Here is a 70,584-nt window from a genome sequence, read left to right as displayed (position 1 = left end):
GTACTGAGGGTCAGAGAGGTAAAGTGAGCTGTCCCAGCACAGACAGGACTGGAACCCCCTTCTGACTGCTTCCAAAGCTTGCATGGATGTCTCCAGGTATAACGCAGTCTGGCCTCCAAATCAAATTAATCCTCCTTCTCAGTTTCCTGACTGTTGGGATTACAGGCAGTTATTCTAGAGAATATTTTAGGGAACATATTACAGGGTTTTTGTTGTTGTTGTTGTTTTTGCTAGAGTGGGCATCTTGAATAATTCCTCCTGTCAGGAGAATTGGCCCCAGGAACTTAGGAGGTTGGCTGCCCCAGATGAGGCCAGCCAAAGCCAGCTCCTTATGGGGTACAGACTCAGGGCCAGATGCCTGCTCCTGCAGTCCAATTTGAACTGGCCATCTTTCCAGGGAAAGGTGAGTTGCTAGGGTGACTAAGACTGCGAGACGCTGTCTGGATGCCTGGCTCTTCTGGAGCCAAGAGTGGGTTCTGAATGTTCACCGTTAGCCCTGGACTCCTTGCCCTGGTGAAGTAGGGTAGGCCTGCCTTTTCCAAATAATCCCACACTGCACACATCAGGTCTGGGGTCTGACAGCCTTGTAGAACAAGGATGGGCCACATCCCCTGCACCACACAGACCGAGGGCTGTGCTAGGGACATGTGTAGCATGTGTCTGATAGTCTACCACCGTCTCCCACCCCAGGAGGAGTAGCAGGTGTGGGGCTATATTGCCTGTGCTGGGGGCTGTGCCTGGGGACCGTGCCTGGGGACCTCGGTCAGTGCTAGCTCCGAGTCCTGGTCAGTGCTAGCTCAGAGTCCTGCCTCTGGCTAGAGGTGGAATGTGGCTCATGATATTACCACCCCAGCTGGGCCTGGGTCTAGACCTGAACACTCATGACTTAGAAGTCCTGCCTTTTTAAAGACAGCTCTCTGCCCACTGCTGCCTCTGCTTTCGACGTGACCTTCAAGGGGGGCTTTATCTCAGGGGTCAAGGAAAAACAGACGAGAGGAGAAACGAAGAGGGAGGTTCCGATTCTTACAGGGAAGTGACAGTTACGCTAAGGTCGGCACCGGAGGCGTCTCTGAAACAACTGGGGACCAGCTATGTCCAGGGCTTCCTTCAGTAATAATATCTCAGACGGCTCGGTGAGCGGGCATGCTCCATTCACTGAAGCGTAACGTGCCCGCATGTGCAGAACATGAAACAGCTGGGCCTAGGGAGCGCTGTCCCCCTAGCTGACTCCCCCACCAGGTTCAAAGGACAAATGTCGCTTTACCAAGTGACAAATGCGACTGCCACAGCAGAGTGTGCCACAAGGCTTCTCTCATACCATAAGGGTGCCTTTAGCATCTCCAGGTAAAGTGGGGTGGGAGTGGGGGGTAGAGCAAGAAGGGGCTGTACTGACAGGGCTCTTTACCAGGGTGTGGTCAGTATGCCCAAAGCCTTGCCTGGTGGCCTGGGTCCGTGGTGCTCCCAGATCTTGGCTGCTCTGCTGCAGAGGGGCAGAGTTGATCTGCAGCAGTGGGGGAGGGGCCCTAGGTGGACTAAGGGGAGTGTGAGGCCCTTCAAAGCTCCCACAGGGCACCCTTCTTGCTCTGTGGACTACACTGGGAGTGTCTGCAGGCAGGACCCTGGTGCTGACCTGGGCCTTGTGGGAGTTGGCGCCGGGCTCTTCTCTGTCACCAGAGTAATTTGTGCGTAGGGGAGGTGCCTCTGTGTCTGCTACTCTGGGAACTGGAAGCTTTAAAAAAAAAAATTTTTTTTTAATTCACTGCATTTGATGAGTCCCAGATGTGCAGATCCCGCGTCAGTCAAAAGGGTTGATGGCTTGATGGCTCTTCAGGAAGGGAAGCCTCAGGGCAGCCAGGAGGCCATCATTTCACTTCATGGAGAGTTTCTTCAGCTAGGGGATGGAGGACGCCTTATGATGTCCCCAACAGAGCACCCCGCGCCAGAGCAGGCCAGGGCAGTCGCATGACTAGGTGCTGAGTCCAGGGTTTTCAGAACCAGTCATGTTCGGGTTTTGTTTTGTTTTGTTTCCTTGAAAAAGTATAAAATACATAAACACGTAAAAGTTATCATTTTTATTTAAAAGCCATGTTTATTTATTGAGTGTGTGTGCATGTATGTAGGTGGGCATGTCCATGCTAGGGTGCGTGTGTAGACGTCAGAGGATGACTCATAGGTCTCCATCCTATGTAGATCCAAGCAAGTGATGGAATTTAGGTTTCCGGGCTTGGCCACGAGCACCTTTACACATGGCGTCATCTCACTGGCCCCAAATGCACTACTTTAAAAAACGTACTTATTTAGTTATTTGTGTGTGTATGTGTGTGGTGTCTGCACGTGTGCTTGTACACGTGATAGTATTGCCCAAGGAGGGCCGAGAGGCATCAGAACCCCCAGAAGTGGAGTCACAGATGGCTGTGAATCATCCCGTGAAGGTGCTGGGAACCACACCTGGGTCCTCTGCAAGAGCAGTAAGTGCTCTTTCCTAACTGCTGAGCCATCTCTCCAGCCCTCCAAAAAATTTACCATGTTAAAGTGCACAGCTGAGGGCAGTTAGTGTATTGGCAGTGTTGTATGGCCAATGCCACGATCTCATTCCAGAACATTCTCCTCATCCTGTGTCCATGAGCAGTTGTGCCTCAGGCTTCTCCTCCAGCACTTACCGCTGCTCATCTCTACAGCATTTTCTTTCTTTTTTGGTTTTGAAATGGGTCTCACTGTGTAGCCCTGGCTGGCCTGGAACTCACAATATAGCCCAGGCTGGTCCATCTTCTTATTGCTTGGATTATAAGTGTGCCACCACCATGGCCCATTTTTGTGCTGGGGTTGGAACAAGGCACGCAAGGCCAGTGCTCTGCTGGTGAGCCACACACCCCCGCCCCGCCCCTCACTGGGGGATTCTAGGCAGGTATCTGCTCTACCTCTGAGTTGTAAATCCCATCCTCTGTAGAGCACATTTTTCTTCTCACACTTCCACAAACGCCCTGCTTAGTGTTTTGGGAACACTGTGCATATGGTTCTGTGGTCACATGGTCATTGGATGTCTAACCGTGAGAAAGCTCCTTCATCCTCTGTGAGGAAGCAGCATCAGCTTGGCTGCTCTCACCCAGATGACAGTGAGCTCTTCCGTGGTGGGTACAGACAGACACTGTTGCCTGGAGTTTTGTGGCAGGGCTGACGTCTTGTCCTGAGTCACAGCAACCCACTGAGACTCCTGTCTCAGACATTGCCCTGGGGGAGCCCTGCTCTGTTTCCCACCCCCAGATTGCAAGTGTGGTATTTTTGGGCAGACACCCCCCTTTCCAGGCCATGGGGACATGATGATCTAGCCAGAGGGAGGTTTGCTTGGCCTCCAGGGCTGCGTCAGCTTAGGAAAAACCCACAAAATTGGGGGGAAAGGCCTAATGAGGGATTTTGCAACTTCTGGACCATCATAAAAAAAAAATTACAAACTATGAAAGCCCGAATTTTCAATTCAGTTTCTGGAATGTGTCATGTTTTGATGCTGAATGGCAACATTCCAGAAGAAAAGGCAGCCACGCTTCCATTTTGCTTGGAGGCCAGAGATCTCATTAGCTAACCCTGTCCCAAAATTCTTTCAGGCAGGAAGAGTTCCACTTGCTCTTGAGGATTGGGGGCTGGTGTCAACCCTGTGTGTCTTCTGACCCTTCGTGGAGTGGGCCCCGGCCACCAGGCCAAAGAGACCATGCATGTTCCAGCTGCAGGGAAAAGAGAAAGGGGGCTGGGAGGAGCCGCTGGCTGCACCAGGCAGAGCACCATACAGGGCAATGGCCAGAGTGAGGATCAGCTCAGGGTAACAGTGTCTATCCTGCCATCATGGCTTGTACCACTAAGCAACCCCTGCCTAGAAGCAAGGCATGAAGGAAATGGAGGCATTTGTCCTGGGATATAGCTTTTTCTAGACTATGTTGTGTTGCCAAAGTAAGGGTACCCCAGGGACTCTGGGAATATGAGAACTACTCATGGGGTTTTCTGGAGCTCTGTGCTTACAGGCAGAGGCGTGGGGCGCACGGTAAAAGCATCGGGTGGGGCTATCTGTGCATCACACCATGCCATGCCCTGACCTCCTTTGCCAACAAAGAGCAAGCCCTCTACCGCTGACCTCCGGCCTGTGCTGTGCCCAGCTGACCTGTGGCCACTGTATGTTTGCTCTGGTCTGATTTTATTCCCAATGACTCTTCCTAGCAGAAGTCATCAGAATCTTCATGAGTGGCAGGGTTAGAAAATGACTTGAAAATAGGAATTTCTTGACACACTCAAAGCAATCCTTCCCGCACGAAATATGAAGTATGTTCTAGGATTTGGCAGGTAATAAGAAGGTGAGCCAAACTCTGGAAGTGTTGGGGTCTGGGAAATGTCAGTTAAGGTAGGGGAAGGTAAACCGGTGATGTGACTGAGTTGGCAGAGCGCTTGCCTAGAATGCACGGCGCCCTGGGTTCCATTCCCAGCACCCCATAAACAGAGAGCATGGTGGCACACACCTCTAATCCTAGTGCTACAGATAGAGGCAGGAGGATTGCAATTCAAGGTCATCCCTCAGCTACATAATGAGTTTGAGGCTAGCCTGGGCTGTGTGAAGGTCCTGTCCCAAATAAACAAATAATAGAGCAAAACTAAAGGCAGAGAAGGAGGAGACAGGTGGACTTTGTTTGTTTGTTTGTTTGTTTGTTTTTGTTTTTCAAGACAGGGTTTCTCTGTGTAGTTTTGGTGCCTGTCCTGGATCTCGCTCTATAGCCCAGGCTGGCCTCGAACTCACAGAGATCTGCCTGGCTCTGCCTCCCGAGTGCTGGGATTAAAGGCATGCACCACCACCACCAGGTGACAGGTGGGCGCTTTAGAGCAGTGATTCCCTAAGTGGGGTCCCCAGACCAGCAGCAACCCTTGTGACCTCAGTAGAAACATAGGTGACCAGGTCTCAGCCCAGACCCGAACCAGGGAGTGCAGCTACTATCTATCTGTTCTTGTCTTTGAAACAGATATTACTATGTAGTCCAGGCTGGCCTTGAATCTGCTAATCCTTCTGCCTCTGGAGGAGATTGGTTGCTGAAACATTCTTGTAACCCCAAGCCAAGGAGCAGGGTGTTTGGGGCTGGAGTTCCCCTTAACAGTACCGCACGTGGGAGGCCTGGTTTAGTAGCAACCAATAAGCCCAAACCAAAACCTTTCTTGGGAAGCATGCCCCGCCTGGTGGCGCACCATGCGCAGGGTTGATTCCAGATGCTCTGGAGCCCCAACCAGTGTCACAAGGATCTTGGTGCCTTCCAGAGCGTGTGGAGTGGCTCTGAGTGACAGGGACCTTGCTGGGTGCATCTGCTTACCTGCTCTGGAGCCAATCCCGCACTGACCCAGAGCTGCTCCAGCTGCAGGGCTGTGGAGACAGCCCAATCAGCAAAGTGCTTGCTGTACAAGGTCAAAGACCCGAGTTCAATCCCTAGAGCCCATGTAAAAATGCTGGGTGTGGTAGTGTGTGCCTGTGATCTCAAGCCTGTGGCTTGCTGGCCGGCTAGCCTAGCTGAATCTGCAAGTCACAGGCCAGTGAGAAGCTTTGTTTCAAAAATGTAAATCAACAAATAAGGTTTATGACTCCTGAAGAGCATTCACACACACACACACACACACACACACACACACACACACACACACACACACAATTTCAGGCATATCTGTAACAAGTAGCATCGTTGCCACACACACACAGCTTCCACACACATCCTGGCTGTCCTCCTCCATGCCTGAACACACTATTTATTCCCAGGACCTTGGCAGCCTGGCTAGCACCAAGAGATATTTTCATCGGAGCCTTGGCAATGTGGGACACAGTGCCCTGCCAGCTAGGAGATGAACCCAACCCTGTCTGGGTGAGGTTCTATGCTGCCTGGCGGGCCCTTATCTGGACTCCTTCCTCTCCGTTTACTTTCCAGGGCTGTTGGGGCCAGTCTCAGCCTAGAGACTCTTGAGGGGCCAGTCTGGGGTGGGTGCAGTTCTTTCCTGTGTGCTGGTGAGGTTCTTGAGTGGCCACTCAGGCCTCTCGTAATTCATCCTTCAAACAGTCTGAGCAAATTTAAACAAACTCGGCTTTCACTGCAGCTTAGCATCTCAGAGACCATGGACCATCACTCATCTGCTGTCAGGTAAATCTCCTCCCAGAGAGGCTACAGAGCTCAGCCAGCCTACGGAGTCTCTCAGGCCCTCCTGGCACCCCCACCCCCAGGGGAACCATTTCCAGACTTCTAATGGCGCAGGCTGGGTTTGAACTTCACATGAAGGAACTGTGTGTGTTTAATCCTCAGAGTCTGGCTGGCTTGGCGCCACACGCAAAGGTGAGACTCTGCTGGTCTGCTGCGCAGGGACAGGCTTTCAAAGTTAAGCCAGACCTCACCCAGCACTTCCGTCCGGCAGAGGCTCCTCTCTGCATTAGGCAGAAAGCAGGACTCCCCATAGTGGCCTTCAAAGCTCCTGGCTGCCTGACCCTGGCTGCCTATGACCCCGCCTCTTTTCTGTGCTTGACTTTGGGACGTGCAGGTGGCATTGCCTCCACATCTTCATCCTTCGTCCACACCAACCACAGGGACCACTGCTCTACCCCTTCAGGGCCTTTTCCAGCCTAGCTCCGGCACCAGCGTTGGCTATGTGTTACTTCCCTTCCTGGACAGGATCCCAGGACTTCCTGGGATCTGTGGAGCCCTACAGAGGAGACTCCGTGTCCAGGCCCTTGCTCTGCCCTACTGAAGCTGTCCCACCCTTCTATGGGCATTGTAGTAGGGCTGTGAGGCTAGTCCAGGTTGCAGTCTGTCTCTCAGAGGAAAGGCCTCCTGGGATCACAATTCACCCAGAAGGAACACAGGAAGAGATGCGGTGGCCGCTGGCCAGATAGGCATTGATTCCTTTGCACCCATCCTGGCCCAGCCTTGCCATATCTCTGAGGAATAGAGGCATGGAAAGGTGGTGACCCTCTGGGTAGCTCCTAGCTCTGGCAGAGGCTAGGATTTGAACTCAGGCCTGACTCAGACATGTTTCCCGCACTGCTCATGACTCTGGCACCAATCATTTCCTTTTCCATGGAGGTGGAGGGCTCCCATTCTTTATCCAGAGTTTGAAATGAAGTGTTGCTAGGGAAACCTTCACACATCAGCAGAAGTCAGACCTAGGAGTTATGCATGGGTTATTTTAAGAATATCTTAATTTATTATCTGGGCACTTAATTTGGCTTTTAAAAAAAAAATATTATCTTGGCCTGCATGGAACATGCTTGGTTTTAGCACAAAGTGGTTTAAACGTTTGTTGACTATTATTTATGTCCAGAATTAGTCCAGCATAATATTTTAGGCCTTGAATCCCAATTACTGGACAGACTGAGGTAGGAGGATCACAAGTTCAAGGACAGCCTAGGCATCTTATAGAGATCCTCGTTCAAAATAAAAAGGGAAAAGAAGGCCAGAGATGTAGTTCTATGATAGGGCGAGTAGTTGACTGCCATGATAGAAGCCTTGACCTTGATTCCCAGCACCACACACACACACACACACACACACACACACACACACACACACACGCCATCAAATTGGCTCAGCATATTGTGTTTATTATGCATCTGAATTTGATCCATGAGTCCCCCAAGGACTGTGTCTCTTGGTGGGGGAACAGAGGACACAAGATCCTGTGAGGATGAGTGCACTGCTGGCCAGCACCTGGGTGTGGGGAGCTTGGGTGCTGTGGGGTGGCCAGCAGGGACGGAGCCAACCTGTCATCTCCCTCGGGCGGGCCTGACCTTGATCCTGTCAAAAAGCAGACAGGATCCAGTGAGGAGGGGAGATGCCGCAGCCTGCTGTCCGCTGCTCACCCAGGCATCCCATCTGTAACGGGACGGGACGTTCCCTGCTTAGCCCTGGGATCACTGCTTGGAAGTGGGGGTGAGGGTGTCCCTCCTCCCAGCACACTTCATTCCCAAGGTTTCTGGGTGGTTTGTGGGTATGACTGTGATCTGTCCTTGGCTTCTTACTCATATGTAAGCTCTCTCTTTGTCAAATTAAGGAGGAGCAGAGCCAGGGAAGGCCAGCTTTGTGGGGTCAGTGGCCGTCCAGTGAGCCGGGCTCTGGGCTGAAGCATCACACCGATGTCGGGCAGAGTTGCTGCCCGGGTGAGAAGGACAGATGGAAGGCCGGAGTATAAGGAGTGTATTGGCCCTGCCCCCAGGCCTCTCTATAACCGTAGCCAGCCTGTTTACTATGCTTGTTTACTGGCCTTTAGTTTCCTCCTCTGTGAAATGGGCTCATAAAATCAGTGACCTTGTCCATTGTGGAGATGATGACACATGAGATTCCAGGAATGAAGGAAGCTTACACTGCTGGGCCATCCCCACTCGTCACACCTTGGCCAGGTCATCACCACGGATGTGGACTCACTAGCCTTTGGCGTGCCAGGGCTGACACATCAGCTTGGGGGTGCTGACAGCTCAATTTTCTGATAGGTCACCGACCAGATAACAGAACCTCTGTTAAGGCTAATTCATACAGTCTTGAAAAAAGGAAGTCCCCTTTGAACCAAAGGTATCAGAGTCTTAAGGCTGAGACCTTTAGGACTGCATCTCGCTCTGTCTATGTCCCGAGGTGGCGGATGGCCAGCGGGCAATTGCGGTGGTGTTTCCTAAAGACACGGTCTTTAGTGACTTAACATGGGTTGGGGGCTTGAAATTGGCCACAGTGGGACGTGAACACCAAAGGGATGGGTGAGCGCCACAGAGCAGGCTGTTTTCTTGAGTTTCCACCACATAAGCAGCCCACTGTGGACAGCTAGAGGGAGAGGGGTGTATCACAAACCCAGTGGGGTGGCGGGCTGCTCCCAGACAGACAGGCCATGACGCGGAAGAGAGGGGCCTTCAGAAGGATGATGAGCTTCATATCCATGCACAGCTGTCTGAGTGGTTCCCAGCCATAGGGTTGACACTAACCCCCCCCCCCTTCCCCCAGCCTTACGTCCTGGGACCTTCTTCCCCAGAAAGTCAAGTAGCCCAGGCCATCCTCAGCTAACAGCTGAGTCAAAGTGTCCTGGGGCTTCATTTCTCCCAAGTGTGAGATGTCTAACATTTTAAGGTTCTATTTGGCTAAGGCAAAGGTTAGACCTTGAAATAACAATTGCGGGGAGACCTGCCCTCCTCTTAGCTCCATGTCCTTGGTCACAACCCCCCTTCTTTTGTTTGTTTGTTTGAGAATGGGTCTCATGTAGCTCAGGCTAGCCTCAAACTCACTATGTGGCCAAGGATGGCCTTGAACTTCTGATCTTCCCGCCTCTACCTCCTGAGTGCATCACCAGAGTTTGGAGGTAAAACCGAGGGCTGGGCACCCTACCAACGGAGCTGAGTCTCCAGCCCTAGCCCAAGCCATTGAACGCTTCCTGCAATGTTATTTCCAGCAGGACTAACTCATTATTTCTATCACTCAAAACTCTGGGGCTTAGAGTCCCCACCCCCCATATATGTAGCTGCATCCCAGAGAAGCTGAATGCTCTGTCTGAGACCACACAGCTGATGAGGGGCAATGTCAGGGATCGAACCCAGGTTCTGTTTCCCTGAAAGCCCAGGATGCAGCCAACAGAGAGGCCACCATGGACCACAGTCCTTATATGGCTCCTCTGATCCAGAACAGAGGAGGCATGCCCTTCCCCGTTCATTCCATAATTATTTATTGAGCAGAGTTGTGTCAGACAGACTCTGGGACTCAGCGGTGAGTAGGCTGACAGATCTGCCGAGTGATTAATTCCCACAAGGCTTTCCAGGAAGGGGAGCCCATGGTGAGCAGAGGTTCACTGGCGGGCTTGGCAGCGGGCACTCTGGGGTCAGGGGCTGGGCTGTAGGAACAGCGTGTGCAGAGGCTGGCCCAGCAGCTGGTGTCTTAGCTCTGACATCTTCTTGGCAGGCTTCCCCAAACACAGAGCAGCTGGGCCACATGATGCAACAACCTTCCCTGTTGGCCCCTCATTTCTGGACCAGGGGCTTTGCTAGCTTTTCAACAAAACTGCTTTTAGACCTCTAAATGACATCAAGTGCCATCCGGGACTGGTGGGGTCACTGGAGGGCTAATAGGACAGCAGCTTCGTTGTCCTCAAGCCTTCAGAAAGCTGGGTTTCCAGTCTTGGTCCTCCCTCCAACTGGCCACGCAGACTCCCAAGCCTGTTAATGTGGACAGGACTCAGCTTTGTCTGCTGTAAAACGGGGCTGCAGATCTTCTGTCCATGGTCATGTCCCGATGCACGCCGCAGCCCTGGGAATGCTGGCACTCCAGGGGAGCTGCTTTCACAATCTGCGTCTCGCCATTGACCCTGGGATCCGAGAGCACCGTCCAAGCTTCCTGTAACCCTCTTGCCTTGTTCTTGTGGGAACTGGCTGCTTAGCTACCTGGGGTCTCCTGAGTTCTGTTCTGTAACTCTAGCAAAAGAGAACAAGATCTTGCAGGGACCCTCTTGGCTGTGTGGCTCCAAGTTGGTGGGCGATGGAGTGTCAGAAGGTTGGTAGGGGGACTCCCCTAGAAATGATGTTGAGAATTAGGGGGATGGCTCGGTGTGTAAATAAATTCCTGTGCAAGTGTCAGGATCCGAGTTCAGATAGCTAGAACCGCTGTAATATTCAGGCAGGTGCAGCGGCCCCCTGTAATACCAGCACGCAGGAGATAAGAGGCGGAATCCCTGGAGCAAGCTGGCTATATAGACCAGACGAAACAGTGAGAGACTGCCTCAATATATATAAGAAATATATATGGTGCAGAGTGACCGAGGAAGACACTTGACGTCCACCTTTGCACAGATATGCATGCAAATGTGTAGGGACATACATATTCACCCACGCATACCGTATGCAGAAAAGAAGTGAGGAAGTTGAATTTGGCAAGGCCAAGGAGAAGCAGGTGAGAGGGAAGAGAGCAGGGTTGTGGGCCTTATCCCAGAAACTGGGGGAGCTAGGGCCCAGTCCCCCACTGTGACCAGCTGAAAGACTGAGGAAAACGAGGATGTGGCTGCAGCTGGAGAGGGCGGCTCACACCGTGTGTCAAGGACACAGCACCCATGGTACTGCGCATGTGTTTGCCAAGGAGGGGCATGTCCTGGGTGAGTACCCCAGAGGCTTTGTTCATCTCCCTGGAGTGACTCATTAGCGAGTCCTCATCTACAGAGTCACCACTTGACCAGCCTCCCAGCATCCTTCCCAGGAGGCAGCACAGAGTCCCAGCACTCCAGAGCCAGGCCTTGTTGCTGTGCTTTGGATGTCCCTGTCCCTGAGTGTGGTAGGTACATTGGTATGCTCCAGTCCAAGGGGGTCCTTCTGGAGAGCATCAAGAAACAGGGTGAGCACCCCTTTAGCCTCAGCTCTTGTCTCAGGCTGTCCAATGTTGGCCAGCCATCTTAACTCAAGCTCCGTCCCATTTGTAGCATGGGAACCATAGGACCGCAGCTCTGGGTAATGCAGAGCCAAGGCAGCAAGGTGCTCCCATGGAAACTTAGAGAAGGGCAGGACCCCTTCTAGAAGCCACCAAGACTCCGTGTCAGGATCAGCTCGGTCATTGCTAAGCTCTGGGCATGTGGGACAGCAGGTATGCCTCCTTCACAAAAGGTTTTTGGGCCAGTGCGATGATTTAGGAAATGGTAAAGGGGCTTGCCTCCAAGCCTGATGACCTGTGTTTGATTCCTGGGGCCCACACTGACTCCAGCAAGTTGTCCTCTGACTTCCCCGTGCACCCCATGGCAAGCACCTATCATACACAAATTAAAATGGTAGAAAAGGCAGTGACATGCCTTGGTGTGTCACTTTGACCTGTCTCTGCAGCGGGACATACATATGCAGTGCCAAGGAATGAGCTTGGTCCCATGCATTCTAGCCCTTTCAATTTTTTTTTTATTAACCATTTTCCAAATTAGCCTTTGTGTATGTTTGTGCACCGTGAACATGCCTGGTGTCCGTGGAGGGCATCAGGTCACCTGGAACTTGGGTTACAGATGAGTGTATGTGACCATATTGGTGCTAGAGTCGAACTCAGGTCTTCTACAAGAGCAGCAAGTGCTCTTACCTACTGAGCCATTTCTCCAGCCCCTTAATTTTTTTTATTTTGACGTGAGACCTTGCCAAGTTGCATAGGCTGGCCTTGAACTCAACATGTACTCCAGGCTGGCCTTGACCTTGTGATCTTCTGGCCTCAGCCTTAGAGTACAGGAATGTGCTACCACATATCTGGCCTCGATGCTAGTTTTGATGCAGCTGTTGGGGCAGTGGATGGGGAGTGGTCCCCACAGGCTAGGATGCTGGACGTGTCCCTGTGCCCCATGCTGGCTAACTGCTTTGACAGCCAGTACCAGGTCTCCTCCCTCCTTCCAGCTTCCGCCCAGCAACACCTGCGACACACCTCCTCTTGATCTGGTATTGCCTGGTGTGTGGTTGGTCCGCTGGGGCCTGGCCCCACAGGTCACGTGTCAGCCACAGTGCCAGAAACCAGGAGCCAGAGATGGAGCTGTGGGTGGAGCTGGCTCCTCCCGAGGTCTCCCCTGACTTGCAAGTGACACTGTCTCCCTGTGTTCTTCCATGCTTGCCCCTCTGTGTGTGTTTGTGTCCTGATCTCTTCTTTTTTATTTTATTCTATTTTTTTCCCCTGAGACAGGGTTTCTCTGTGTAACAGTCCTGGCTGTCCTGGAACTCACTCTGCAGACCAGACTGGCCTCAAACTCAGAGACTCACCTGCCTCTGCCTCCCAAAGTTTGGGATTAAAGGTGTGTGCCACCATACCTGGCCCCCTTTGAAAAAATTATTGTTTATTTATTTATAGCATGATGTGTATATTTTGTATATGTATATGGTATGTGTGTATGGATCTGTGCATGTGTATGTGTACAAGTATACATGTGTTTATGAGTATATGTCTCTGTGTGTGTGTATATATATGTGTGTGTATGTATGTATGTTTGTATGTCTGTGTGTGTCTCTTTCTCTGTGTGTACATGTGTTTATGAGTATATGTCTCTGTGTGTGTATATATATGTGTGTGTATGTATGTGTCTGTCTCTTTCTCTGTGTGTACATGTGTGCGTATGTGTGTTTGTCTTCCTCTGTTTACCCTTTTACAGCTCTAGGAATGGAAGGCAGCCAGGTGGCCCATTGCTGAGCTGCAGTCCCAGACCCATGTTTCAAAAATACGTACAGTACCACTAGCGCCATCTTCTACCGGGTGCTTTTAAGCTTACCACCATCCTCTGTTTATTAAGACCCAAGCAGAGCCCTGGTTGGCTCCTCCTACCTGCTGTATAACTCTCCACCTCATTCTCCCTTTCCATCACCAGCAAATTTACCATTCTCCCTGCTGATCGCACTTGGATCGCGTCTGCTTTGGTTAGGTCTAGGTTTTCATCTGGTTGATCCTGGTGTCACATGACAGTTGATGCTTTGGGCCTTTGGGCCCTGCCCTTCTCGCTCCTCAAGCACCAAGTAACACAGGTGGGGCATTGCCTTGATCCCAGGGTGGACAGGCAGTGACATGCCTTGGTGTGTCACTTTGACCTGACTCTGGAGCAGTGCCCAGATAGTGGTGTGATCGACCTGAGGGAGTTTGGGCACTGGGGAGCGCTCTACATTCTTGATGTGCTTTCTGGCTGGGCCATTGCACACAGTGGGCATCCCATGGTCCCCTGGGCTCTGGCCTGAGGCCTCCTCCCTTGGAGCAGGGCAGGCAGGGCTTGACTCCGGCATACCAGAAAGCAGCTGAGCCCTGCCCTTCTCTCTATGCTGTGCCTTTGGTCTCACACAGGCTTAGTGGGGACCCTGGAGGGTGGGGGTGAATATTGTGGCTTTCTCGGGGCACCTTGACTTTGCCTTGCCTCCTGGGAGAGCAGCTCTCTCTAGAACTCTGGTTCATTTTGCATCCCCTCCCCGCCTCTGTTCACCCTGCCCCTGACAGTTCCAAGCCCACGCGACAGGTACAGTACACACCAGGCGTTTCTGTGTGAGCAAAGACTAGGGGAGACTTTGGCTAAAGGGACAGAGCCCCCTCCCCCCAGCTGGTTTGGTTGTGTTGGGCAGAGCTGACTTAGTTCTAACTTGCTGTCTCCTGCTTCCTCTTTTCTTTCCAGAACCGGTACCCAGCCCTGTCTCAGGAGCCCAGGCTGCCCTGTTCCCTTTAGTTGTGGCTGCAGGTGTGGGGCCATGAGCTGTCTTCTGAGTAGTATAGTCCCAGTGGGGCTGGCTCTGCTGGTCTGTGGAGCACAGGCCTTTTTCCTGCCCAACACCACAAGTCTGGAGAAGCTGCTGAGCAAGTACCAGCAAGCAGAGCCACACTCACGGGTGCGCAGAGCCATCCCCTGGTCCGACCGCCAGGAAATCCTCATGCTGCACAACAAGCTTCGAGGCCAGGTGTATCCCGCTGCCTCCAACATGGAGTACATGGTGAGTGGCCTCCAACCTGGAGTACATGGGGTGATGGCAGGCAAGGGCCAGTGCATTATCTTCTGATTTTTAGAGTTCTCATGTAGCACAGGCCATCCTGAACTTATTATGTAGTTGAAGATGACCCAACTTCTGATTGGTCTGCATCCAGGCTCTTAAGTGGTGGGGTTACTGGTGTGCTTGGCTCCTTTTCTGACAGCTTAGGCTGGCTCCAGAATCGCTATGTAGTCAAGGATGACCTTGAACTTCTGATCTTCTGCCATCTCTTAAGTGCTAGGATTACAGGTGTCCACCTGCACGTTCAGTTTATGCAGTGCTGGGGATGGAGTCCAGGGTTTCGTGCCATGCTAGGCAAGCACTCTACCAACTCAGCTACAAGCACTCTACCAACTCAGTTACAAGCACTCTACGCAATGAACCACACCCCCGCCTTACCTTTCCTGTTCTGATGCCCCGTTTCTGCCTTCATTTCTCTCTTCCCTTCAGTGGAGTCAAGGCCTGGCTTCTCTCCCTGTTCAGCCCTGTTTCTGTCCTTGTCCCTCAGGTCACAGTCCCAATTCCTCCTCCAAGCAGCCACTGACTTTCAGAGAGCACTCTGGTACTAATGGGTCCTTTACGGTCTCAAGGTCTGGAATGAGTGGCCAGCTATGTGGACCTGAGCAAGGCTACCTTTGGGGAACACAGTATGAACCCCCATCTTTTCCCTTGGGAAAGCTGGACACTCTTCCAAGATGTCAGCCTGAGGGTGACTGTGTGCTTTTTGGGGGGTGGGGTAGAAACATAAAAAGGCACCCTGGGTGTAGGGGAAGTTTTTTGGTCCCATCTAGCCCCACAGTCCCAATGAATCTCTCCCACCCGAGCTCTTGCAGCCGCTTACAAAATAATCACTCAGAGGCTTATATTAATTACAAAATGTATGGCCTGTGGCTCAGGCTTCTTGCTAGCTAGCTCTTTCATCTTAAATTAACCCATTTCCATTAATCTATATGTTGCCACATGGCCGTGGTGTTACTGGTCTGTTGGCATCTTCTTGCTCCTTGGGCGGCAGGCTGGTGTCAGTCTTTCTTCTCTCTCTATCCCTCTTGGATTTTCCTGCCTGGCTCCATTCTGCCCTGCCATAGGCCAATGCAGCTTTATTTGTTAACCAATGGGAGCAACATATATTCACAGCATACAGAAAGACATCTCACAGCACCTGGGTTCTGGGTAGTCTCCCTTTTCAGCTGCTCTGTCTGTTGCCTGGCCTTTGCCAAGGATGACAGAAGCCAGAGCGGTCATCCCTCCTGAGCTCTTCCTACAAGCTGTTTGGGGTGGCCAGGTGAAGTGGTCATTTGTGCCTGAGTTCCAAAGTAGAAACATCCCCCTTGACTAGTTTTCCAGAATCGGGGTGAGGGTGAGGATGAGGAGAGGCGGATCACACCTTGGTAGCTTTTAAACCTTCAGAAATTGAGGTCCTCGGCTTCCCAGGCACTGCCCAGGTAGCTGAGTACCACTCACGCATGGATGGGGCATCCAGTGATAGCTCAGAGAGGTCATGTTGTCGATGGTAACTTCAGACTGTCCTCATACCCCCTTGCCAAGGCTGAGATAGCTCCTGCTGCCCCAGAGGCACTCCCTGGGCAGGTGGGTGGTATGGTGTGTCTTCTCATGAGAGATGCCATGGAGAACGGGGTTGGAGGTGTGAGCGTGGGGACCTGGGGGAACCTGGGAGAACAGGAAGTATTAACTCCAATCAGCAAATGGGAAACTAGACTCAGAGAGGCTGAACTGGAAGGGACTGGCCCTTGACATACGTGGTGAGGCTTCCTGCTCCCATACCTGCTGCTCCGAGGAGGTGTGTGGCAAACATGGGAGTGTGGGGGAGAGGCTCCCTTCTCTATCTGTCAGCCTTCTGCATGCCTGGGGCTTAGCTAATGGGTGAGTTCTGTGGAGTTATTGCATATGCTGTATGCGTGCACAGAGGAAGAGCTTGTCCCCACCCCCATCAGCAGGCTTGTAGAGGCTGAGGTAACATGGTGGCAGGTTGAGCAGAGCCGGAGGTGGAGGGAACCCAAAAGGCTGATGAAGGACTCGAGGCAGTTGCAGAAGCTAAAGGCTGAGGGGGTCACAAGTGGGAGTGGGAAGACTGAGCTCATAGACAGGGAAGGGTGTGAGGAACAGAACCGTGAAACCTCACCACCTCCCACATCTTGCTCCCTAAAGAGGAAACAAGCGAGGTGCCTCTGAGGAGCTGTGTGGTGCTTGGATTTCTGATTTTTTTTGCCAACATATCACGGTGCTCTTGGAGAGTTGAGTATCCCCAGTGGGTCCCACAGACTTGGAGCCGGAGTCTGGCTCTAGACTAGGTGGGTATGTGACTGTGAGTCAATGGCCTGCCTTCTCACAGCCCCGGCTCTCCTTTCCGTAGAATGAAATGAGATGGGCACTCTCCAGGAGTGGCAGGAAGGCAAGGACTTGGATGAATCCAGGGCAAGCACTGAGGGTGTGGGTGGGCTCTCAGCTCCTGAGGATGGCCCGAGGGTGACCAGGGCTCTCACCTGCCCTCTATGTGTCTGATTGCTGTCATGTGGCATCCCTCTCCAGTCTCCCACTCACTGAGGCTGAGAGAAGCTGGGTTCACAGGCATCCGCTAGAGGCACAGCCAGAGCTCTGACAGCACCGGGGCTGGGGTTTCTGCTTCGCCCTCCTGACATCTGTGCCCTGTGCCATCTCTCCCCTGCAGACTTGGGATGAGGAGCTGGAGAGGTCTGCGGCAGCGTGGGCACAGGAGTGCCTGTGGGAGCATGGGCCCGCCAGCCTGTTGGTATCCATCGGGCAGAACCTGGCTGTGCACTGGGGCAGGTAAGAGTCGCCGGCACCCCGAGCTGCAGCGACACCCCCTCCCCCACTTGAGTGGGATCTGGCTGCTGCAGGGTGACTGGCTTGGTGTTCCTGTGTGTTGTCAAGATGTGGAAGATTTGAGGTTCTGGGTTCCGTCCCCAGCACCATAAACCAACCAACCAACCACCTAATGGTGCAATCTGCTGCTCTGACAGGCTCGGCTCTTCATTTATGGCCTACTGCTTGGCCAGACAGCAAAGTATTTATACAAAATTCCAGCTGACGCCCAGACCGCCACCCTGGATGGTACCCCTTTCCTTCTATCAGCCCACTTCCCTCTAGATTTATGGTGTCTCCTCATTTGAGATGGCTTGTCCATCTGACAGACCCACATACAGCTGTTCTGTCCCCATGGCTTTGGCCTGGTGCTAGGTCCTGTTCTGAGGCCTTCCGGTCATCCCTCCTGGGGCCCTGGGCGGGTGATGGGATTAGAGGCTCAGAATGTCCCACCCTTGATGGGTAGGTTTCCTTCCCTCAGGCATGCTGGCATGTGTACAGTGTTCCTAGGAGTGACAGGCAGGCTCCCTTCTGCCCTAGCTCCTCATGGCACGTGCCTCCAAGGGGCTGACCAGGGTGGGAGGCCATGTCCTGGGGACTTGCTGACCGCGGCTGCTGGTGCTGGGCCTGGGCGGTAATTGTTACAAGACCTCAAACTGCTTGGCTGACCACAATGCTGTCACAAAGGGTCATTCTCTATGAACCAACCACTCTGTTTACACTTGCTGGTGACCAAGGGACTGTGGATTCACAGACAAGTTATTATTTTTCTTCCTGATTGACACAAAATAGAACGGTGAGCGCATAGTGCCTCATACCTGGAATCCCAGTGCTCAGGAAGAGGAGGCAGGAGAATCTCGAGTTCAAGGCCAGCCTGGGAAAGTGGCCGCAGATCAGTGGCCTCACCACAGTGTCCTAGCTGTGTGTCACTCTTCAGCCATTTACTTAATGTCTACCAGCCTTTACATCAGCTTCAAGTGAGCCTATAACAATGCATGTCTAGCCAGGCAGCAGTGGCGCACACCTTTAATCCCAGCACTTGGGAGGCAGAGCCAGGCGGATCTCTGTGAGTTAGAGTCCAGCCTGGTCTACAGAGCAAGATCCAGGACAGGCTCCAAAACTACACAGAGAAACCCTGTCTCGAAAAACCAAACCAAACCAAACCAAACAAAAAAGCATGTCTATCCTTCTCCTCTCTGTCTCCTTGTAAAGTCCCGTCCCCCTGCTTGGCCCTGCCCAACTCTGTTTCTGTCCTTCCTCCCCCCTCCCCCCTCCCTTTCTCTCTCTCTGGAACCTCCCACATGTCATCACTATTGCTGAGCCACACCCCACCCCTTTTCTCACTATTTTAGTTAAGGTCTCACTGAATTGTCCAGTGAACTCACCCTGTAGCCCAGGCTGGCTTTGAACTTGACACCCTCCTAACTTAACCCCCAGAGTAGCTGAGATGACCGGCCTGCAGCCCCTCACCTGCCCTGCATGCATTCACATCTTACATCAAGGTGATCTTGGCTGCAGTGTGTCTGAAACCTCGAGCTCTTGAGCTGCTTGCGTTTTACCTGGTGTGCATGCAAATGAATACATCATTAAGGTAGCAAATGTGAATCCTGCACACACAGGTGCCTCAGAGGCCACCCAACATGGGGTAGTTTCAGGCAGGTACCGGCAGGGTTGGAAGCCTGGCTCTGTGGACCACCCCCCACTTCTGTTCCTCTAGGTACCGCTCTCCTGGGTTCCACGTGCAGTCCTGGTACGACGAGGTGAAGGATTACACCTACCCCTACCCCCACGAGTGCAACCCATGGTGCCCAGAGCGCTGCTCGGGGGCTATGTGCACCCACTACACACAGGTAATTCGGGTGCTGATCTCCACTCAGCCTGTGCCCCAGACCTGGGGAGTGTGTTTGGAAATGTGAATGCTGGCATGCTTCCTGCCTGAGGCCTTTGCTTTAATTCGGTGCTTCTCAGAGCACACTGGTTGGGGTCCTGCTGCTTGCTATGGATGAGTTCACAGGATGAGAAACTTGGAGTAAGCTCTGGAAACTTCTACACTTGATCTTAGCCAAAAGGCCGAGAAGCGATAATCTCTGGAAACTTCTATGGCAATCTACATGCTGAGGTTTTTCACCATTGTGTGCATATAGCTTGTTTTTAAAAGGCATGTGCACTCCCCCAGTGGATTGGCCTTCTCTGGTGCCCTATATTCCAGAGTTGCCCCGGGGCAGCCTGCCCCTGAGCTGTAACACAGTGCTGTCTTTTCAGATGGTCTGGGCCACCACCAACAAGGTTGGCTGTGCTGTGCACACCTGTCGGAGCATGAACGTCTGGGGAGACATTTGGGAGAATGCTGTGTATCTCGTCTGCAATTATTCTCCAAAGTAAGACTGCGTTGTCTCGGTCATACAAGCTGGCTGGGGTGCATTTGTTTGCCTCAGGGAAACTAGCTAAAACTGGTCTAAATGGTTAGGAGAGTCAGCAAGGACTTGGGCTCTTCTTAAGGTCCCCCTGGCCCCAAGGTGGCTGCAGAGCTCCAGCACTGTGTCTTCCCGTACGATTCTACTTCACATAGTAGAAATGTAGAGATGGTTGTGTCCGTCGGCATTTCCCCACAAAACGTCAGTGGCCAGAATTAGATCAATCATAGACAAGGGGGACCACAATGGCTCCAGCTGGTTTTATGAGTCATCTCCCAAGGCAGTGTGCAAGCAAGAATAGTTGTTGTCTGGCAGGAGGGAGAAACGGAGTGGGGAGAGGGGCAAGGCCAGAGAGAGTAAAAGACAAAGGGGGGCAGGGCGGTGAGTAGTGCTGTTTTCTCTGAAATGGAGCCACAGATGGAGTCCTAGAAGACATGTCCTCCTACCAGACTGACTTCTGCTTCCCTTCCTGCTCTCTCCTAAGCATCCCTGTCACAGTGCGTCACTCACCCAATGGCTCACTGCACGGATATGTGCAGAGCACAGAGTCACTTACCCGTTTGCAGTCTGTGGTTTGAACAGGGATGCTGGCCGCCATCCCGGCACGGGCACAGGCGCTGTGGTGGCTTCCCCGACCTGCTTACTTACTGGAGGAGTGGAGCAGGCCAGAGGAGGTGGAGTGAGGTGGGGATCAGGAGCTGTAGGGTTGGGAGGGAAAAGACTGCGGAGAAACCATGGAGCATGGCTTTGGGGCTGAGCAGCCGTTACACTCCAGCAGGCTCCGGTCCCCAAGGCGGTTCCTAGCACGGTTGAAGGTAGAAAGTGAGGGACAACTTGGATCAAAGCTTTATGTTTAAAAACGCTGGAAGCTCTGATCAGAAACATAACTCTTGGGACCAGGGAGATGGCTCAGTAGGTAAAGGGACCTGCCTCCAAGCCTGAGGACCTGAGTTTGATCCCCAGGACCCACATAGTGGAAGGAGAAAACCAACTCTCACATGCATGCACACATACACACTAAATAAATATATGTAAAAAGATTTTTAACAGAAATAAAAATTTTCCCTTCCCCTGTTCTCTCCCCTTTCTTGGTAAAGGCACCATATCATCATGGTCTTCTGCTTAACCAGCCTAGGACCTGTAGTGGCGACCTCAGGCTAGGGCCTGATGGCAGACACTTGCTCATGTCATGGCCTGTTTGGGAGGGTAGACATCTAGAATGAAGGCCTGGAGGCATTGACTCTGGGGAGATCTCCCCTGGCTTGTAGGCGCCCATCTTCCCGCTGTGTGCACCCGTGGCCGTGAGAGATGGCAGAAAGTGAGCATGTGCTTTGGGACTCTTGTCACAAGGGTACTGGTCCTACTGGGGCAGGGCTCCACTCTCCTGGTTCCATTAATCTTAATTACTTTCCTGAAGGCCCATATTGAAATGTGGCCACAGGGGAGGTTGGGCTTTGTTGTGAATGGAGGAGGCCGTTGCCTAGGAGACCCATCCATGGTCAGTTCGTTGCCTAGCTACTTTCGACTGCTGTATGATATCCCATGCTGCCCAGGGCCTTTTCCTCCAAGAGGCATTCCCCGTCTCTGAGCTGGTCAGGTCACCATCATGGAACCAGGGCGGGAACAATGACCAAGAGCTGGGAATGGTATAAGATGAGCCTGATTTTTGCCCCAATGGCCTTATGGGTAAGGAGAGTGCCATCCATGAGCTCATCGGAGGTTTTGGAGCCTGGCTCTCTGCTGCCTGGCTAGAGAGGCCACCCATTCTCTATGAACACTGGTCTCTGCCCTTATGGGCCTGAGAGCCTGGGGGTATGATCTATCGTTGAGGAAGGAGTCCGGTGTACTGAGGAGAACTGGTCTTGCAGAGCGGGACAAACCCCTGTGGAGACTCCGTTTTCTGAGGAGACCATCAGACTCTCCCATGAACAGTGGGTGGCATTTCGGTCCATGCTTGATGTCCCACTGAGGTTCAGCTCAGTGTCCTCCACTGTGTGTCCCCAGCCCAAATACTTGCAGGGTTAGAACTGTGGGGTCCACACCAATGCCCAGAGGCTGTTCCAACTGTCCAGGTGGGTCTATAGAGAGGGGGGTGGACTGTGAGAGTGACAGAGGAGGAGGCAGGACCCCTCCCCCAGTGTGGACCACCTCCCTCCCTGGCTCAGTGAGGTCATCACTCGTTGGCCATTGGAGTGGGCCACAGGGTGCACAGAGGAGTCTGTACAGTCTCTCCATGACTCTAGCAGGAGCCCCTGCCTCCCTAGAAAGCAACCACAGACACCCCCCTCCCCCGGGGAGGCCTCTTTGCTTTGTAGACACTATCAAGAAGAGCCTTGCCCAAGGATGTCCTGGAGGCTACCCACTGTATGATTAATGAGCCACCTCAGGGTAGGGGACACTGTCTGAGATCGCTCAGATGAGTCTGGGGCTACATCTGTCACCCAGGGAGTCATTCTTTACACAGTGCTCAGTGACGGGGTCTCATCATGGTACCCAGAGCCCTGTGGCTGACTGGCACTGGAAGGGGAGGCCGAGAAGCTGCCTTTCCTGTACCAGGCTTGTGTCCTTCTCCCAACATCAGAGGCTCTGTTTGAGGTTCCCTAGTGGGCCGCTGGGCCTAAAGGATGTGTGGGGTTGGTTCATGGTGTTTCCGGTCTATCTCCAGGGGAAACTGGATTGGTGAGGCTCCCTACAAGCATGGCCGTCCCTGCTCTGAGTGCCCACCCAGCTATGGAGGTGGCTGCCAGAACAACCTATGTTACAAAGGTAGGTGGCGCGAGGGCCCCACCCTGGTGTGGCTTCCACCCTGGGGCCACAGATGGGGATGGCTGAAATGGAAATAAAGTCAGACCCGGACTCACCCCTGCAGCCACCCCTGCCACCATTTAGGTCTGTGCCCCTCTGCTCTCTGCCCTTGGCCCCTGCCACCTGCAGACCCCACTGTCCTGAGATGCCCCCCACTCCCAGGCAACTCCTTGGCTTGGCCCCGGTGGACAGTGGACATGGCCCTGGACTCAGACTCCCTCCTCGCCTTCCTTAGCATGTGCAGTCTGCTTAAGACAGAGGATTGTCAGTCAGAGGTGGTGGCTCACACCTGCCATCCCTGCACTTGGTAACTGAGGCAGGAGGATTGCCACAAATTTGAGATCAGCCTAGGCTACACAACAATACTCTGTTTGACCTCCTGGGATCTCCCCAAAACAAAGCCTGCACAAAAAATCCAGGTGATTTTTGTTTGTTTGTTTGTTTGGTTGGTTGGTTTTTGTTTTTTGAGACAGGATTTCTCTTTGTAGTCCTGGCTATCCTGAGACTCACTTTGTAGACCAGGCTGGGCTTGAACTCACAGAGATCCGCCTGCCTCTGCCTCCCAAGTGCTGGAATTAAAGGCATGTGCCACCACTGCCCAGCAAAATCCAGATGATTAACGTGGAACCCAAAGCAAGCGGTTAGCTTGGCTTGAGTTTCACCCCATCAGACATAGGCACTGGTACCCTTGTCCGATGTACTCCCTTATCTTTCTGAGAGGGACTGCTGTCAAGGCTGCCTGGGGGACAGGCTGCTTTCTGCCTGGGGCTCTGTTGGCTCACACAGGGCTGCTTAGAAAGCATCCATTTTCCCTCTCACCGTAGACACCACGCATTCTCACGCTTAACGTGCACTTGACGTCCTGGAATAGTTCTGGCTCTCAGAAGTTGTGTCTCAGAAGTGGGGGGATGCTCCCCAGCTGAGCAGTGTCTGTGGCTGAGATTTATGTTCTGTGTGGCTCCAATAACTGGCCAGGGCTGACAAGGCAGGGAGTGGGCAGGCTCTGCTGCAGGGGAGGGTGGGCATGCAGCGGTGACCCTCTTTCCTGGACTGTCCCTGAGATGGACACGGGGTCAGTCTGTGGGGCTCTGGGATGTGGAATAGCAGAGGTCCTAGTTCATAGAAGACCAGGCTCTCTGCCACTCCAGCTAGCTCATGAGAGGGGCACTACCAGGGGGCTGGGGCAGAAGCAGGACAATTCAGATCCCTGGGTGTGTGGGCCTGCCTGCAGTCTGTCCCGTCAACTGCCTTATGCCAAGTCTCCATGACAGCTCTTCCCTGGATACAAGTCTGATGTCCCCGTCTCCAGGGAGTCTCTGGGTGTCAGGCAGACATGCACCTGCCACCATGTTCTCATGACCCCCCAAACTCCTCAGGAACTTGGTTGCCCTGTTATTACAGCTGCTGGCACACTCCAGGGCACTGAGCAGGTGTGTCCTGCATGCTGAGGAATAAACAGACCCTCCCCTCCACAGAGGGCTCTTTCAAGAAGCCAGAGCACACAGAGGCCCCAGACACTAGCCTACCCGTCCCTCGGTGCCCGTGTGCTTATTTCTCTATTTGTGGTGGAAAACACCCAACTTGGCTTGGCAGACATTCTCGTTTTCTTAGCTAACCATGCAGAAAACCTCCCCTAATTCAGCTTATCTACATAAGCCACTAAGTAAGGGTGTGCCGTGGCACCCTTAAGGCCATGACCTATAATGGGGACACGAGGATTTAGGGATAAGGACAGAAGTTTCCTTCTATCCGGTACCTCCCTGTGGGGGGATAACAGGCTGGGGAGGTACTCAACTCCCGGCCCAGCTACATCCCAGCTCTGTGAACCCAGATGGGTCTCTTTTACATCCCCTTGCCTCTCTGAGCCTCAGTTTCCTCGTATGTGAAGTGGTTGCTGTGTCTCTTATGGCAGAAAGATGAGGAGCCGGGGCCAGGGCCTGTTGCTCAGATGTGATGTCACCATTCACAGAGCCAGGGGGACCTGAGACCCCTGGCTTGGAGCAGACTGTGTGTTGGATATCCTGGGAGTGAACAGAGCTTGCCTGGTCTGTGCAGGGATGGTTACCAGGAAGTACTCAATTCCCTTTGGGTCACACATCCCTAGGGTACCTCACAGAGGGGGATTGGGTGCATGTTTTTCTGCTTTCTATTTTCATGTGTGGGGCTGGGGACCAGGACCACCTGCCCTTGCTCTGAAAGAGCAAGCCACCTCAGACCCTCCCAAACTAGGTTTCTCTCAGTAAAGCTTGCCTTTAAAGTCATCAGAGCCTAAAGCCAACTGAAGAAACCCAGCTCACTCCCAGACAGCCTGGCTGTCAGCAACGGGCTGTGAATGGCCGCATTGATGGGACAGGTGTTGAGGCTGCCTGTGTAGGTAGCCTAGGGGCTCAGTGGAGGTTCAGCCCAGAGTTGGTGCTACTGTGCCTTGGGAATTCCAGCCTTGGCAACCTCAGATCTTGTTGGTGGGCGTTCTTTTTCCTTGGCTCTCAGGGGGTGGGGTTTGAGTTGCTCATTCACTCGGAATTTTGTTGAACTTCTCCTATGTTGGGGTGTTGGGGGTACGGTGGGCCATGAAGCTGGGGCTCCCGGTAGCAAAGGTGAAATTAGAGCCGGCCAGCCATATGCATGCCTTTTTCACCTCTGTCTTTCCTATCCCTTCTCCTCTCAGGCCAGGGCTAGCCTGGGATGAATTAGTCCCCACTCACTTCCCCCGTGCTCTACCTAGAAAGACAGGGGCACCTCACTCATTGGCCCTTCATTTGGATACCTGTTATGGTGGCAGGGGACATCAAGACCCAGGCTGCCGCTCTGTGAAGACTGTGCTTTGCTCCAAGAGAGACAGTAGTCCTTGAGGATGATGGGTCTCCATGGAATCAGAGAGGCCTGTGGGTGATTCATTTCCCTCCTTGAAATAGTCTTGGCCCAAGCACATCCACTGATATCCAACTCTGCCCCAGAGATAACATTTTCTCATGAAGGAGACTGCCAGCCTCGGGGGCGGGCCTATGGAAGTGTTAATAAGCGAGGTTAAGGTGGGTGGGTTGAGCTGCGAAGAGGCAGTGAGGGAGGTATGTTCAGTGGTTTATTGGACGTCAGGGAGCTTCCTTTGAGGTGTGTGGAAGGTGTTTCCTGGCTCTGGCATACAGACATTTGTGGAGAACTGTGGTCCTTGGTGGGGCTGCCTGGGGCTCATCATGGGCCAGGTGGCACAGGAGGGCAGCCCACCCTGGGCTTGGCTTTGGCTGGAGGTCAGAGTTTGGTGTTCAGGTAGTTAGTCCCTCTTCTATTGTCCTTCTGAATGAGAGTGGAGATTAGGGAACTGATCCTCAGAGGCACCATCAGCCCATGAGGCGAGTGTTTTGAAGGGGGAGGATGATAATGGAGAAGGAGTGGCCTATGATGCCCTGGGGTGGGAAAAGATTGAGACTGAGTAAGCTGCCATCTTTTAAACCAGGGCCCGGGGCTTTGGATAGTTCTGTGCACCAGGTCTAATGCTTTTTGAGATAGGATCTCATTATGTAGTCCAGGCTGCCTTGAACTCACAATTCTCCTGCCTCAACCTCTGTAATATGAAGATTGCAGGTCTGTGCCACATGTCCCACCCTTGAAGTAGTTTGAGATAGAGTGTACTGGTTAGGGTTTTTTTTTTTTTTTTTTTTTTTTTTTTTTGGTCAACTTGACACAAGCTAGTATCATCTGAGAAGAGGGAACCTCTATGGAGAAAATGCCTCTGTTGGCTTGGCCAGTAGGTGTGCCTGTGGGGGCATTTTCTTGATTAATGATTGATGTGGGAAGGCCCAGCCTACTGTGAGTGGTACCACCCCTGGACTGGTGGTCTTGAGTTGTATAAGAAAGCAGGCTGAGGGGTTGGGGATTTAGCTCAGTGATAGAGCGCTTGCCTAACAAGCGCAAGGCCCTGGGTTTGGTCCTCAGCTCCAGAAAAGAAAAAAAAAAGAAAAGAAAAAGAAAGAAAGAAAGAAAGAAAGAAAGAAAGAAAGAAAGAAAGAAAGAAAGAAAGAAAGCAGGCTGAACAAGCCATGGAGAGCAAGAAAGTAAGCAACACTCCTCCATGGCCCCTGCATCAGCTCCTGCCTCCAGGTTCTTGCTTTGGCTTCCCTCACTGAAATGTAAGCTGTCAGCCAAATAAATCCTCTCCTCCCTAAGCTACTTTTGGTCAGGGTGTTTATCACATCAATAGAAAGCCAGTTAGGGCACAGGGTCTCATAATGTAGGCTAGACTGTCAGGTTACTTACTTTATAGCCAGGCCGGCCTTGAACTTGAAGCAATCCTCCTGCTTCAGCCTCCTGCATGCTGAGGTTACAGGCATTTGAGCCACTCTATCTAGCCAAGTCCAATATTAAGACAGTAAATCTCCATTGCTGAACCGTGGCTTGATCCAGGTGAGTGGTCCCCGTCTCTGGGGGTAGACTCTCTGTGACTGTGCCCCAACCAAACCAGAAATCAGAGGGACCTCAGGGACAGCTACAGCTTTGAGGCTATGATTAGGGATGGGGGCAGATGATTGTGGGGAAGAGGAGGTGAGACAAGTGACCATTCTGGCATCCAGGTGTGGGTGCTGCACCCCACCCCCACCCAGGGCTACTTCTCTGAAGTCCAAAGTAAACATGGACGTGAGCTGACCATCCGTCCTCTCTGGGCTGGTAGAATTCCACCTGGGCAGGCCTGTCCCCAACACAACCTCCTCTCTCTAGTTGAAACGACTCTTTGTGAAGCCAAATCTCAGAGCTTAGTCTACAGGGTGCTTTTTCCAAAGAGCATCTTCGAGACAGATCCATCCAGTGGTGCAAACCTTTAATCCTAGCATGTGGGAGGCAGAGGCAAGTGGATCTCTAGGAGTTTGAGGCAGCCTGCTCTACACAGCAAAATCCAGTCTTAACAACAAAACCAAACCCAAGGGCATTTTGGTTGAACCCAGCATGTTCTCTTTCTCCCTTACCTCTGTTAGAAGAGCCTTACAGTCAGAAACCAGAGGCAGATGAGATGAACGAGGTGGAATCGCCTCCTGCTCCCGAGGAAACACATGTCCGGGTTCAGCCCAGGGTGGTCAGACCCTCGAAGCCCAAGAAGACCCCAGCCATCAACTTCATGAGTGAGTCGATGTTCCCAACCTCTGGGGCGCCTGCCCCCAGCTACCTTTGCTAGGGGCTGGTGGAGAAGGGGAGCTGGGTACCCACCCGGCAACAGGGAGATGGTGGGGCGGAGCTGGCTGGGGTGCAACACCAATTCTTATTTGAAAATGATGCTTTTCAGTCACTGAAGTAAACCAGACAGGAGGCTGCTGCCTTTCCCCAGGCAGGATGTTGTTTTTGTTTGTTTATTTGTTTGAAGGCAGAGTCTCATGAGGCCCAGACTGCTTTTTAACTTGGTATATAGCCAAGGATGACCTTGAACCCCTCATTCTTCTTCTACACCCACCCCGCCTCACTTATGTGGTACCTAGGACGTAACTCAGGGCTTCCTGCACGCAAGGCAAACACTGTACCCACTGAGTCACACACCCCACCCCAAGGCACATATTTTAATGTTACATTTCCCCCGAGTCTTTCAAAGGGAATCTTGGATGAAGCTGGGCTTCTCCCGGATATCCTGGCCACTCAGAAATCAGTGCACATCACATCTAGGTCAGTGCTGGGATGGTCCATGCATCCTTTCCCAGGTTCTGCCTCTCAGATCAGGCCCTTTCTCGACTCTTTAAGGCTCCATTCACTTATCCATACAAGGGGGTGACCTTAGCTGTGACGGGCTGACTGAATAGATGGCTTGCAGCATTGTGAGTGAGCCACCCAGAGTCAGCGGACGGTTCCCCGCACTTTGAGACCAGAGTGAATTGCTTCTGATCCCCAGGATCCATGTATCCAGGCTGGAATGAGGGCTCTTGCAGGCCCTGCTGCCTAGGAGTCCACCCCTCAACACCTAGACCTTGTTTAAACCCCACCCCTGTGTATAGTCCGTGTTCCACAAGCCATGCCCCTTGTATATCCCAACCTTTGTAAGCCAGGTGGGGCCATGGGGACTGACTGTGTATCAGGCAACCTTCACAGTCACATGATTTTTTTATTTAATGCTCTCAAGAACCTTTTGAGGGGGACACTGCCCCTGTCTCCCCTGCTTGAGGGTGGTAGTTGGATCTCAGTGGAAATAACTTACATAAGGTCACAAGTGCCTCTAGAGCTCTATAATGATGGAGGCCTGTCATCCCAGCATACTGGAGGCTGAGGCAGGAGGATTTCAAATTTGAGGCCAGCCTGGACTAATAGTGAAAACCTATCTTAAAAAAAAATGACAAGAAAAAAAAAGAAATATAAATAAAATCTATTTATTTCTGCTGTTCAAGCCTTCCATGGAAGCCTATAACCAGGAGGTACTGCTCTTGCTCTAGTTAGGGTACGGATTCCAGAGCATTCCAGAATATCCCTTGGAATGGGAGAGGGTCTTCTAACCCAGATTTATTCTCCTGGTCTCATGGTCCCCTTCCCATGTCTCTCCTAGCCCAAGTAGTCCGCTGTGACACCAAGATGAAGGACACATGCAAGGGATCCACGTGTAACAGGTGAGGGCCCAGCTGGGCTGAGCAGGGTTGAGTTGGCTTGGGCTAGCTGCCCTTGGGACCCTCCTGAGACACAGTCAGTCACATGATCTGCTAAAGCCTTGCTTCCTACACTGAGCCTCCTGGACACATGGGACAATGGTACTCACACTGTGAGCACAACACACACCAGATTGAGCTAGAAGCTACCATGTGCACCTAGACTGACCCTGACACTCCTCTGTCCCCCTGACTATAGCATCCTGCTATCCCCCAACCGTGACACCCACTGTTACCCCTGACCACCGCCTCAGATTGAGCATTTGGCTGACGAATGAGCTATCTCTGTCACATGTCACCAGAGTTTCTCAGTTGTCACTCCTAGGGTACATGAGACATTAAGGTGGGATACCCTGTTTTTAAAGGAATTTTGAGCAACTTCCAAGACCTTGATCTCTACCAAATGCCAATGGGAATAACCAAAACTGGGGATAGTATCCTGAAATAACCAGTGTATCCTAAAATAACCCTGCTGGGCACACATTCCTGCCGAGTGCTTTGTCTCTGGTCCAGAGAGGGCTACACCCTGCAGGGGCCCTCATGAAGTGCATTATGGGAATAGTAGACATGAACCCTCTTATTGTAACCAGTGTGTCTCAACCCTGATGGATGCCCGCAAGCCAACGTTCACTTCAGTTTGTGGCTGACCCCTTGGTGTGAATCCTGCCCTTGGGGCTGGCTTCAAGCCAACCGAGGTTTAGCCAGCAGCCTGTAGTCTCTAAGAATGTGGGGGGAGGATCCTGGTGGGGCCCTCCCCCACAGAACATGAGTCCTGTTCCCTGAGGGGTGTTAGTCTCATCCAGGGGAGTATTTAGAGAGTGTCACTCAAGGCCTCTGCCCAGGGGTGCTGGCACAGTCTGAGTCTGTCAAGAGCTAAGCGGAGTTATCTGAAGCACCCATTGAAAGAACGAGGTGGTTCTCCACATCACCCAATGGACCTGGAGTCCATTCTGTGGGAGAGTCCTTCACTCACACAAGGGGTGACATGAAACAGTATCCAGGATGTGGCTGTCCCAGGGGCACACCCACTGGGTGCCCTGCCCAGCTGTGGAAGTCTCTGCAGGACTGTCCTCTGGGAGGAAACCACTGAGCGTTAGTGACACGAGCCAGATGTGGTGGGACGACACACCCAAACCCCAGGCGGTATTCGCTGTCTGCACTGGGTGAACTGGGTAACAAGCAGGTACGCCTGGACCACATCTTATGAGAGCTCTGGAGCTGTCTAAGCTCAGCAGAAGGTGAGGCTGCATTCCCTGGGCAGGAAGAGGCTGAGGGTCTGTCTACAGAGGCTCCAGAGGCCTCCAGTCAGCCAGGGTAACACAACCCAAACCACAAACTGTGGCAGCCCAGCCTTACCTGTAGCAGCAACATCCACTAGGCTTCCCCATTACCCCTAGCTTTAAAAGGTATTTTAACTCATTGTATAATTCAGAAAATAATAATCCATAAAGATAAAAAAAGAAAACCAGCATCCCCAAACCCCTCAGTTTGGCATGCCTCTCCCCCAATCTATGTGGCTGAGGCCGATCCTGCTCATGCCGTCACTGATCATTCTCCAAAGCCCACCAGTGTTCCTCAGACCCTTCATTGTAAGTAGCTACCTAACAAACTGACACACGCGCGCGCGCGACACAAAGCTGTGTTTGGATGTGCCTGTGTCACCTGCTGCCATCTGTCTAGTCCTTAAAGTCCTGGTACACTTGGTGTGCAGTTGGGTAACTTGCTGACTTTTTTTGGTTTGGTTTGGTTTTTCGAGACAGAGTTTCTCTGTGTAGCCCTGGCTGTCTGAGAACTCACTCTGTAGCCCAGGCTGGCCTCAAACTCACAGAGATCTGCCTATTTCTGCCTCCCGAGTGCTGGGATCAAAGGCGTGCACCACCATCCCCCTGCAAACTGGCTTACTTTTTACTCGGCATGTACATATTTACAAGGGAAGTTGGAGGGTCTGTGGACATGAACTTGAAGGCTTTCCTATAGGTTGGTTTTTGGTCTGTGGTGAGCAGGGCCTCATTGTTCTGTTAACCTCATTAAACAGCGAACCTTGGGCTGGGAAACAGCTCAGTACAGGTGAAGGCTCGTTGTGCAAGTGTGAGGACCAGAGTTTTAGCATCCACGAGAAAGCTGGATGTGGGTCTGTAACCCCAGGGCTGGAGGGAGGAAGCACAGACAGGGGGACCCCAAGGATTTACCAGCTAGTCTGCCCACCTACCTGGTGAGCCCCGGGCTCAAAGAGAGACTTGTCTCAAAAAAGGTGGAGAGTGATCGAGGAAGACATCCAACATTGACCTTTGGCTGTCGTTCTCATTCACCACACACGTACACACACACACACACACACACACACACACACACACACACACACACGTACACACACACATACGCGCGCGCGCGCACACACACACACACAACGCACATGTACACACACATGTACACTCATGTACACACACATGTACACACACACACACACACGGACACACACACGCAACACACGCGCGCACACACACGCACACGCACACGTACACATGTACACACACACGTACACACACATACACACACATGCACACACACATGCACACACACATGTACACACACATGCACACACACATGTACACACACATGTACACGCGCGCGCACACACACACACACACACACACTTTAGGTAGTGGACATCTGTCATCCTAACACTGAGGAACAGAGGCAGGAGATTGTCACATATTTGACAACATGATGAGTTCCAGGCCAGCCTGGGCCACAAAGGAAGACTCCGTCTCAAAACGAACAGATGGGTTAGAGATGATGGCTCAGCAGTTGGGAATGGCTGCTGTACATGGAGACCAGGGTTTGAATCCCAGCACTCACACTGGTGGCTCACAACGCCTGTAACTTCCTCTCCAAGGATCCAGCCAGCTCTCCGGCATCCGCAGGCACCCACACATACACACAGAAACACACATCGTTGTTCGTATCAGTGGGATCCATCAGTGACATTTCTGGACTCAGTAAGAAAGCTAGTGAGGAAACATGGCAATGTCACTGGGCGATTTTACCAGCGAGCTTTTCTTTATTCACGCATCAGGTACCAGTGCCCGGCAGGCTGTCTGAACAACAAGGCGAAGGTTTTTGGATCTCTGTTTTATGAAAGTGTGAGTGTGTCCAGTGTTACTATACACTGTATATGGGGAACTCCACAGGTAGCTTAAAGCGAATGAGATTCATAGAGATGGGTGTTCTGTCCTGGTTCAACCTGGAATGCCTGAATGGATCTGCATGGACTAGTGAGTCAAATGCTGCTGAAGCTACTTCTGGGAACCAGGACTGAATGTCACTGCAGGACTAGGGTCAACATGCTTGGCTAAAAGGGCTTAAGCAGCTAGGCTGAGCCCCTAAGCCATGCACGGAACAAAGGTGTGGCTAAGGCCAGCAGTGAATGGTTGGGTGGGGTGTGTTTTGGTCCAACTTTTTGGCTTTTGTTTGGCCAGGGACAAGTGTCTCCAATGGCTCTGGGAGAGGAACCCTGTACATTTGTGGTCTCTTTTCTGCTCTCTAGTCTTCCAGCTTATGTCGGGCTGCTGTCCACTACGGCGTCATCGACGATCGAGGTGGCCTGGTGGATGTCACCAGGAACGGGATGGTACCCTTCTTTGTCAAATCTCAAAAGAATGGCGTGGAGTCCCTGAGGTACCTGTCCTGTGGGGGGGGGGGATCCTGACAGGGTTCTCTTAGTGTAGAAATGGTTTGAGGGCCAGGGAGCTGTCTCATGGGTAAAGCGCCTGCCATGCATACACAAGGACCTGAGTCTGATCACCAGGACCTATGTAAAAAGCCATGTGTGGGGACGTGTACTGGTAACCCTGGCACTGGGGAGGCAGAGACAGGAGGGTCTCTGGAGCTCAGTGGCAGCCTAGCCTACCTGCTGAGTTCCAGGTAAGTACAAGACCCTGTCCCTTCCCTCCTCCCCCCTAAAAAGGGTGGATGGTGCCTGAGGCCGATCTCTGGCCTTCACATATACATGCACACACTGATGAGTGCACCCTCCTCAAGCATGCACTCCCCCACCCCCACATGCTATTGAAACTTTGAGAATCATCTAAGGAAATGGGAAGACAAAGGACAACTCACGTGGCATAGTTGACTAACTCTTGAGGTCTCCAGAGTTGGGCCACCGTTCTGGACCTTCCTCTAGCCTTCTGACACTGGGCCTGCTTCGTCTTAAAGACCTTTATTCTGTCTGAAGCAGGATCACCGTGAGTTTGAGGCTAGCCCACACTATGCATTCCAACCCTACTGGAGTGTATATCAAGAAACCAGAAAAGAAATGTCTTATTCCAAGAAGGGTTCTGTCCGGGCAGTGGTGGCACACACCTTTAATCCCAGCACTTGGGAGGCAGAGGCAGGTGGATCTCTGTGAGTCAAGGCCAGACTGGTCTGCAGAGCTCGTTCCAAAACAGCCAAGCTACACAGAGAAACCCTGTTTTGAAAAACAAACAAACAAAAAATAGGAAAGAGAGAAGAGTTCTAAAGCCTTCCCCAGGCTGCTGGAAGAGTTCTTGGTGACAAAGATTATAAGGTCCCACTCTAGAAGAGTCTAAGCTCTTCAAGTTCCTGTGCATGCTTCAGACAGGACAGTGTGAGGCATGTGGGCTGTAGGAGTACCCAGTATGCACTGACTCATGTTTTTCTTTCCAGCAAATACAAGCCTTCTAGCTCCTTCACGGTGTCAAAAGTGAAAGGTAAGCAAGCCAGGCCCCGAGGGAGTAGAATGATGTGTGGGGGTGCCTGGGATTTCCCAGGGAATCTCCCTTTCTTGGGTCTGTGCTTTGTAGTTATTTCAGCTTGAGCCATGGTTCCCAGGAAGGTTCTGTCAGGAGGCTTCAGAGAGGCCATTTCTCTCACTGGTTTCTCTTCCTCCCTCCCTTCCTCCCTCCCTTACTTCCTTTCTTTCTTTTTTGTTTTGTTTTCTTTTTTTGGTTTTCCAAGACAGGGTTTCTCTGTGTAGCCCTGGCTAGCCTGGCACTCACTCTGTAAACCAGGCTGGCCTTGAACTCAGAGATTGGACTGCCTCCACCTCCACCACCCCCCGGTCTCTCACTGGTTTCTAAGCATATTTAGATTTGAACCCGGCTCTAAATGGCTGAGCCAGAAACACGGGGCATGGCTGCCATCTGAACACCATAGTCATGGTCAGCGCCAGGTCTGCTGTTTAAAGTCCTTGATGGGCGGAGTCACTATCCTGGCAGGGGTAGATACCAGGGAGATCAGAAACTGAGGCAGGAGCTAGCGATCAGGCCATTGTGGCCACAAGGATCCTCCAGTTTCTCGATGTGTAGACACAGAATCACACTTGGGATGGTCAAAGATGGCCGAGCAGGGGGCAGGTTTCGCAAGCAAGATTCAGTGTTCAAATGGCAAGTATGAGACTCTCATGGAGAGAGCAGGAGAGATGTAGGCACCTGCAGACTCCTTGGGCTGTGGGGCTATCTCTGCTCTGTTGACCTGTGACCTCTGTTGACCTGTGACCTCTGTTGATGTGACACTTTGTCTCCTGTTCCCAGAGCAGGGTGTAGACTGCCACACCACGGTCGCACAGCTCTGCCCCTTTGAGAAGCCGGCCACCCACTGCCCAAGGTAAGAGGGACCGAGGCCTCTCTCCTGAGGTGTCTTCCTACAGGCCTGCCTGGGGTATGGCTCTGTCTATGCCAGGCATGAGTAGAAGGCTCGGTGCCGAACTGTATCCAGAATTCAGTCCTTTATCTAAGCTGGAGACAGCTAACTCCCACCCTAAGTCTCCCTACTCCTTATAAGGGGCAGGTTAAGATCATTAAATACCGGAGCCTTCCACAGACACCAGAGCCTCTGTGGAGAGAGCCTTCAGCTTGGGAGCCTCCCTACCTCAGCTTTGGTGAACATAACAGAAAGCAACCGTGTCTGACCGTGTCTGACCGAGCTTTGATTCACTAGAAAGGGGTCTCCTGGTCCTGGGGACTCATGTCTCTAAAGTTCCCACAGAGCCCCTTGGACAGGGGACATAGAAATGCATCCCCCCCTCCTCCCGGCTCAGCAGAGCCTGGATGCACCTGCTTGTTACAAGTTGCTCCATGTCAGAAAATACAGCAAAGAGAAGCTGACCTCCAGCCCGAGCAGGACTCAGCCCCACAGTAGCTACAGTGTGGTGGTGTCCAACACCCTGATACAGACAGCTGCCTCTAGTGCAGCGTGGTATGCTGTCCCAGGAGCCCTGGGGCCTGGAGACTGGATTCTGGAAGGGATAGTGGGTAGAGCATCCCCACCCCACCCCCGGGTCTGCACAGGGGGAAAACCCGCAAAGATACTGTTAGGGAGACAACTCTGGCTCGAGCAGTCAAGGAAACATCACAGCAATTTAGTGGATTCCTTGAGTGTTACAGAGAAACAGAAGGAGAGGCCAGGAAACACAAAGGAAGAAAACCACGTGTCCATGCAACTTTCTGACCTGATATCACCAGGAGACGGCCGGATTGAGAGTTCTTAGACTCACAAACTGTTTTTTAAATCTACACCGCCACCCCCACCCCACCCTGAGCACACACACACAGCACATACTACACATACCACAAACACACTTACACAGCACATACCCCATACGCTCCACACCACACACCCCATACCACTCACATACACACTCGTACTACACACACACTATTTCCCTGCCTGTTCCTTCCCTTTCTCCTCAGGAGCTGCCTCAGCCCGGCTGATTGGCTTCCTTCCTGCCAAGCATCCTGCCTGTCTCTGGGCCAAGTGGCTTTCAGCCGCCATCTTGGCTTCGTGGTCCCTGGGCTCAGCCTGTGGTAAACTGTTCCAGACAGACACAAAAGGCCTTTTCTTAGGCAAAGCTCATGCTTTTCTCTCTGGCATGGAGCTTGCCAACCACCTGGGCCCACCCATTTCCAGTCTGAGGAGCCCTCTTCATCCCGGGGGCCATCAGTTGGGTTGAGGCCACCGGCACCACGGTAATCTAACCCTTCCTGCCTCAAGTTATCTGTGCCCTTCTTGGGTGAGGGCCCTTCACCCTTCTTCCTTCCCCACATAGGGAAGTGGCCTTAAAAACTCTATTGATAACAATCTATGTTCTACACCCACAGCACACCCCGCCAACACCCAGGGAAGGAAGGTGCAATCCCAAAGCCCAGCACGCCTCTCCTGGGGCCTAACTCCTCTGCTTTATTTCTCTGTGACCTTTTCTATGGGATTCTCAAGTTCTACATGCATGGTTAAATAAAGACAAGGATGTGTTTACCACGGCCACCGTGGGGACAATTGTCTCCTTCCCTTCTGGGCTTGATCCTGGGCCCTATGTGTTCAAGGAAATGCTGCACCCATGAGCTATGATTCCCAGGCCTCTCTGTTGTCTTCTCTAAAGAGCAAGCTGGAGACTAGCAGGATGGCTCAATGGGTAAAGGCACCTGTCACCAAGTCTGACAACCCGAGTTCGATCCCCAGGACCCATGTGGTGAGAGAGCAGACTCCTGTGGGTTGTCTTCTGACCTCTACACATATGCCATGGCGTGTTCGAGTTCACACACACACACACACACACACACACACACATATACACACACATACACACACATATACACACACATACACACACATATACACACATACATAACACATACACACATACACACACACACACACAGCAAATAAAAATGGGATGAAGAGAAAGAGCAAGACAGTATGGTAGTTTTGTTTCCTCATTTAAAGAACATGAGTCTGAAAACTCAGACAAGGAGTGAGTCCAGGACACCATCTCCTGCCGGTCCTCCCTCCCTATAATCGCTTCTCTTTTCCAGAGTCCAGTGTCCTGCTCGCTGTGGAGAAGAGCCATCCTATTGGGCCCCTGTGTTTGGAACCAACATCTACGCTGATGTGAGTAGGCCAGCTTCCTCAGCGGCCACCTCAGAACCCCAGTCCCAAGGTGTGGAAGCCGTGACCTGAGAGTCCATGACATGGCCTCTGGTTACACGTAGCCCACCCCTCCTGCAGCCATGGCCCCAGTGTTCCATTCATAGATGGGTCGGACTCCCGCCCGTCTGTCTTTGTGAATGAAAGCTCTAGCATGTCTCCTCTTACCTAAAAGGTCTTTCCTGGTTTGAAGGTCTTTGTGTTTCACAGACTTCACTTTCTCGGATATTTAATCATTGCCGTAGTTAGGGGTTCTATTGCTGCCCAAAGCAACTTGGGGAAGAAAGGGTCTATTTCAGTTACAGCTCCCAGGTCACACCGAGGGAAGTCAGGGCAGGTATCTGGAGGCAAGAGCCGACTGACTGCTGCTTACAGGCTTGCTCTTCATGGCTTGCTCGTTTGCTTTCTTATATAACTCAGGACCATCTGCCTGGGCCAGGCACTGACCTTAGTGAGCTGGGCGTTCCCACATCCATCATAAATCAAGAAAATGTCCTACAGACTTGCCCTCAGCTTCTCAGTTGAGAGTCCCTCTTCCCAGATGACTCCAGCTTGTGTCAAGTTGACAGCAAACTAGCCAGGACAGTCACCTCAGTCACCTTTCCCTTTCTCTGTACTCTTCTGACAATGTCAGTTAGTTTACTCACTGTTTTGTTTCGCCTTGCAGGCTCTTAACTATAAGCACACAGAAAAAAACCAAAACAAAACAAACAACAAATTTGCTCTGGCGAGACCCTAGAACACTCGTTGGCCCCTGTGTCCCATCTTCTCTCCTAACTCAGATGGAAAGGCCCAGTTTTCCTTTGTTGATTTTCAGAGCTCAGCCTGTTCCCTCTGGTGTCCAGGGTTTAGGGACACAGTGACCCAGAAGGTTCGAGCCCCCCACCCCCAGCTGCCCACAGGCTATGCAATCCCTCTGAGTTCTTTTCCTCTTTGTGAGTGGAAATCCCAGAGCCAGCCAGACTTGTCTCAGCCCAGGGCATCTTCTAGCTCTGAAAGGTGCCAGCTGGTCGTATCATTTGTCCCCAGCTAATGCATGGCTCACACTTTCCCCAGCCTGTCCATGGTCGGCTCCCCTCGCCGCCATCTTTGCCTCCAGCTGCCTTCAATTGTCCCAGATTCCTGTAACTGTGAAGTCACTTGGTTCCATAAGGCCAGAGTGGCCTTCATGACTAAGCTTTTTCCTTGTCTTTTTTTCTTTTTTCTTTATGAGCTTAAAAAAAAAAAAAAAAAACACCTCTGGAAAGCTGTTTAGCTGAAATTAAGTTCTAAAGGCTAGAATTTTTATGAAGAGGTAAAATATTGTGCATTGGTTGTTGTAGTTCACCTAGTATGAAGCTCTGAGTTCCATCCTCATAATTAGAACAAAAGAAACAGAAAAGAGAAAACAAAACAAAATAAGCCCCAGATTGTGATTTTTTAAAATGTTTTCAAAATAAAAGAATGGACAAAACTATTCCAACCAGATACAAACCATTTAAAAAGTTGCCGTGTTATTAGCTGACAAAATAAAACTCAGATTTAAACGTACTGAAGGGAACAAAACAATCCTTCATGCAAGAGCACAAGAGAGGCAGTTTATGAAGATATGAAAATCAAATATGTAGGCACCAAAGAACATAGTAACTAAACACATAAAGCAAAAAAAAAAAAAAGCTAGAAATCCAAAGCAAAGGTGCGTCACTCTTTTCTCCCCTACATGGGGCTGTGTGATGGTAATGCTGCAAAGCTTTTTATTCAGTACCTGCTGTGTTTCAAGCTTTTTTTTAAAATAGCTTATTTAAGAATCCTTATCGTTTTGCAAAGGGGGAAAATAAGGCTCTGAACAGCCTGACTAAAGTCCCACCGCGAACGCATGGCGAAGTGAGATGGTTTGCACTCCCTCTCCCTCTCCTCCTATTCTGCTTGTTTCTGCCTCCTGTACCTCCACCGGCAGGAGCAGGCACCTACCTGAGGGAATCCTTTAATGAGTGTATCCACTTGGGCTTTGAGCCTTGGAAGCGGCGGGGCTTCTGTCTGGGCCTGGCACACAGTAATGGCTCGGTATTCAACAACAACAGGAAAAGATACTGCAGTCATTGATGTTTAAAACCCTCCGAAAAGAAGGCAGTAAGGAGGTGTGGGGGTGAAGACAGAGGGAGGGCTGCAGGCAGGAGCAGGGAGGAAGAGCGCCTCCATCCCCCGGCTCTGCTGGCCGGTGTTTCTAGGTCACTTTGTATTCTGGGAAATGATGCTGCCTCTTGGAAAATGTCTGTTTAGCTAAGAGATTTATTTTGGGAGTGTAGTCTGCAGACCTTTGAAGGGCCTCCGAGTGCCACGGATACAGCCTTTTGCAGAGTGCCTGTCCCGGCGGCAGCTCCCTTTGTGGTGAGCTGCAGGCAGGATTGTCTGGGTGTGGCTCAGACAGCAGAGCCGAGGTCTGGAGGCCCTGGCTGGCCCAGCCAGGGGAGTTCTCCACAGTCTTTTCCCACTGAGCCTCAGTTTCCTTTACCCATCCTTCTGGCCTCATCTACTGCTCAAGCAAACTCCCGCTGTGTGGGCATCAGGATCCCAGAGAGGAGCTGTGTTCAGATGGGCCTCCCATCCCCTCCTCAGCTGTCTTGTCCCTGTGGACCTGAGTAGAGCTGCAGAATCTGTGTTTGCACACCTTCCCAGGGGCCATGGCTGCTGGTGGTTGTGGTTTGCTGCTGAAGGTCTTTGGTGGTCAAGGATAGTCCTTGAGAGTTTGGAGTCCTGGTGATGGCGACTGTGGGCTTGGCAGTTGCTGTCCTTTGCCTATGGCAGTTCCTGTGCACCAGGTCATGGGCAGTCCTGAACCTCGCTTTGAGGAACACTGTAGCCTTTGTTCTTTACTGTCAGTGTCTGTGGGATCATGGCTTTGCTGTCCTTCTTGAGTGAGTGTGGGGAGGTTGTTTAGCTCCTGGCCCTCCATCTGTCATCTGCTGAGAGGGATCGATGATGACCATTACCTTGGGGGCCCATGAAGTCAGAGTAAGTCACAGGCTGGGCACAGCACCAGTGTCATAGTGAGCAGTGGGTACAGGCCATCCTGGGTCCCACAGCTACCAAATACTAGGACAGGCTGATGAGCCTCTAGGCTCACAGGGGTTGTTATGAAATGGCCCCGAATTATTGTTGAACCAGCATGAGCAGATAGTGAACACCCCCTACATGTGGCAGGAGAGGCAGGGGCAGGAAAGATGTGGGGCGAGGGAAGAAGAAAGAACGTGTCTGTCTATCAGTAATCAGAGATGTGAGCATCTCCAGGCATGCGATGTGAAGACAGCCTGCCATGTGTGAATGTCTCATCCAGGAAATGTGGGCTTCGTGGTATCTGGAGTCCTCCAGGGAGTGGGTGAAGGGATGTCCCTGAGGCTGCAGCCACACCCTCTCGGCCTCCTTGGGGGTGAGTGTGCAACCCTGGGGGACTTGGGGAATACTAGGAGGCCCTTCCTGGCATTTGCCCCAGTGGGAACTGACGCCTTGCTTCTGGAAATGGCAGTCCCTGGACAGGATGAGCATTACTGAGGGACAGACATAGTGACTGGCCAGTTGCCAGTTGGCACAATAAGCGATTTGTGTCCACTCATGTCCACCTCCGAGAAGTAGTTTCTGGGGACTCTGAAACTGAATGATTTCATGTCACCAGTGTCCCTTCGGAGGCGAATATAGTCTGTTACCTCTTAACCTTTCAAAGCACAAACCTCTTTGGGAATTGGAAGCTGTGGATCCTTCTTCAAGGGAAGAAAATAAAAAATGCTTCTCCATGAAGACAGGATGACTGGCTGTCCTGCTGTGCTCAGGATTGGAACCAGACCCCCGCCAATCACCAATCAGCTCTTCCTGGCCTCACAGGCTTCTGCCCAGGACCACTTGGGACTAATCTTTCTGTTTGCACCATTTGTTGACTAAAGAAGTGTCTCCACGGTGTTAAAGACCAGGCCTTTGGTTTTTTTGAGTTGGGTGTGGGAGTGTCCAAGGGGCTCCTGGACTGCTCAGCTTTTGACAGAACTGGCCAGCAGGGAGGGTGACTTTTCCTGAGGAGACCATGCGATGTTGACTCCCCAAAACGGTGAGGTCAACCATAGACCAAAGAAAGAATTCCATCCAGGTTCAACCTGGTGAACCAGTGAGTTTATTTGGGTTACTTATGGCACTGTGGGTGACTCACAGGTCACCAGGAAGTCACAGCGATGGTGTTTAGGCAGCCATACCAGGGAAGAGTCCACCTGGGTGACTCACAATTATACAGAAAGAGACCCCATCCGGTCTACTCTTTATCTTCTGAATAACCTCAAGAAGCAGGGGTTCTTGAAGGATCCTGGGAGCCTCCTTCCCTTCATTCGGGAATGTTCACAGGCCAGATCATGTGAGGGTCTCATGCAATGATCACAGCGGCTCTGACTGAAGATGGCCATGGTCAATCCAACCTGGAGGAAATGGCCACATACCTTCTTGGGCATCGGTGACTCTTGGAAGTCAATGTTTTGGAGGATGGACATCAACCAGCCTGGAAAAGGCTCTCCAAGGAGTCCTTGGTCACAGTTCTGGGAGGCCACACTCCAGATGTGACCCTCCACTCACATACCTCTGGAGACTGTGGGGTGTGTTGCTGACTCCATTCTTCAGTGCTGCAAGAGGACAAGCAACAGATCCAGTGCCCTGGCTTCTACTGGTCTCTCCAGGCCACCTACGTGCCTTGGCTCCCGGCCTATTCAAAGTCAGGAAAGCCAGAGGAGTCTTATGTGCTCCAGCTCTGGGCCCCTCCCTGTTACAGGACTCCGCGATGTCACTGGGCCCCTGGGATTAGTCCGGTAATCTCCCACCCCAACATCCTTAATCCCATCTGCAAAGCCCCTTCTGTGGTTCACGGGTCTGGAGATTAGGCTGTGGTCATCTGGGGACCATTGTTTTGCTGACCACAGAAGCAGACCCTGCCCTCACCCTGGTTTCAGTTGGCGCCTATAGTTCTCAAGTGGCTTTGGCAAAGTGACTGACCCCGTGTGCCCAGCTCGCTGGCCTGAGAAATGGGAAGAATGGTTACCACCTGCCTCATTAGATCAAATGGGATCCTAGGCCACAGCCAGAACTGAGATTCGCTCACGGCTAGCGTGTGTTCACACCGGGCGGGAGATGGTTCAGCCCCAGTGTGTGCAGCTGAGACCTCCAGGAAGCAGATTAAGATCCCTGGGCATCATCTTCTCGACAAGACTGCAGCTGGTCTCGTGGTGCAGCCAAGACAAAGACCACAGTCTGGGGGTGCAGTTCTGGGGCAGGGCACTTGGTTGGCATGTGCAAGGCTTCGGGTTCCATCTCCATGGAGCACATAGGAAGAAGAGGTGGAATCCACAATCGAAACCACAAGGCTGCCACAGCCTGAGGGAAGCACCGTGGACATGGCCAGGGAGGTGACTCGGCAGCTCTCGGCCTTAATGGACCCTTGCCTGGGACCACCTTGGATTGTCCTGCCTTTGGATGAAAAGTGGATGGATGCGTCCTGCCTGTCTTCTATCCAGTGTGCTAAGCCCCCGATGAACCTTGAACTCAGAGCCTCAGGACCTTTGCACAGTCTGCTCTCTCTGCCTAGAACGCTATGCTTACCGACAGCCACATAGCTGTGACTGGGGCTTCTCTGTCACTGGCCTCCCCACTGCTGCTCTAAAGCAGCTCCTTCCAGCCAGTCACCTCTCATAATCCAACTTTACTTTCCCTGTCGACCTGTGTGTTTGTTTATTCGCTCCCTCAACTCCATGGAAGCAGAGTCTTCGCTCGTGCCTGCCTGCTAAACCCCGTGGGTTTAGTCGGGCGCTGTGTGACTGCTCAGAAAGCTGTTTGTGGAATGAGAGGAGAATTTGTGGATGAGTGACAGTGGCAGTTCTCTGAGGGACACTTGGGAGCCAAGGCGGTACGAGCCGTCTCCTGGAGTCAGTGTGGTCGGCGGCCCCAGGTGCCCGGGTGTTGGCACTAACCACAGCCTTCTGTCCTTGCAGACTTCCAGCATCTGCAAGGCGGCCGTGCACGCAGGTGTCGTCAACGACGAGAGTGGTGGCTATGCAGATGTGATGCCCGTGGACAAAAAGAAGAGCTACGTGGGCTCGCTCAGGAACGGGGTGCAGTCAGAGAGGTAGGGCTGGCCCCCGGGGCCCAGCGGCTCCTTACTCTTAAAGCTGGTTTGGTCATTGTTGCCACAGTGTTCAGGTTGAGTCTGGGACTCTCTCTCTCTCTCTCTCTCTCTCTCTCTCTCTCTCTCTCTCTCTCTCTTGGTTTTTCGAGACAGGGTTTCTCTGTGTAGTTTTGGTGCCTGCTGGATTTCGCTCTGTAGACCAGGCTGGCCTCAAACTCACAGAGTTCTGCCTGGCTCTGCCTCCTGAGTGCTGGGATTAAAGGCATGCACCACCTCTGCCTGGCAATTCTCTTTTGATCCTGTTGTTTTCCAAGAAGTTTTCTTTTTCTATTTCTGATGCATGCTTTGTGAAAAGTGTAGAAATCTTAGATATGTCCAAAGCAAAATATCCATCTGCTTGCTGTCCATCACCTGGGAAAACTACTGTACATTGTGTGTGTGTGTGTGTGTGTGTGTGTGTAGGCTTCTAGCTTTTCCTCATGTGTGCATTGTATGTGCATGTGTCTGTGTATATGTGCGCATATGTGCATGCGTATGTAGGTGTGTGTGTGTGTGTGTGTGTGTGTGTGTGTGTGTGTGTATTTATTCCAAGAGACATAGGGGACCCAGGTCTAGTTTCCCAACAGTTCTGAAAGCTACACACAAATGCAGAGCCCTGCCGACTGTCCCTATCTCCAGCACTGTCTGCAGCCTGTGCTTTGGGTGACTCTCACCTCAGCCTAGGGGCTGGCCTGTCACCTCAGCCTGGGGGCTGGTCTGTCACCTCAGCCTGGGGGTTGGCCTGTCACCTCAGCCTGGAGGCTGGCCTGTCACCTCAGCCTGGGGGCTGGCCTGTCACTCAGCCTGGAGGCTGGCCTGTCACCTCAGCCTGGAGGCTGGCCTGTCACCTCAGCCTGGGGGCTGGCCTGTCACCTCAGCCTGGAAGCTGGTCTGTCACCTCAGCCTGGAGGCTGGCCTGTCACCTCAGCCTGGAGGCTGGTCTTGCTAAGTTTTTTGTTTGTTTTTTATCTCTGTGAAGTGAGTATAACAGGACCAAGTAATTGTGATGGTCCAGTCCTCCCTGAAGACCTGTCTCTGTTTGGTAGTTCTGCCAGCCTCCCCCACCTCATAGGATTGATGATAAGAGTCATTGACAGGGAGGGCCTGGTGGTGACAGGAAGTAAGGGTCATGCTGACAGTTCTGGGGTTTCTCTTATGCAATTACTGGCCTGACTTCCTGCCTAGGCTGTGCCTGTTGGCTGCAGTATGGGGCAGTGTTGGGTGCACATGGCTCTGGGCACTTTACCACTGAGGTCTAGGGCTGTTTCCACTGAGGCTTGAGCCACAGTGATGAGCACCCTTCTTGTGGGACACTGGCCCATACCCCAGGTGTACTCTCAGATCCCCTGCTGACCTCTGAGTCCTTAGCATGGCTTTCTAGAATGTTCTCCAGAACAGCCTCTGCTCCAGGCTGCCAGGCTGTTTTATTCATGTGATCCTATTCTGTGGAAGTGAATTGTGAAGACTCATTTCCCCTGTGGTTTCCTCTTGAGAGCACTAACTTCAGAGAAGCCCCCTCTCCCCTCCAGCCTTGGCCTATAAAGTGGGAGGGATTGTCAAGAGACCTCCCTGGCACAGATAGAGTTGAGGACCCGGCTCACATTAGTACATTCTGGCTGCCGTGATCTTTCTTTCTCACGATTCTGGAGGCCACAGAGGTGTGAGCTCCTTGTCTTGTGAGGCCGTGGACAGTTAGTTGCTTCTTGTGTTTTCACGTGTCCCAGGTCTGTGTCTCTCCCAGGCTGTGGGAGGGGCCTTGTGAATCCTGTAACTCTCAGGAGCTTCCTAAGCCTTGTGAGGCTCCTTCTTCCCTCAAGGAGAGAAAGTTCCAATTGGGAAACAAAAGCTATGGCAGAGTGGCCCCTAGGAAGTGGATGATGGGGTTCAACAGCCCTGGATACTCCAGTCTGTTCTAAACCCCGAGGCACTGGATCTTTTCACAGGGCCAGATGTCTCTAGTTCAGGAAACGCCCATGTGAATTAGCTCTCAGAGGGGGCACAAAGCCCTTAAACATACTTCCTCCTCCTGATACAAGTGGGCTTTTTTTTTTTCCTTTCAAGACAAGGTTTTTCTGTGTAGCTCTGGCTGTCCTGGAACTCACTTTGTAGACCAGGCTGGCCTCAGACTCACGGAGATCTGCCTGCCTCTGCCTCCTGAGTGCTGGGATTAAAGGCGTGCACCACCACCGCCCAGCTACTAGTGGGCTCTTTAGTCCCTACTCACCCATGTGGCTTCCTCCACGTGGGAAGCCCTCACATTCCCAGGCACTGGATCCAGCAAGGGGCATGAAGCTGGACCTCTGTCCTGTGGTGCAGGCCTGGACACCTGGTAGGGACAGACAGAAGTGAGCCTCAGGGGCAGAGCAGGTCTGCTGTGGAGGAATGGGAAGCCTGGGCCCTCCTTGGCAGTGAGGCTCCAGCAGAGACACTTTCTTTGAGTGTGGCAGTGCTCTGGCCTCCTCTTGTGTCTGAAGGGCCTCAGCCACCCTTGACGCATGAAGTGACGTGGCTGGGGACCCTCTATAACCAGACCAGTGAGCTGCAGGAACCAGTGTCAGAGCCAGAGGGTGGGTCAATTCCCAGTGGCTGCTGAGAACTTACAGGGCTCACAGATGGTCCCAATGGTCATTAAGGCATAGGACATTCTATGGCCAGTGTTTTCCAAATAGCATATTTTTGCTAATTAAAATAACTGTATTTATTTTTACGTTTGTTGTGTGTGTGTACACTCACATGTGCCACAGCAGCATGTGGAGGTTGGGGGGCCACTTGCAAGAGTCAGTTCTCTCCTCCACCACGTGAGTCCCAGGGATGGAATTCTCGTCAGGCTTGGCAGCAAGCGCCTTTACCTGCTGAGCCATCTCCCTAGGCCCTGTTATTTTGTTTACGTGAGATAGGGTCTCAGGTAAACCAGGCTGGCCTCCAACTTACCGTGTAGCTGAGGATGACCTTGAATTTCTCATCTTCCTGCCCCTACTTCCCAAGTGCTGGGATTATCTAGGCCTATGCCACCACCACGTCTAGCTTGGCAATTGGCATTTTAAATCCTGAGTGACGTGGGATGCTGCTCGCACTGGCTGGTGTGGCCGTTTGGATTTCACAATGGTTTCTTGGAGAAGGAGGTTTCCTGGAAGTTGTGAAAGGTGGGTGTGTAGAAGTGAGACTCTCCAGGACAGCCTGTTCTCTCTCAGGCTTGGGGCCTAGATTGACTAAGCCACATCCTCAGAGAGAGAGCAGGCACCCAGATAGAGGCCTGTCAGTCAGGGCTCTGCTCAGACTGTGGTGACAGAAGCATTCCCAGTCACCTGTGAACAGTAAGCCTTCGGCAGAGGGTGTGTTCAGGTGGGTTTTCACCTGGCTGTGGAATTGTTCAGTACGAGCAACTCTGGGCACTGACCTAGGGGTTGAGGACAGGCATGCCTAATAGAGATAAAAATCTCTATCCCAAGGGCCAGCAGACATACACACTGAGCCACACAGGACTAGTAGCCACAGCAAAAAAAATAAAGAAGAGAGATGGTCGCTTGCATTTGATTTTAAGATCAGTGCTTATAATGTCTCTCGGGAGCGAGTATTGAGGCAAACCTGGATTTTCTAGTGTGGAAACAGACTCAGACAAAGGGATACAGATGGGGGTGGAGTCTGGGTCTGCCTCATTTGTTTTGTTACTTTCCCCTGAGGCAGGACTTCACTATGTAGCCCAGGCTAGCCTTGAGCTCATGGTCCTCTTGCCTCAGCCTCCCAAGTGTACCTTCTGGCAGTCTCCATCAGTACAGAAGTGAGACTTGGCAAAGCAGGGCTGAGCACACGTATCTGCCCAGGGAGAGAGCTGCACGTATATATGGCCTAGAGCCAGCAATGGCTTCCTCCCTTCCCTTCCTTATTATACTGGGATCGAACCCAGGGTCTCCCCATGCTAGGCCAGCACTCTTATTACTGACCCACATCTCCAACCCGTCTTTTTGCATTTTAATTTGAGACAGGGTCTCACTAAGTTTCACAGGCCGAGCTTGATCATGCTGTGTAGCACTGATAGGGTTTGAGACAAGGGTCCTCCGGCCGCAGCCTCCCGAGGAGCTGGGAACACAGGTCTGTACTACCACGCCCAGCTTCAGTGGCTCTTCACACCCCCTCCTTTCCATGGCCAGAGCCATGGACCCCTCTGCGTCCCAGGATTCCCATGACTCCCCGAGGCCAGCCGCTAACCCTTAGAGGGACAGGCGGTGCTGCTCCAGAACCAGCTGTTCCCTCTCTCACTCCCGGCTCTGCTGGAAGGTTCCAGATGGCAAGAGCTCTTCCTGGTGGAAGGAAGCTCTGCTGGGCTGCCCTGCCTGCCCCGAGGAAGGCCTGATTCCCAGTGCCTCTGCAGAGCCCCAGACCAGCTGTGCCCTGGCCTTCTAGAGAGGCTCCCTGCCCCCTCCTGCCTCCTCTTTTCTCCTTCAGAGGATCCAAGAGGTTTTTTTAAGAGGTAATAAAAATAGTGTGTGTGTGTGTGTGTGTGTGTGTGTGTATGTGTGTGTGTGTGTGTAGTGTGTGTGCATATGGTATGTGCATACATGTGTGTGGTATGTGTATGTGTTGTGTGTGTTGTGTGTGTGTGTGTGTGTGTGTGGTCAAAGGATAAATGTGGGAAGTCAGTTCCCTCCTTCCACCTTGTTCAGCCAGGGTCTCACTTGTTTCTGCTGAGTAGCATACTCCAGACTAGCTGGCCTGTGAGCTTCCAGAGAATTCCTTCTAACTGTAGGAGTGCTGGGGTTAGAGATGAGTTCCAGCACCTTGGCTTCTTACTTGGGCTCCAGGGATCAACCTCAGGTCTTCAGGCTCATGTGGCAAGCACTTTGACCTGCTGACTCCTCCTGGGCTCTGGTAGTGAAAATCACTTTTTATGTTTTAGACAGGGTCTCACTGTGTAGCCCTGGCTGGCCTAGAACTCTCTGTGTAGACCGAGCTGACCTCATATTCAGAAATCTGCCTGTCTCTGCCTCCAGAATGCTAGAATTAAAGGGGTGTGCCGCGATGAGGGGGGACCACACTGGCAGCATGGCTGAGCACGCTGTGGGTATGCTTCACCATCCTGCCTTCTGGGTGGCACACGGCACTCATGCTGCGGACAGACAGCTGTTTGTTTACCAGGCTGGCCTCATATCCAGCTGTTTCCTTCCTTGTTCTTACCGCACTAAGCGGTGAGGAACATCTTTGTGCAACCCCCCACACTCCCAGCAGGTCCCTCAGGTAGCTTCCTTATAGAGAACAACCACAGCCACCTTCTTCCTGTCTGCACACGCCTCCTGTGGAGCCCTTCCCACCAATGGCTTCCTGCTGTGCGGGGACCAAAACCCACTTGTTGGTGCCCAGAGTGGCCTGCTCCACCTGCCACCTCACACCACACTTCCACCTCGTGGTCTTTTCCATTTCTGGAACATGCGGAGGCCATTCTACCCCAGGCCCTTTGCACTTACTGTCTTCTGACCCTGAGCCTTTTCAACTCCCTGTGTGCCTGTGGCTGACCATTCCTGCCATTCAGATCTGAAGACACATGCTGCCTCCCTGGGAGACATCCTCCTCCCTCCTGACATTGCCCTCCTCAGGTCCGGCCTGCCTGTTTCTTTCCTCAGTCATCACTCTGTGTAATTTCCTTGAACATGTTTGTCTGGTGTAGGCTCCTCGAGGGCCAGGATCCATCTGCTTTGTTCTCACCCCCAACATACTGAACCCAGAGCCCAGCATGTCCTAGGTCCGCAGTAAACAGTAGTTGAACGATAGACAAACTGTTGAGTCTAGCAAGTCGTTTGGAACTAGCTGAGAGATTTCTGATGGCTTTTATCAAATTCTTTGTTTTGATTTTTGTTTTGTTTTGTTTTGTTTTTTTGAGACAGGGTTTCTCTGTACAGCCCTGGCTGTCCTGGATCTCACTCTGTAGACCAGGCTGGGATTAAACTCTCAGAGATCTCCCTACCTCTGCCTCCCGAGTGCTGGGATTAAAGGTGTGTGTCACCACTGCCTGGCTATATTTAATTTTTATGAAAGCCAATTATCCCAAGGACTGAAGAGATGGCTAGGGAGGTAAAATGTGCAAGCATGAAGAACTGAGTTCAGATCCCTGGCACCCACATCAAGCTGGGCATGGTGGTGCATGTTCTAAAGACGGTGGAGACAGATGTAGTCTGGAGGCTTGCTAAACACCTTGCCTTGCCAAAAGGGCTAACACCAGCTTCAGGGAAAGACCCTGTATCAAAAAGTAAGGTGGAGACAGGTGTGCTGGCACACTCCTTTAATCCTAGAGCTCTGGAGGCAGAGGCAGGCAAATCTCTGAGTTTGAGGCCAGCCTGGTCGAAAGAGTTCCAGGACAGCCAGGACTACACAGAGAAACCCTGTTCTGGAAAAAAAAAAAAAAGTAAGGTGGAGAACAATTGAGGAAGACACCTGATGTCAACTTCTGGTTCCTGCCCACCCCTGAACCCCCGTGTCTCCCAATTACATAGAAACAACCTGGAAGTCTATACTATCTCCAAACATGTGCGGGGGTCACGAGTTGACCCATAAAGAGCATCTGGGGGTCGAGTAAGAAAGGCAGGGCTGGGGGAAGAGTACTTTATGACCCATCACACCCTGCACACCTTCCCAGACACACATGGCTGGAGAGCAACTGGCCTCCTCAGTGTGTCACGGCTTCAGGAAGAGAATGGAGGGACCAGCATTCACATGGACCCCCTGCTGGGCTCCCTGCTGCAAGGTGGCCAGACTACTCTGAAGTGCCCCCATAGTTCCAGGCAAGACGTCAGGTACTCCAGCCTGGAGCCTCCAGCCTGGTTGGCAGCCTTCGGGCTCTCTCGCCAGGGTTGTGCGTGCCAGCACTCAGCATCCTACCAGAACCCTTTCCAGCTCCCTTGTTCTTTCCCCCACGTGGCTTGTCCACGTGTGGGGCAGGCAGGGAGCACGTGGCAGTGGGTGGTTCTCCCAGCTACTACTCAATGGACAGAGTCCCGGGAGCTCTTCAGCCTGAAACCCAAGGAGCAGAAGGCACTTTTCAGAAACCAGCCCAGCTGCTGGGTAAGCCTGGCTCTGGGCAGCTGCATGTCTCCCTCTGCTTGGCCTTGGCAACCTCTAGGAGCAGCCCACCGTGTCCTGGTCTCACACCTTTGTGTAGCACCATGTCACTGAGCATGCCTAGCAGATACGTTTTTCCAGGGTTCAACCCTGGGGTAGCCAAGAGCATGAGGCTGCCACGGGGAAGGCAGACAAACAAGCAGGAATTCCAAGCAGCTGTTCCCGCAGGACTGGAGCTCCCTAGGCCGCCCAGGGCCTGGCCAGATGTCAGCTCTAGGGGTTTGGTCCCGTCTGGGATCTCCTGCTCCCGGCGGAGACCCTGCAGGAAATGGCATTGATAAATCATGGCTGGGTTGTTCAGGTCATGCTTGGGCACTTCCATTGTCTGCAGTGTGCACGCTGCAACTGTGAATGGGAAGCCCTCCCTCACTGAGAACGGAACCTCGGAGGTTAACTGGCCACCCTGCACGCCTCCTCCAGGAGGTATCAATTAGTGCAATGTTTACGAGAAACATTCCGGCAGCTGTCAGGATCTCAGATGCACCCATGCTTTTATTATTATCGTCATTATCATTATTGTTATTATTTGTGGAGCTGAGGATGGAACCCAGAGCCTTGCACGTTCTAAGTAAGCACTTTACCACTAGCTACGTTGCCGTGACCCCAGTACTCAACGCTGTCTTTACCCTTTGGAGACAGAATCTTGCTCTGTAGCCCATGCTAGCCTGGAACTTATGATCCTTCTGCCCGAGTTCTAGGTTATAGGCATGCACCACCACATTCGGCTCACATCCGTAACTTTGATCCAGCATTTCCATTCCCAGGGGCTTCAGGATTTACAAGTGGGTGCATGAAAACTCTAGACAATGAAATGACTAGAAAGAACTCAGTCTCCATCTGTAAAGTCCCAGATAAATATAATCTAAACTTATCAGAATACTCTGCAGCTGAGAAAACAGTACATGAACATTCTAGCAAGGTATGGTGGCCCATGCTCGTAATCCCAGTACACAGGAGCCTGAGGTAGGAGGATTGCCACAAGTTTGTGGCCCACCTAGGGTACATAGCCAGAACCCATCTCCAAAAACAAATAAAAATAAAATTCCGAGTTATGCTATTAAGTGAAGAAAGCAAGATTCGGCTCAGTGTGTGTGTGTGTGTGTGTGTGTGTGTGTGTGTGTGTGTGTGTGTTTGGTATGTGGTCACATCCATGAGATGTCTGTGTAGAAGGTAGTGGGTGGGGTATGGCAACCTAAGCAGCAGAGGCCTTAGGGGAGCAGAGCTCACTGTGGAGCAGCAAGGCTGGAAAGGAAGGGTTTCGCTCCTTTACAGTATACAGCTGTGTACAGGGTTTCCCACAGGGTTTCCCACGAAACAGCTAGGACTCTGCTTTTTCCATTAAATAGTTGTGTGTGTGTGTGTGTGTGTGTGTGTGTGTGTGTGTGTGTGTGTGTGTGCATGGAGTCCAGAGGGTCTTAGGGATCACACTCAGGCCAGCAGGCTTGGGAGCCAGGACTTCTGCCCACTGAGTCACCTCACTGACCTTTATTTTCCACTTTAATTTTGGTGTAAAAAGAGGGCTCCTACCTGAAAATTGAGAGGCATAATTGTGAAGTGGGGCCAGCCTCCCACCATGTATAAAGACAGGGTCAAATGGATGGAAGATGGAAAAGTTAAAAGGCTCTTAGAAGAAGGTGAGCTCAAACTTGTATGAGCATGAGCTAGGTGTTGCTTTCTTAAATACAACACCAAAAGTATAGTTGTGAAAAATTGATGAATGGGGTAATTTTTTAAAATTTACTTTTATTTTTATGGCATTGGTGTTTTGCCTTTATGTATGTCTGTGTGAGAGTGTCCAGTCTCCTAAAACTGGAGTTATAGGCAACCACAAGCTGCTCTGTGTGTGCTGGGAATTGAACCTGGGTCCTCTGGAAGAGCAATCAGTGCTCTTAACTGCTGAGCCATCTCTCCAGCCCCGAATTGGGTAATTTTAAACTTTTGTATTTTAAAAGACAACACTGCCAGGCAGTGGTGGTGCACACCTTTAATCCCAGCACTCGGGAGGCAGAGCCAGGTAGATCTCTGTGAGTTTAAGGCTAGCCTGGTCTACAGAGTGAGATCCAGGACAGGCACCAAAGCTACACAGAGAAACCCTGTCTCTAAATAAATAAATAAATAAATAAATAAATAAATAAAAGACACCACTAAGGAAATGAAATGAAGAGAAGGGGGATAGAGAGATGGCTCCATGGTTAAAAACACTCTCTGCTCTTGCAGAAGACCAGGTTTGGTTCCCAGCACCCAAACTGAGAGGCTCACAACTGCCTGTAATTCCAGCTCCAGAGGTTCTGACTCTTCTGTCCTCCATGGGCACTGCAGGCACATGGTGCACATATAAACACTCAGAAACACACAAGAAATAAAAATAAGGAAGTCTTAAAAGAAGAAAGAAAAACAGATACCAAGTGTGTGTGTGCTCAGAGTAATCTATGTGAATGCAGGAAGCCTGACCAGGAGCTGTGTGTGGTGGTGCACACCTTTAATCTCAGCACTCTGGAGGCAGAGACCAGCGGACCTCTGAGTTATAAACTATCCTGGTCTACAGAGAAAGTTCCAAGGCAGCCAGGGCTATCCTGACACAGAGAAACCCTGTCTCAGAAAACAAACAAAAAATTCTAGCTGCTGCCAAAGAGAATGGCCTCACAGGAGTGCTCTGTGACTGGGCCCTAGACCTGTAAGAAGATACACTTTCCCTCAAGGGAGGGAAGGAGAGGTAGGGTTAGGATTAGGAAGGTGGGGAGGGAGGGAGGGAGGCAGAAAGGCTAGCTACAGAATGAGAGAACGATTGTGCAAATTATATATGTACTAAAGGATTTCACACCACAAGTGTGCATGTGTATGTGTGTGAGCATGTGTATAAACCTTACAACTCAACACTGAGATAACCTTGAGGACTGGAAGATGCAGTGGGGCTGCAATTCTGTGGCAATTCTGTGGAATCCTGATTCCCTGCTCTCTATGTGTCTCACCTGCGTGCATAGACAGTAACGATAGCCCTGCCTTGGAAAGGATAGTGGACCCAGGACAGCAGATTCGGGTAGCATCTGGTGTGTGTTCCCCTCATGCCATCCTTTAAATCATCTGTCAACCAGATGTCTGAGATAGATGTCAGCAAAGCCCCTGTGTGTGTGTGTGTGTGTGTGTGTGTGTGTGTGTGTGTGTGTGCGCGCGGGGGCATGCGTGGGCTCAGATCCAGGGCCCGGGGCCCAGAAACCCTTGAGTCAGAATGTGACTTTGAAGCCTCATCCTGAACTCACACTGTAGCTTCCTGTTAGTGCGAGCAGGCTGGTCCAGCTGGGTGTGACTTCTGTGGGCTCTGTCCTCACCACACTGGCCCTGTCAGCCATTCCCCTGCCCACGGCTCTTGTAACCTCCTACTCTCTCTTCTCTTGCAGCCTGAGCGCGCCTCAGAACGGAAATGCCTTCCGGATCTTCGCTGTCAGGCAGTGAATGTGGAGACCCGGGGAGAAGGGGACGTCATCTACTGGGCTTGGGGTCCTGCTTTTCATCTGTACTTTGTCCTTTGGGGGTGGGGGGTTACAGAGAGTCAGGACTCTTTCTTTCAGTGCCATTGAATGTCCTGTCCCTTTGTGGCCTTTGGCGAGGGTACCAGAGCACCATCAGCTCATGAGCAGCATGCCATGGAGTCTTGGATGGACAACCAGTGCCCAGCCTGGCGAGGCTGCGGTCCCCAACTGGTCATGTCCTTTCAGGAGTTGCTCACTGAGGCACTCCTCGCCACGTTTGCTTTGGTGGGCGGAGGGGGAGGTGTTCAAACCCTTGAGGACACAGGTTTGAGGTGTGTCATGAATAGGACTCTTGTCTGGGTAGAGATGGCAGCCCTAAAGTCACAGTGCGTCCTACCAACAGAGAAATAGATTCTATGTTTGCTGGTCAGACAGATAGGCTGCAAGGAGAGACCCGGGGCAAGACTTGGGCTCTGCCCTGGTGGTGTCCTTGCTTCTGTCCCCAACCCTCTTGGCAGTCACGTGCTTATGTGTCCAGCAGAGCTGGTCTATTTAAAGTTGGCAGCACTCCAGAGATTTATCTTGTCTTTGTCCTTGTCCGTGTGGCCTGTTTTCACATGACCTTTGGTCCCATGGAGGACCGATGCATCAGGAGCCTTCCCCCGATTCCGCGACCCTGTGGCTTCTGCCCCACCCCCCGGGCTGGTCTAAGTGTCCTCCTCTGGGGCTTGGCTTTGCACAAGGCTCCAGGTCTTCGATGTCTGCTCACTCCGTAGATGTCTGTCTCACTGCTGCTGTTTGAGTGATAACTCAATGTCACATTCCTCCTAGTTTGGGTGACCTAGTTTTGAGCTGTGGGAGGAGTGGATTCCTGGCACATTCCTCATGGAGGTTAATGGAATGGCTTGTGGTTGTAAAACTGCCCGTGACACACCAGCCACCAGGGAGAGGGGCCGGGACACACAGGAAAGACTCCTGTTCCTATTGGTGCGCTCAGCTCTTGCCAGCATCCCCAGGGTTCCAAGACTGCGGTGAGCCCTGGCTCCCATCACTTAGGAGCCTGGCCCAAACCCACTGTAAAATGAAACATGCTTTTGTAAACAGCTTACTCTAGAGAAGGTGAAATCCCACCCCAGCCTTGGAGATGTTGCAGATTGCCCCTGAGGGCTGGCTTCAAGTGGGGTTTCATGATCCAGCCAACTATTTCCTCGGCAAAAAAAAAAAAAAAAGAAAAAAAAGCAGAAAATAAAACGAAACACCACCCCCAAGGGATGGGCTGGGGAGTTGGCTTGGTGGTTAATGGCTCTGTGGCTTCCAGAAGACCTGAGTTCAGTTCCCACCACTCACAGGCTGTTCACATCCACCTGTAACTCCAGGTGATCTAGGGTCTCCACAGGTACCACACCCATACACATGAATAAAAGTACAAGTAGTTTTTTAAAAAAAACCCTAAGGGAGTCTGAACAAAGCCCTCCCCCCAGGGAGCCGTGTGGACCTAGTTGGGTTAAATGTTTGTTTATTTCTTTGAGACAGAGTTGCATCATGTAGCCCAGGCTGGCCTCCTGAGTGCTGAGATAGCTTTCCCCAAATCCATCCCTTCTGGGGAGTTTATAAAAAGCACACAACCTTGAGCCAGCCCCAGCTAGCCTTCACTGGGCTCTCTCCACCTCATGTGTGTGAGCGTGGCATCTTTACAGGCATAGGCTCTTCCGTCCCAGATGTCAGAGCCGACATCTGCTCAGCCTGTGAAGGGAGGCTCCTGGTTGCTATCTAACATCTGGGAACTTCCAGATTCAAGGAGTGCTGTGGGACTCAGGCTTCACCCAGCCTGCGGGGCAAGGTTGAGATGGTAAGGAAAATTGCTCCCCTCCCCGGTTTCTAGAATGAGTAACCAATCCCATCTCCAGGGGAACTTGCTGTGTGGGTGTGCACTGGGGTCCTTCGTGTTCCCTGGCTGGCACTTCCACTGGGCACGGGGGCCATGCTCATCTTCAACAATAGTTTGAAACTGGAAGCCCTTTTCTTCAAGGAAAAAAAAAAAAGGAAACAAAGCTCTGAGTGACAAGACCTTGATGTCAGAGCACTTCTGACCCGTGTGTCCATCAGCTCTCCCAAGTTTAAAGTGACCACACCCATGCCAGCTGCATCCCCCGACTCTGTCCTGTGATGGTTTCCATTTGCTTCCAAGTTGTGCCCGGTCTTTTCAGAGGAGTGTGCTGACTCTCCATAATCTGTAGGCTCTCTTGGCCCGCAGTTTACTGTGTGCTTTTTTCTATGAAAAATGATATATTTTACGACTTCCTATGTACAAAAGTTTATTGTAAGTTTTTGTGCTTCGCATGAATAGGGCCACACTGGTTGTTGCTATGGATTCAATAAAACTGATTTGATTTCTAACACATGCCTGTAGTGCATCTTTTCTAGACACGTCATTTGTGAACTCATTTGTCTTGTCCCCACAAGCCCCAAGCAGCCGGTGAGGCCCAGGTGGCATTGTGGGGGACCTCAGAGACATTCTTGGGAAGTGTGGTCAAGAGACTCGTGACTTAACAAAATGTAGGCTCTGGCATGCGAAGCAAGGATGGGGGTCGAGAGGCTGTGTTTCCCACAAGCCCCAAGACTGCACTCTGAGCAAGTGATGACCACTGGGTCCTTTGTCAAGGACCTGTCAGTGAGAGCTGTAGTGACAAGATTGAAGACTGGCTGGGTAGCTTTAACAACAGAAGGGGGGCAGGCTTCCAAAGTCAAGGTGCGGGTAGGGCTGGCTTTCTAGAGACCTCTATCCATAGTTTGTGTCCTCTCCCTGTGCCTTCCATGGCAGGGCCTCTGCGTATCCACCTGGCATCTCCTCCATTTCTATAAGAACAAGTCACATCATAACCCCACATCCCAATATGTCCACTTCAGGGTTAGAAATCCAGCATAGGCATCTTGGACAGGATGCAATGCAGTCCAAAACTGGCCTGTTTTTCACAACATGAGCCCAGGGACAGCCCTGCAACCTTGCTATTTGGAGGGGGTGGCCTTCTCATCCAGGGACCCCACCACCTAGCACTCTTCCTAAATACCCATGCTGAGAACTGTCACATATGGACTGTGCTCCCCGCTACAGACTCTCACCTGCATCAGAAAGCTGGGGTGGTGCTGGCCAGGATCAGCTGGGGGCCAGGATGCCCACCAACTCTCACCTTCTGCCCTTTATCAGAGGACACTGGCCGGATCACCTGAGCCAGAGACAAGAGGAAAGGTGTGGAAGATCCACCCCGCCTCCACCTCTGGCATCTTTGTTGGGAAAAGAGGGGTACAAGCCTGATTTAGGGGTCTGTTGTTGTTGTTTGATTATTTGTTTGTGCATTATTTGATTAGTTGTTTGGTAAGTCATTGATCGATTGCTTGGTTATTTGGTTATTTGATGGGTTTGGTTGATTGGTTAGTTGATTGGTTGGTTAATTGTTTGATTGATTAATTGATTGTCTGGTTGTTTGGCAACTTGGTTGATTGGTTGGTGGGTTTGGATGACTGGTTAGTTGGTTAGTTGATTGGTTGGTTGGTTGGTTAGTAACTTGGTTGGTTGGTTGGTTGGTTGGTTGTGTGGTGAGTTTGGTTGATTGTTTGGTTGTTTGGTAACTTGGTTGGCTGGTTAGTTTGTGGTGGGTTTGGCTGATTGGTTATTTGGCTGACTGGTTGGTTGGTAGGTCTTCAGTACTGGAGATTGAACTCAGGATTCTGTGCATGTCACACAGCACTATCCCTCTGGGCTACATCCCAGCCCTCAGCTTTTATGTCCCTTTATAGATGGGCCACACACCTGTTGCTAGAACCATAAGCAAGGGGTTAGAGGTTAGAGAATGAGGGCACAGGGCCATGAAGGTCACCTCTACATACTTGGAAAGACTTACCTCAGGTACTGGTTAGGAGCTGAGACTCAAATGCCCCGCTTTGCAGGCCTGCCACTACTCAGTGCCCACTGCAGGACACTGGTCCAGCAGCTACACCCTCCAACCATCTGTCGCCACGCCAATCAGAGGCAGCAACAGTAGCATCTTGTTGCCAGTGGTCCTGTGTGGTCATGGGTGAAATGAGGCTGGTGTAAGTGACACTGAGCACAGGCTTGAGTGTGACAGCTGTCACACATGGATGCTAACGTCTTCTTGCTGTGAGTGGCTGCTTCCTGTGAGTGTGTGTTCCAGGGAGACACTTCACCAAGCATAGGGAAGAAAGTTCTAGTGAGCAGAATCCTCTCATGAGTCCCCATCTCTATCAGAGGACAGGCAGTAGCCAGAAGAGCCTGGGCCTGGGTCCAAATCCATTCTGTGGCTCCTCTTCTCCCTCCCCACCCTGCTTCAGCACATCTGTCACCACTGTGCCATGAATGGCAAAAGTCTCTGCAGGGAGCTGCATGTGGCTCGCGTGTCTTGGGCATCCTTGAATCTGGAGGAGTGTGCTTTGCTTCTCTATTTATGCTGTCGAAGTGGTGCAGAATACTGGCAGACGGCTTGAAGAATGTAGATTGCCAGTGTTCGTTCACAGTAAGATACAGGGTGTGGATGCTGGGCAGGGGCATCATGGAAGGGACGCTGTGTTCTCGTGTGTCACACCAGAGGCCCAGTGGCGTCCATTCTGTTCACTTGTTAAGAGATCCCAGATGTGAAACTCCATTTCTTGGATTTTTTGTTTGTTTGTTTGTTTGTTTGTTTTTATTTTGACAATAACTCACTCTGTAGCCCACTCTGGCCTCCAACTTGTTGTGCAGCTCAGGGTGGCCTGGAACTCTCAGTTCTGCCAGGCTGGGTCACATAGTGAATTTGAGGTCAGTTGGGGGAATATGAGAACCTATCTCATAATAGCAAAATGAAACAAAATAAATAAATAAATAAATATTTTATATAGAGAAAATGTCTTAGGGTTTCTATTGCTGTGAAGAGACACCATGACCATGACAATTCTTATAAAGGGAAACATTTAATGGGGGTGGCAGCTTACAGTTTTAGAGGTTTAGTCCATTATCATCATGGTGGGGAGCATGGTGGCATGCAGGCAGACATGGTGCTGGAGAAGGAGCTGAGATTTCTACATCTTGACTCACAGGCAACAGGAAGTGGTCTGTCTCACTGGGCGTGGTTGAACATACATGAGACCTCAAAGCCCGCCTCCACAGTGACACACTTCCTCCAACAAGACCGCAGGTAAAGGTGCTTGTAGGGTAAACATTTTGACTTCCATTCAATCCCTGGAACCCACATACATGTGGAAGGAGAGACAGGACTCCACAAAGCTGTCCTCTGATCTCACTTATGTGTGAGGAGTCAGTTTCGCTTTGTGGTTTGAACTCCCTGGGGCTTGGTGGCACGCAGCCAGGCTGACCTTTACCAGCTTACATGTCTCAAGCACTTGCCCAGGATCCTGCACCAATTCCCAGAGATGATCATAGAAACACATAGATGCCAGGCCCACCTCACAGGGTCCAAGCCAAGGGCTGTCATAGGCTGATTATCTGTCCTTCTAACATATTCCATGCAGCCTTGATGGTCTGGAGATGCCATTGTGTGAGGATGTGCTGTGTCCATCTTGGCGGCGGGGAGAAGAACCCTGTTTCTGTCCATGGATGCACCACACACTCATTCAAGACACAAGGTTTCCGTTACCAGCTCCTGACCCTTGAGATCCAGCAAAGGCTTGTGAGGCTGGGCCGGTCCTCCGTTGACCAGGGAGCAGCCTTTGGCCCCTAAACTGACCATCATCCAAACCCCAAACTTCCCCTTCAAAGAGTTATGTAAGTGTTCCTTGAGGCCTGGAAACTTCCAGATGGCTTTGCGGCCCATCCCACCAGCTGCTCTGAGGATGTCAGTGCTGGCTACTTCCTGGGGACACGGACCAGCTGTCAAGGATGATCAAGCACACTGAGGGTGGACCTAGCCAAACCCCACAACAGTCTTTGTATCTCCATGGCCCCTTGTGAAAGCCACAGGGCCAGAGGACATAGTCAGGGCTGTGTGACCCCAACATCTGGGCCACAGCCCCCACCAGCTGCCCATCAGTCTCAGAGGAAGGTGCGTGGGTGACTCCTGTTCACCCCAAACAATGGGTCTCTTGTCCCCTCCTCTGCCTGAGTATAGTTCTGGGGCCCAAGACATCGTTACTACTGTGACCATGAGCCACAGGCTCCCAGGTTCCAGGGAATCAGTCACCTGGAAAGCTTGCAGAAGTTCCCATTTAGGGACATCACTTATAGTGAGACTATGGTTGATCGGGGGTGGGAGTGCCTGTGCATAAGGCCCTGAATTTGACCCTAGAACCACAGAATTTAAAAAGGGGATACCCCATCCAGAGACACCGAAAGGTAGAAACTAAACTTTTGACAAGGTTCCAGGTAAATTTGACCATTTCTCTCCATGGATTTTGGGGGGACCCCCCCTTTCTCTACCTGGTAGGTGAGGTTTAAAAACAACAGCAGAGCTTTCCTGTCCTATAGGCGTGAACTTGGGATTAAAGTGTCAGTCTTCCCCAGAAGAGGAGAATCAAAGATTTTGAGCTTATTTTTACTAGAGTGCAGAGGGCTGACAGCACACCAGTTCCCAAAAGAAAACAAATATGAGCACCCTGGCTTTGAGTTCCAGAATGCAGGGGTCCTTAGCGTTAAGGGTCTCATACCTCCTAAGATGCCCATGGCTAGTAGGCAGCAGAACACCCAGGACAGTGTGTTGGAACCAACAGAGAAGGCAGAAGACGCCTCTAGCTCGGTAGCTCCTCCCTCTTCCTCTTCCTCCTTGCAACTCATGCAAGTTCTATCCAGGAGACTAGATAGGATACCAGGAAAGAGCTCAAGGGATTCCCAGAAAGCAGCCCCCTCAGTTCAGGAAGGCAGGGTGTGCTGGCTAATTTCATGTCAACTTGACACAAGCTAAAGTCATCTGAGAGGAAGGAACCTCAATTAAGGAAATGCCTCCATAAGGTTGGGCTGTAGGCAAGCCTGTAGGGCATTTTCTTAACTAGTGATTGATGGGGCGGGCCCAGCTCATTGTGAGTGGTGCCATCCCTGGGCTGGTGGTCCTGGGTTCTGTAAAAAACAAACAACAGAAAAGGGGCTGAACAAGCCATGAGGAACAAGCCAATAGGCAGTACCCCTCCTTGGCCTCTGCATCAGCTCCTAACTCCAGGTTCTCACCCTGTTTGAGTTCCTGTCCTGACTTTCTTCAGAGATGAACTGTGGATGTGGAAGTGTAAGCCAAATAAACCCTTTCCTCCCCAACTTGCTTTTGGTCATGGTGTTTCATCATATCAACAAAAATTCAAAATAGTGAGGTATTGCTGTGACAGACCTGACCATGCTGTCTTGGGGAGGGTTGTGGAAGGACTTTGGAGCTTTAGGCTAGAAGAGCCCTTGAGTGTTGAGAGCTCAGAGGGCTATTCTGTAGGAGCTTGGGAGATAAGAATGTTGAGAGCAGTGCAGAAGATGGAGGCCTGGCTTGTGAAGTTTCAGAGGGAAGCAAAGACTCTTCCAGGCCATTTGCGTAAAGAATCCGTGGTGTCTGGTCAGCTGGAACTGAAGAGTCAGCCGTGATTAACAAGAGACCAGAACCACTGAAGTCAAATCTTTGTTTTGCTGGGACAATGGATGTTGGTCAGCTGGGGCTGGAGAGTCAGCTATGATTAAGAAGAGACCAGCATCACTGAGGTGATGTCTTCTGGGAAGTGTTTCCTCAGGGTCAGCACATAGAAGCTGTGTTCCAGAGGTGGCCAAGGCTGAACCTTGTGCTGTCAGCCAAACTGGTCCTGTGTAAGAGTCACCCAGGTCGTACTGGTTTTGAAGGAATGAAGGGGTCACGGAGACTTGGCACTGTGAGAGGCCAGAAAAGGTCATTGGTGAAGATTCAGCTGGGGCCCTGGGATTGAAGGAGTCATGGAGAAAAGTCGAGGCTTGGCATCATGAAGAGAGCCTATGGGAGGTTATTGGTGAAAGTGCAGCCCAGTTGCAGGAGGAGACCTCAGCATTTTGGAGATGCCGGTACCATGGGATAACCACCAGGAACTGCAGCAGCAGTGGAGTGCAGCCAGCTGGAGCCTGGAAGACTGTGTGTGCTGCAGCTGTGTGTGCTGCAGAGGGCGGAGCTGGAGAACTGACCCAGGCCCTTTGGAGGAGTCCAGAAGATCGTGAGTGGATCCCAGACATTGGACATTGAGTTATTTACACTGTTGGAATTTGGTTTTGCTTTGTTCGTATTGTGACCGGTGCCCTGGTTCTTCCCTCTTAAAGTAACGAAGTATTTAGCTTAGTTTTGATCTTTTAGGAACCCACAGTTGAGAGACTTAGAAATTTTTAAAGAGATTTTGGGTTTTAAAAGAGACTGGATTTTTTTTTTAACAGAGATTGAACTTTTAAAGTATTTGAATTGGTAAAGACTATGGGTCTTTTAAGTTTGTAATATGTTTTATATTTGTAATATTTATTAATCTGAGGTTTTGGGAATGAACAACCAAAAAAGAGAGGATATGTCTTAAAAAATCATCATGTGTCAAGTTGACAAGGGGTCATGTGTACTGGCTGGTTATATGTCAACGTGACATAGGCTAGAGTCCTCTGAGAGGAGGGGACCCCAACTGAGAAAACACCTCCATAAGACTGGGCTGTAGGTAAGTTTATAAAGCATTTTTTAAGCTTAGTGATTGATGGGGGAGGGTCCGGTCCATTGTGGGTGGTGCCATCCCTGGGCTGATGGTCTTGGGTTCTATAAGAAAGCAGGCTGAGCAAGTCATGAGGAGCAAGCCAGTAAGCAGCACTCCTCCATGGCCTCTGCATCAGCTCCTGCCTCTAGGTTCCTGCCCTGCTTGAGTTCCTGTCCTGACTTCCTTCAGTGATGGACTATGGATCTGAGTGTAAGCCAAATAAACCTTTTCTTTCCTAATTTGTTTTTGGTCATAGGGTTTCATCATCGCAACAGTAACCCAAACTAAGACACAGGGCTTCTTAACTTTCTCCACTCCCAACCCCATTTTGCCCCCCAGAATTATATTCAACTCAGGCATATAGGTGCATAAAACGGGTAAAAATAAAACCCCAACTGACAATAAATCATAGCAACGTTTATTTTTAAACAGTTCTTTGAGTTGAACTGTTGAAGTGTGCATCTATAACCCAGTATTTCTCTACCAAGGTGGAAGAGAAGACAGGAGCCCCTAAAGCTCACAGGCTGGCTAGCCCTGGGCATGTGCAGTCTACTGTGTCTCAAAGTAGAAGGTGGGGGCCAATCACACTATGTCACATATGTGCCTGCACACACACACACACACACACACACACACACACACAGAGAGAGAGAGAGAGAGAGAGAGACAGAGAGAGACAGAGAGAGAGAGAGAGACAGAGAGACAGAGACAGAGAGAGGGGGGGGAACCTGGTTCTGGGCTGGAGAGAGAGCTCAATAGTTAAGAGAGCACTTGCCGTTCCTGCAGAGGATCCAAATTTGGTTCCCAGCACCCACATTGGGTGGCTCATAACTATCCCTCCAGAGAATCCTGCTCCAGGGGATCTGGTAGAGAGGGGTTAGAACTCTCCCATGGTCACCATTCAACATGTGAGCATTTTTTTTCTTTTAAATGAACAGATCACATGAGTTGTGAAAATCTGTGTTTTCTTAATCTGGCTAGAGGTTACGCATCTGGCAACCCCCCTTACCAGTATCCACACATGAGAAATGGACACTTGTGTTCATACAAAATCTTGCATGAGGATGCTCACATCAGCCCTAGTCACAAAAGTCAAGTGGTTGCTGCCCTGATGCCTGCCAACAATGCTGGCTGTAAACGAAGTGTGGAATATTACACTGGCCATAAAAAGGAAAGGTAAACACAAGTTACCATACGGATGACTCTCAAAGACACTGTGCAGCAGGAAGCCAGACACACCCCAGGAGGTATGATTTATATGAACTAGCCAGGGCAGGCAAAGCTGGGCCCCTGAAGCCCAGCAGAGCAGAGCCATCAATCAACTTGGGGATTTTCCTCAGGCCCTAGGATGGTTAATATTGACTGTCAACAGTCTAGGATCACCTAGGAGACACCTAGACAACCACAGGCTTGTCTAGATTAAGTTGATTGAGTAGGGATTAAGCCACTGGGCAAGCCCATCAGCCAGGGAATGGTATCTGGCTGGAGGAGGAATGGTATCACTAGAGTCTGCCGGAATTTGGGGTGTTGGACAGGGTTAGGGGAGCAGGGAGCTTGTGAGTCAGAACTGATCCACCTGAGCTAGACGACCCCCCACTAGCCACCAAGTAAAGAGCACTATGTCCAGGCTGTGGTTGATCCCCAGAGTCAGCTCCTCAGCAAGGACATGGTAAGGGCCACCTGGCCAGCACACATTTTCACTAGGGTTCCGAGGGACCATTTGTCATCCATCCTATTTAAGTCTTCATCAGCAGGGCCAGGTACTGAGGATGGCAGCTTGAGCCAGACTGGCGGGCAGTGTGAGGAAGGACCTCTGGCTGTCTGTGCCATCCACCCAGCTCAGGGCCTCTGTTTCCCTTTTTACTCCTGGATCTAGTTCTTAGAGAAGCTGACCTATATCTCTGCAGGCTAGAGGCCGAGTCTCCAAGGTCTCCCTGGCTAAAGCAGAACTCAGGGCTGGCCCCAGCTTCAAAGCAAAGTCACCTCTGTGCCTTCTCCAGCTCCCTAGAGGCTGCCTGCACTCCCTTGCTCATGGTATGTTCCATGATTAATATTGACTCTCACCTTGATAGGACCTAGGATCACCTAGGAGATGAGCTCTGGACAGGTCTGTGAGGAGTGTCTGGACCTAGTTAACTGAGATGGAAAGACCCAGCCTGAATGTGGGCAGCATCATCCCATTGGGGAGTGGGGGTCCTGGCCTGGATACAAAGGAGAAGGCAAGCTGGGCAGCAGCATCCCATGGTGTGGGCAGCAGCATCCCGTGGTGTGGGCAACAGCATCCTGTGGTGTGGGCAGCAGCATCCCGTGGTGTGGGCAGCAGCATCCTGTGGTGTGGGTAGCAGCATCAGGTGGTGTGGGCAGCAGCATCCCATGGTGTGGGCAGCAGCATCCCGTGGTGTGGGCAGCAGCATCCCGTGGGCTAGGGTCTTCAACTGTATCAAAAGGTGAAAGCGAGCCGGGTACTTGCATCCACCTCCCTCTGCTTCCTGACTGTAGGTACCACAGGACCAGCTGCCTCCTGATCCCACTGTCAGGTCTTTCTCACTATGATGGACTGTGTGCTCAAACTATGAGCCAAAATAAACCCTTTGCCCTGCCTGGCTTTGTGTGTCAGCTTGACACAAGCTAGAATCATCAGAGAGGAAGGAGCCTCAGTTGAGGAAATGCCTCCACGAGGTCCGGCTGTAAGCCATCAATGGGGGAGGGTCCAGCCCATGGACCCATCTCTGGGCTGGTGGCCCTGGGTTCTAGAAGAAAGCAGGCTGAGCACATCAGGGGAAGCAAGCCAGTAAGCAGCACCATGTCCCTGTGGTCACATGTGGGAGTCTAGGCAGGTTAGACCAGGATTCACCCAACCTCAGCTTTGAGATGTGAATCTCGGGCCATCTCTTCCTGTAGCTGTCCCCGGCATCCTTTCCTGGCCTCCCTCTGTCACGGTAGACTGTCTCAGCTACGGACTACATTTCTCAGCTTCCTTTGCAGTTAGGCAGGAGCATATGATGGTGATCGGCTGGTTGCTTTGAGTAGAGGCCCTTATCCTCCCTCTTGCTGTCTAGGATGTACATGTGATGGCAGGAGCTAGAGCAGCTGCTTTGGATCCAAAGATGAAAGCCATGGTAGAAGCATTTAAGCAACCCCGCCTGGCACCTGTCTTGCTCAAACCAGTTTGTTGGGGCGTCTCTTTGTCACTCAGACCAACATTGTGCCATAATTCAGACACATGGATCCGGGGGTCTCTGCCTCGATTCCTGTCTGGACTTGTGGAAACTGCAGCTTGAGGCCACTGCCCAGGGTGGGCTTTTTGCTCATCAGCCCCTGGGAGGGGCCGCCTCATGCCAGCTCAAACCTTCTATACCAGAGTTTGGGCTCCAGCAGGACCCCAGCCCCTGAGCCACCTCACACTCCGGCCTCTGTGTGGCCTACCTTCTAGGCCCTGTCATCTGCCCTGCCCACCCCACACCCCCAGGCTGGCCTGTGCTTCCTGTGCAAACCTGTCCATCCCCTGAACTGTGTGCACCCAAATCCTTACTTCAGGCTCTGCTTCTGGGGAACTCCGATTGCCACCCCATTGAGCTGCCCCTGACTCCTCAGGGGAGTGACTGCAGTGTTGAGGTGTCCCTGTTCTGAGGTCAGTCCAGTCCTGTGCTCAATCCTGACCCTGAGTTAGAGCAATCCATGACAGCCCAGGCACCTCCCCAACACTTAGCTCACACTGCTGTTCTGCCCTGGCCCTGGCCCCCTCCAGCCCCCGCAGCTGCCAAGGTCATGGCCAGGGTGAGCAACTGTGTCCTCAGGTGTACTGCTGGGAACCCCAGGCCAGGTGCCCACTCCCTGCCCAACTCCAGGCCCTTCCAAAGCCTGGTCAGCGTCTTGGTGCTGGCTCAGTTCGCCCGCCTGGCCTGGCTTCCAGAGGGTCTGGCATTGCTTGGTTTGGAACCCAGGCACTGATCCTGGGCGCTGATCTTTGCCTGCACTTGCTCCAATGGCTTTGCTTGGCTCTGTCAATACTGACCTCAGATCACTCTCTTGGCCTCCAGCTCCGACTCCTTCCTCTTACTGCCACAGTGCCCTGACGAGGTAATGGACTTACCAGGGCAGCTTAGCACCCGGCCCTGAGTTCAGATCTGACAGAGGCCAGAGCTCAGCCAGCCAGGCTCAGGCCAGTGTGAACTTCCCTGGCCAGCTGGCCTGGCCCTTGGCTGCTCCGTGCCAAGCCCAGAGGTACCCCTTTCCTCAGAGCCCACAGCAATGGTGGCTGTTGGCATTTGCCTCCCAGAGCCCTTGAGGGGTGCAAGGCAGATGACCCCATCTTGTTGCCAACATGTAAGGCCCACAGACCACCCTGGCCACCAGGAGACATGTGGCTGGCTGCCTCAGGCTAACTTGCTCCCTCAGCACTGGCTCCAGGGGATATGCCTTCCAGAAACCTCACTTCCTGTGCCTGAATTTCACCCTGCTCCAGTCCTGACTCACGAAAGGTTCTTTGGCCAATAACCTCATAGAACTAATAGAAGACGTTTTAGGGGAATAGGGGGATACATGGTGGGCTGAGAGAACAAAAAGCATGCCCTCTTCTGTGTATGTGTGGGTATGCACACATGTGTACCTCTGTTTGTGAAAGCCAGAGGTCAACCTCCGGTATTATCCTCAGACACCACCACCCCCCATTTTTGAGAGAGAGAAGTGCTCTCACTAGCCTGGAACTTGTCAACTAGACTGGGCTGGCTCCCAACCCAAGGGACCCTCCTGCCTCTGCCCTCCCATTCCCGGGATTACAGGTGTGGGCCACCATGCCCGGGTCTTTGTGTGGGCCCTGGGGATCAAACCCAGACCCTCATGCTTGCATGCCACATACCTTATGTGCCCTGACCATCTATCTCCCAGCCCCCAAAGCCATTTTTCTTATGGTAGAATCTCATTTTTCAGACACTCAACCTTGCTCATAACCTCAATTATATGAAGCCCATCCCCTCACCCCCTGCCTTTCAAGATAGTCTTATGTAGCACAGGCTGGCCTTGAATCCACTGTATAGCCAAGGATAGCCTTGAACTCCTGATCCTCCTACCATCGCCCCTAGTGGAACAGGGCAGGAGGCATGTCCCACATGGTCTGGTCCCTTCTCTGTCCAAGGTTCATCTGTAAGTGTCACCATCCACACACCCCCAACCCTACCCTTTATGTGAGTGTCCCTTGCCCTGCGGAGTTTCCAGTTTAGTGGAACCATAACTGCTGCTGTGTGTAAGTGCTTATGATATGCGGAGCCTAATCTCAGCGGATACCTCACCCCTATGAGTTGAGCTGATGACTATCCCCACTTACAGAGATGGTATGGAGCTCAGAGAGGTTGAGCCATTGTCCTGAGCATGCACAGCAGGACCCGTTATAGCTCTCTCAGGGAGGACAGAGGTGTCCCGGTGACTCATTCAGGAATGTCTGTCTTCCTGTGGGTTTTGTTTTTCCAAATGAGAACCAGTTGTTGTTTTGGGTCGGGCTGGGTGCTGGTGACCTCTCAGGATGGGAAGACAGGGCCTTTCCAGGGTGCACGGAAATGTTTACTCCATGTTTCTCAAATGTGCTCACAGGAAATAAATCATATAGAATAACGTTAGAGAGACCGGCTGGGTTTAACCCCCCAAATTGCTTCCAGCCCTTTGGAAAACATTTTTTCCTTTTTTTTTTCCCCCTCATGTTTGTTTATTTCAACATTTTTTTCCTCTTGTGCAAAATTTCCCGACGTGGTTTTGCAAGGCTTTTGACTGGGGCTCATGACTCTACTCTGTTCGTAAGGGCTCACCAGATAGCATCACCCAGGGGTAGGGCACATCATCTCACAGGTCCTGGGGCCCAGCTTCAGTGTCTATAGTCATCTGTTACCCTCGGCCCCACAACCCTCCCTGACAAAGTTCCTAACCCAGCCTTTCAGGATCAGGGTGTCCCTTGATCTGTGGACCCAACCCTGCTTCCCACCTCTGCTCTCAAGGAAATCCTGGACATGTGGATTCCAGGCTTCCCATTCTAGGGGACCTTGTGTGACTTCACTGCAAACCACTCCCCAGTGGTGTCAGCCTCCAGCAATCCTCCATCACTAGATCAGACCATTGAATGGCTCTGTCAAGCCAGCTGCAAAGCTTAGAAGGTTCTGGAACATCAGAGGAGCCTCTGAAACTGCGTCAATGGCCCTCAGTGCCGTGCCACCTTCAGCAGATGGATGTCACTTATTTCAACATCTCTATTCCTGAAACATCAGGAGCACACTGCAGAAAGCATGGGCACTCCATCAAGTGCATGTCTCCAAACATGTGCACTCCAGGTGAGACCCGGAGAGGAAGCTTTTCCTGGGTTCCCTCTTGCCCAACCAAGGGTACAAATTCCTTCCCCAGTTTCTGCTGAATACCAGGCAGGGATAACAGAAGGTCTGACAAATACAACCTTGCCTGCCCAGAGCCGGCATCAGACATACAGACAGAGCCAGACAATGGTCATAAAAGCAGGTGGTACTCAAGTGCATTAGGCAGGGGAGAGAGAGCCCATCCAGCTCCCACCGTGGAAGAGAAGAGCAGGCCGGGGGGCTGGGAGGCAGCACCAGGTGGGTTTTCCTGGGGAAGGCAGCCAGGGTGGTCAGATCTCATCTGGGCATGAGGACCTGGTCAGACAGAACAGTGCACAGGTGAAGTGGGGCTCACACTTGCCTGATGGTTGGGGAGCCCACTAAAACTGAGACTGTGGACGTTAGCACAGATGCCCAAATGTTGAAGACCAGTTGGAAGTGAGGAGCAGGAACTGGCAAAGTTACGTCAGGGGAGTCTTCGTCATGGTGGTTTAACTGACGCCCGGGAAGCCCACACGAGGCTCTGACCCAGTTTGGGAAGAGGATGGGCATTTCTGGGAAATCTGAGGGTGTCAGGGCACCCCCTAATCCCAGAAAGCTAGAACAGAGTTACAGACAAAAGCAACAGCCCAGGCAGGGCTCCAGGTGGGAAGGGGCAAGCCCAGATCTGGGAAGGCAACTCACAGAAGGTTCCAGAATACCCCACTCATCAACAGTATCCAACCTTTTCATGGGGTGAATATGTTGGCAGCATTCAGGAAATCTCTGGGGGCCCCTCATGCTTTCTCTGACTCTGGGGTACCCCCTTCCCTTTAGGTGTGAGGAATCTGCCCTACCTAACGTGAAATTGGCCAGATTCCAGCCCCAAAGGGACCAAGAGTGGATCCTAGAGACTTGAAGAGGCTGGGCACGTGGCCCACCCCAGTGCATCAGGGAACACAGCCCCCTGTTCCTTGTATCCCAAATGCATGGGCATACTCCTACCCCCTACAGGCTGTGCTAAAACTCTGCTTGCTGGCTCAGTCCTGGGAAGGAGGTGGAGAGGCTGGGAAATGTCACATCCCCCCTCATGACTCATGTGGGGAAGACACTCACATGAGCAGCACCCCCATTCCAGGGAGGCACCAACTCCCCAGCCCAACACATAGACAGCTCGTCTCTCCTTTCAGAAGTTTCTGGAAGCCTTTGTACTTCTGACCCTACCATGCACTACCAACAAATAAACACATTAGCAATGGAGGGGTGAGCTCCTCAGAGCATGCGTAAAACTGCAGATCAACAAGTTTTCAAACAATAGGACATTTTTAGATTCAAAGTGTCTCCACACCAATTATTTCTTATTTACAAAGACAGGGAATTGGAACCCATCAGTAGATAGACATGACTGCCCCAGGCTCCACTGATACTAGGCACTAGGAGAAACCCACACTATCTGATGCCTCCTAAAATGCCCTAGGAGGACACCATGACACTGATGCCTAAGTCAATCTCAGCTTGAAGGCTGAGTGTGATGGCGCACGCCTTTAATCCCAGCACTTGAAAGGCAGAGGCAAGGGGATCTCTGTGAAACTGAGGCTAACCTGGTCTACACAGTGAGTTCCAGGACAGCCAGGGCTACACAGAGAAACTCTGTCTGGAAAAACAAAACAACAACAACAACAACCAAAAGCTCACTTGATACATCTCCATCAGAAGGCACACTGCAGAATGCCTGTTGAAATGCTCAGAAAAGGTCAATATCCCAAAAGCCAAAGAGGAGAAATGGTAGGCCTTGCTGT

General features: G+C 51.8%; 1 protein-coding gene across 1 annotated transcript; it reads left to right on the top strand.

Annotated features, from left to right (window-relative positions):
- The first annotated feature begins 14,123 nt into the window (after window positions 1–14,123).
- On the top strand, window positions 14,124–56,207 carry Crispld2 (cysteine rich secretory protein LCCL domain containing 2). The gene is made up of 14 exons (XM_059263919.1): window positions 14,124–14,428; window positions 17,151–17,269; window positions 19,023–19,155; window positions 19,568–19,683; window positions 22,385–22,485; window positions 27,492–27,635; window positions 29,036–29,096; window positions 32,209–32,275; window positions 32,680–32,810; window positions 33,819–33,862; window positions 34,685–34,757; window positions 36,962–37,037; window positions 43,064–43,197; window positions 53,739–56,207. The coding sequence occupies exons 1-14, from the start codon at window positions 14,189–14,191 to the stop codon at window positions 53,791–53,793; spliced, it is 1,494 nt and encodes a 497-aa protein (XP_059119902.1). The 5' UTR covers window positions 14,124–14,188; the 3' UTR covers window positions 53,794–56,207.
- Window positions 56,208–70,584: the final 14,377 nt, after the last annotated feature.

This window comes from Peromyscus eremicus, chromosome 5, assembly GCF_949786415.1.
Source record: "Peromyscus eremicus chromosome 5, PerEre_H2_v1, whole genome shotgun sequence".
Lineage (NCBI taxonomy): Eukaryota > Metazoa > Chordata > Mammalia > Rodentia > Cricetidae > Peromyscus > Peromyscus eremicus.
The sequence above is the reverse complement of the archived record's forward strand: the minus strand, read 5'-3'. Positions and strand labels throughout refer to the sequence as shown.

Excerpts from the sequence above, each read along its gene's own strand:
- Crispld2 (XM_059263919.1), top strand. The coding sequence starts at position 14,189 with ATGAGCTGTCTTCTGAGTAGTATAGTCCCAGTGGGGCTGGCTCTGCTG. Across the intron at positions 34,758-36,961 it reads CCGGCCACCCACTGCCCAAG|AGTCCAGTGTCCTGCTCGCT; the intron begins GTAAGAGGGACC and ends TCTCTTTTCCAG. Across the intron at positions 37,038-43,063 it reads GAACCAACATCTACGCTGAT|ACTTCCAGCATCTGCAAGGC; the intron begins GTGAGTAGGCCA and ends CTGTCCTTGCAG.